Source organism: Gordionus sp. m RMFG-2023, chromosome 1 (assembly GCF_954871325.1).
Source record: "Gordionus sp. m RMFG-2023 chromosome 1, tfGorSpeb1-WG-v2, whole genome shotgun sequence".
NCBI lineage: Eukaryota > Metazoa > Nematomorpha > Gordioida > Chordodea > Parachordodidae > Gordionus > Gordionus sp. m RMFG-2023.
This window is the reverse complement of record NC_088775.1, coordinates 30,227,867-30,299,955: the sequence shown is the minus strand read 5'-3', so window position 1 is coordinate 30,299,955 and position 72,089 is coordinate 30,227,867. Positions and strand designations below refer to the sequence as shown.

General features: G+C 26.9%; 2 protein-coding genes across 5 annotated transcripts; one reads left to right on the top strand and one right to left on the bottom strand.

Moving 5' to 3' along the window:
- Nucleotides 1–3,639: 3,639 nt before the first annotated feature.
- LOC135926845 (zinc finger MYM-type protein 1-like) lies at nucleotides 3,640–10,540 on the bottom strand. 4 transcript variants are annotated; one of them, XM_065462782.1, is made up of 16 exons: nucleotides 10,423–10,540; nucleotides 10,296–10,380; nucleotides 8,760–9,876; nucleotides 8,459–8,716; nucleotides 8,067–8,150; nucleotides 7,878–7,961; nucleotides 7,635–7,721; nucleotides 7,442–7,525; nucleotides 7,199–7,285; nucleotides 7,003–7,089; nucleotides 6,708–6,958; nucleotides 5,546–6,646; nucleotides 5,217–5,506; nucleotides 5,023–5,173; nucleotides 4,676–4,980; nucleotides 3,640–4,633 (listed from the first exon to the last, which is right to left on the bottom strand). In XM_065462782.1, the coding sequence occupies exons 4-16, from the start codon at nucleotides 8,714–8,716 to the stop codon at nucleotides 4,269–4,271; spliced, it is 3,234 nt and encodes a 1,077-aa protein (XP_065318854.1). In that variant the 5' UTR covers nucleotides 8,760–9,876; nucleotides 10,296–10,380; nucleotides 10,423–10,540; the 3' UTR covers nucleotides 3,640–4,268. The 4 variants fall into 4 exon arrangements, with proteins under 4 accessions (XP_065318854.1, XP_065318857.1, XP_065318863.1 ...); XM_065462785.1 differs by having other exon boundaries at nucleotides 8,760–8,844; XM_065462791.1 differs by lacking the exon at nucleotides 8,760–9,876.
- Nucleotides 10,541–14,833: 4,293 nt separating this feature from the next.
- LOC135931731 (DNA excision repair protein ERCC-6-like) lies at nucleotides 14,834–71,057 on the top strand. The gene is made up of 14 exons (XM_065469008.1): nucleotides 14,834–14,842; nucleotides 14,882–15,004; nucleotides 15,057–15,070; nucleotides 15,110–15,317; nucleotides 34,816–35,052; nucleotides 43,343–43,521; nucleotides 44,516–44,644; nucleotides 47,574–47,820; nucleotides 48,110–48,230; nucleotides 48,371–48,474; nucleotides 53,117–53,308; nucleotides 53,786–54,283; nucleotides 56,570–56,842; nucleotides 70,412–71,057. Exons 2-14 carry the CDS (start codon nucleotides 14,995–14,997, stop codon nucleotides 70,717–70,719), a joined length of 2,520 nt encoding a protein of 839 aa, XP_065325080.1. The 5' UTR covers nucleotides 14,834–14,842; nucleotides 14,882–14,994; the 3' UTR covers nucleotides 70,720–71,057.
- Nucleotides 71,058–72,089: the final 1,032 nt, after the last annotated feature.

The window sequence follows — 72,089 nt, the reverse complement described above, 5'->3', positions numbered from 1 at the left end:
ATATAGGGTTATTGTTGTTTTTCGGATAAATTTAATGTATGTCTTGCATTTCTGAAATTATTTGTTAAAGAATTTGATAAGGGATATATATTTTTTTATGTTAAGTAAAAAAAAATGCTGTCTATTTAAATTACAAAATGCCATTAAACACTAATGAAACTTATATGCAAATTATTTATATATTTTTTAAGTTATTTTTTATTATTGACATATAAATTTAGGATAATTTTTTTAAAAAATAATGAGGATTATTTATTATGTATTTGATAAAATTAAGAGCAAATCCTTGTTAGCATTTTAATTTTAGATGGAAAAAGCGACAAAATAAATCTGGGCGGTCGTCTGGAGAGGAAATAATTAATGTATAATTTTATATCATTTAGGGTTGTAGATAGCGTCTACATGAGCGGGAGGGGTAGGAACAGTTTGCATCCTATTTGTTGAGAGGGGTAGGGGATAGGCTGCTTTAATGGGGGCAGGATAAATTTTTTGGGGGGTTATCTATTAAATTTTGAGATGAAATAGGACAAAATTTATTGCTGTAAAAATTAATACTTTTATTATAGAATTATTATAATACAATTCATCGACCAAATCTATATATTGCAAACAATCATACACATTGTTTTCCAAATAAAACTTTCTGCTATCTTTTTAAATGTAATTTAAAAAATTGATATTTCAGCAAGCTCATATAATAATTAATTCATTGTAAATAATGGAGGTTTTAATTGAATTTATTATCTAAAAAATAAATTCAGTATATTCACAAAATATTGATAGTTGGTAGTAGAGATGGATTAATTTAAGTTATCCTAGATAAATTCTCTAAAAAGAGTATCAATAAATTAAAAAGGTGAAAATAATAATAGACAGACACCGCCGCCGAAGGCGGTGGAATTTTTTAGGGGGTAGGCAAAGGTTTTTGAAGGGGGTTTGCATCCAGTGAAAATCCTGTCATGTAGACGCTGGTTGTAGATGAAAGTAATCACGGATTAACAAAGAAGTGTACAAAACACATTATGTCCTGATAAAGATGATATGCCTATGCTTGGGATACTGGTAAAAGAAGAACGCAAATCGATATTTCTGTCAATGTCAGCATTGGTATCCCCCTCTAAAATAGAATCATGAACGACAATGTTAACTCAACCATAAAACGGCCGTAAGTAATGTTATAAAGGCCACGACAGAACTACTGAATATTTTTCCGTTGATAAAGTTGATGAAATTGGCCGTATTGTACACTCAAGTTTGAACACGCAAAACAATATTTCTGTCAATGTCAGCATTGGTATCCCCTTCTAAAATAGAATCATGAACGACAATGTTAACTCAACCATAAAACGTTCATAAGTATTGTTATAAAGGCCACGACAGAACTACTGCATATTTTTCATTAATAAAGTTGATGAAATTGGCGGTACTGTACATTCAAGTTTGAACATTCCTCTAAATATTCATGAAAGTTTCTCAGAGAATCGGATAAAGTAATATTTATATTAACTCCTAGTGAAGTGAAAGATAGTACAGAATTAAATGTTCATATATGTTGAAAAATAGGCGGAGGTGGCATAGGGATTGTGGTATTGGTGATAGAAATATCATTTGGAGAACTGGGTGAAAATAAAATAAACATAGATATAAAACATAAGATAAAAAAAACAAAAATGAGTTCATTCCAAGGATAGTTCTTTATTATTTTGTCTACCAGTAACTTTAGAACGGGTAAGGCGTTTGTTTAATCGTCATTATTTTCTTTGCTTATCTTTAATAATAGATTCATCATGTTTTGTAGCAATGTGAGGGATTAGGGTTAGCCTAGACAAATAATTAAATCAGCCAAAAATATAAATAAACTATTGTTACGATTAAAAATAAAACTGGAAATTAAACAAACATTAAAATAATGTAAAACCGGTAGATGGGTCAATATTAGATGCATATTTCTAGTAGTTGGAAGGCTATCATCAAAAAAATCATTTGGGGGACTTATCAAGCCTATTATGATATTCTAAAAGTTAAAAATAACATGATGAATGTAATGTTATAAAGATTAAGGTTAATTAATTGTAAGGTAATTAAAAAATAAGATTAAAAAAGGGAGGAAAAAAAGAAGGTATAAATTATTATATTATAAAAATTAAATTAAAAGAATTGATAAGGTTTTGAGAGATAGTGATTAATAGATAATAGAGATAGAAAGAAAAAGAATGAGATAATAAAATTTAGTGATAAATAAATTCATTAAGGCAGGGGAAAAAAATATAGAAAGAGTTATTTATAAGGATTGGAGATTATAAATAGGTTAGGATAAGAATATTTAAATATTTGAATATACTTGGTTATCTTCTTAATTATTGGTTATGAAAGAAAAATATGAGATAAAAAATTGTAATGTAAGTACTTAAAAAAATTGTGAGTATGTTCAAAATAAATATACAAGTTGAGTATCTTGTAGAGATTTCATTAATGTGTAATTAATAATATGAGATGAAAATTGATAAGGTAATCTAAAAAACAAAGAAGGGATTAAGTGAAATAAAAAGTAAGCCTGAATCTTGAGAAATGAAGAGACATTGAAATGTGAATTGTTTTTTTTTATTCACATCATTTATTTCATTCATATTTAGAAAGTTGAGGGATTGTTTATATCAATTCAAATACGATTTTTCAAATCTCTCAATCCATGTTTAATATGTGTACACCATCAATTCTCCAAATTCCATTCATCTGTTTGTATAAAATAAATAAATAAAATCAACAAATAAAAATAAATACGTACCGATGACATGATTTAGCGATGACATGACGTAGAGATGACATGACGTAGCGATGACATGACGTCACGATGACGTAGTGAGGACATCAGAAAATTATAATATAGATAATAAAAGTCAATTAAGATTCAACTGTTAATGCTAGTGAGTGATATTAATATATTTTTAACACAGAATTTGATCGCAACTGACATAGTGAAAATATAATTTATATGTATTAATCTAATCTAATAATTAAAATAGTATTTATTTAATAGAAATTTATATAGTCTTATTAATTTTTAAATAATAAAATTAAATCTATATATTACTCAATAGAATTATAAAATAAATTGTTTAGGGAGCAATTAAAACAATTTATTTTTAGTTCAAGGGGATATTAAAGAGTCATTAAAAAAAAACTTTTTGCTTCAGGGGCTCGAGCACATGCCCACCCCCTAACGACGCCACTAATGATTAAATGTGTAGACGTTTCATAGGCGGGCGTAACCAGGATTTTCATAAGGGTCAGCGTCTACATGGCAGAAAATTTGATGGAGGCAACCCCCATCCCAAATCTACCCCTACCCCCTAAAAAAATTTCGCGGCCTTCGGCCGCGATATTTGCCTTAATCAAGAAAATCTTATATTAAGTCACTATTTATACCCTTACAAACATTCAGACCTGCTTTGGAAAAAAAAATTTACAAACTGATAACTATTGTTACTATCCGTTTTCAATTAACTTATATTTAAGTAGGTAGTGCAATCTTTTCATAATTTGATTGATAATCAATTTATTTTCATAAAAATTAATATAATAGTATTAAATGAGATAACATATTTACATTACTATAAAAAAATATCAAAAATTTAGTAAAAAAATATAAGATGAGTAATTTTAAAGAGGTATAGCTTGATTCTATAATTACTAATACCTTTATATTAAGTAAAAAAAACAAAATGAGTAATTTTAAAGAGGTATAGCTTGATTCTATAAATACTAATGCCTTTATATTAATTAAAAACATTCATATAGATATAACTATTATATAAAAAAAATTTTTATGTAAATATAACTTTTATATAAAATATTAGAATAAAGAATATAGTATATTTTGCACAAGAATTATAAAAACATTTATGTAAATATAACTATTATATAAAATATAAAATGAATAGAGTATATTTTGCACTGGAAATATAAATTTTTTTATGTAAATATAACTTTTATATAAAATATGAGAAAAAAATGAATATAGTTGCACTGGAATTATAAAAACATCTATGTAAATATAAGTTTTATATAAAATATTAAAATAAAATGAATATAATATATTTTGCACTGGAATTATAAAAACATTTATGTAAATATAACTATTATAAAATATTTAAATAAAATGAATATAGTATTATATTATGCACCGGACTAGAATGATATAAAAAACTATTAAATTAAATTTACATTATTAAAAAGGCGTATATAATTAGCTGTGAAAAAGATATAACTTATTTTATTAATAATTTAGTTAATCTTTTAGACGTAGATGCAAATCGCGTTATAATGTCGTCTATTTTAAATCTTTCAAAAACATCAATTTCGCTGGATATTAGAAGTAAATTTTCTAAAAAGGGGTCAGAAATTTTATTCCGCATTCTAGTTTTATTTATTTTGACTTTGCTCATCACTCTTTCGGCTGAACAAGAAGTAGTTGGTAGAGTCAATAAATATTTATATAATAAATATAAATTAGAATAAGAATTTAATTTATTTAAAAGACGATATGGTAGTATAAATGAATATTTTATCCATTTTTTTGTATTAATTATGTTATCGTTATTGATATCTTCCTCGGTTTCATCGTTTACAATACCTTTAATTATATATAATTTTAAATAAAATATCAATAAATTACTTTCATCAATATATAACCCATCATTCTTTTTTATTTTCAAAAGATCCTTGCAATAAATGATTGCTTGTGAATCCAAATATAAAGATCGAAAATCATTATATTCACGAGCAATATCTTGAGCATTTAATTGGTAAGTATGACAAATTTGAGATATTTGCCACCCTTCTATTCTATCATTGGCTATAATTCCAGCTGGTGTAAAAAGAGATATTTGAGATAAAAAATTTAAACAATCATAATTAAATCTTTCATTTAAATCATTAATGATTGTATCAAGCACAGGGAAAAATATTTCCCTTTTATATCTATAATGCTAAATAATAATTTTAAATCTTTTTTTATTCAACTTGTTTTTTTTTTGTTTAACATAATTATTGAATGCTGTTTGATCAAATTTGAATATTGATTTTATATTATGCAATTCCGTTGTAACATTATTCTTTTTCAAATAACTGTTAGATAAGGAATGCAATTTTAAAAAAATATTATCCCCATTAGCTACATTTTAAAATTATTTATAGAAATCGTAACTAATTTTAACCTCTTAGTCTTTGTAATTTATTTTTTGTGTGTTGTATTAATTTAGTTACCATAGCCAAATCATTACCAACTGCCTGCATTTCAATACAAGCCTCATGTGTGCATTTCAATATTTCTTTCAAAATAAATAGACTTAATATGAAATCTTCATCCTTAATTCTTGTTAATAATCCATCGGCAATAGAAGAGGTGCTTGGGTCATTAGAATCTTTTAATTCATTTAATGATGCTATAATATGTTCATAAACATCTAAAAAAATTTCTACAGCTTTATAAGATGATGACCAATTTCTAAAAAAAGATAAGTTACATTAAAAATATTATATTTACCTTGTTGTATTTTTTATTCTTTTAAGAGATTTTTTAGACTTTGTCATTTGATATTTAACAAACACTCCTTGACGTCTTACCCCATTCATGAAATTATATAACTCATCCAATATTCCCATTACCTTTTTCATTTCTATTTTGCATCCACAAACATGAGCAACTACTAAATTGAGCCTATGTGCATGGCACCAAATATATATGGCTTTTGGAGCCTCTTTCAATATTAAAGCCTGCATTCCTTTGTATACTCCTCTCATATTCCCTGCACCATCCATACTTTGCCCAACCATATAATCAAGAGGAAGACCAAGATCTTTGAACTTAGAAAAAACATGTTTCTTTATATTTTCCCCGGTGGTTTCTGATGTTGTAAAAACATGGATGATCCTTTCTACAGGATGTGGATGCGGATCATCTTCTATATATCTTACAAGTAAAGCAATGCATTCTTTTTTAGACACATCATATGTTCCATCTAATATGATGCTATAGGCACAATTCTCTTTAATTTTTTGAATAATACATTTTATTATTTTTATCTTAATGACTTCAATAATTTTTTTCACATGGCCATATGACAATAAATTTATATAAGGTCTTGAAATTTTATCTGATTTTTTTCTCCTCAATTTTTCGTTGTTATCAATGTATGCCCGTAAAGTTGGAACCGTTTTTGCCATTAATTTTATGAGGCACATAAAATTACCTTCATTCGAATTAGTGCCCCAAAAGGCTATGTTACATTTTATAAGGTATATAATGGCATCAATAATATTATGAACTATATTACGATTTTCCATTATTATATCAAGCCTATTTGATAGAAAATGATCTTGAATACGCTTATTTGCAAGCCAAGTCATGTTGGTGTATTCACAATCCTTATGAATAGAAGATGACTCATGTCTCTCTAAGTCACGCTTAAAATTTTTCCAATTATTTACTCCAAGTTGAGTCCAAAAAGTATTGGATTTAGGGCCACCAAACATAAGACAATAAAGACAAAAGACTTTGTCTAAAGTGGTGCTATAGGATAACCAATTTCTTGGTTTGAGGGAACCATCAATATTAACCTTTTTATAATAGGATATATTCATGCTCCTATTTAAAAGTAGAAATAATGGATGCGTAAAAATTAATAAAAATTAAATTTTTTAAAAACCTTTTGTGAGTAACAGGATATTGAAATATATTTGAACATGGCTGACATGGGCCTATGGAAATTATGAAATTAATCAAGATATTTGTCATTCTAAAGAATATGAAATGAAAAGGGTCATTAGGCTCCTTTTTTTTATATAATTGAATAATATTTGGGCCTTTAATGTTTGAAATATTTTGGCTTGCATTGGGATTGATAATTGGATGAAAAAAAGATATAATTGGGGAATTTTCAATAACTTTGTGTGTTTGCTAATTATTATTAAAGAGTGTATAGTTTTATTTAAATTAAATACCTCATCATTCAAAATCAGCAGATCACTGGAACTGGGCATTGTATGAGAAGATAATATAATTTGGGAATCTTCAGTAAAAGATTTGTGCTAATTATTAAATAAAGAATAATTAAAATTTGTTTATTCATGAAAATATCTGAATATCCTCATTTATTCCCTTCAAAATTATAAAAGAAATCTTATTTAAATTAAGTACCTCATTATTCAAAATCAGCAGATCACTGGAACTGGGCATTGTATGAGAAGATAATATAATTTGGGAATCTTCAATAAAAGATTCATGCTAATTATTAAATAAAGAGTGGTTAAAATTTGTTTACTTATGAAAATCTTAATTTTAATAAAAATTTTATTCTTAATTAAGATATAGAAAAGTGGAAAATATTTCATAATTTATTCACTTCAGAATTATCAAACAAATCTTATTTAAATTAAGTACCTCATCATTCAAAATCACCAGATCACTGGAACTGGGCATTGTATGAGATAATATAATTTGGGAATCTTCAGTAAAAGATTTGTGCTACTTATTAAATAAAGAATAATTAAAATTTGTTTATTCATGAAAATATCTGAATATCCTCATTTATTCCCTTCAAAATTATAAAAGAAATCTTATTTAAATTAAGTACCTCATTATTCAAAATCAGCAGATCACTGGAACTGGGCATTGTATGAGAAGATAATATAATTTGGGAATCTTCAATAAAAGATTCATGCTAATTATTAAATAAAGAGTGGTTAAAATTTGTTTACTTATGAAAATCTTAATTTTAATAAAAATTTTATTCTTAATTAAGATATAGAAAAGTGGAAAATATTTCATAATTTATTCACTTCAGAATTATCAAACAAATCTTATTTAAATTAAGTACCTCATCATTCAAAATCACCAGATCACTGGAACTGGGCATTGTATGAGATAATATAATTTGGGAATCTTCAGTAAAAGATTTGAGCTAATTATTAAATAAAGATTAATTAAAATTTGTTCATGAAAATATCTGAATATCCTCATTTATTCCCTTCAAAATTATAAAACAAATCTTATTTAAATTAAGTACCTCATTATTCAAAATCAGCAGATCACTGGAACTGGGCATTGTATGAGATAATATAATTTGGGAATCTTCAATAAAAGATTTGTGCTAATTATTAAATAAAGAGTAGTGAAAATTTTAGGCAAATGACTTATTTTATTCTTAATTATAATATATAAATTTTTTTTTAACAAAAGTTGAAATATTTAAATATTCTTATAATTTATTTCCTTCAAAATTGATAAAGGGCATAATAAAAATGTACCTATATATTAAAAATCTTATCTTTAATAAAAATTAAAAGTATTATGCTCAAATTATAGATGAAGAATTGGTTTCTACTAATTCACAAAATTTAAGGTTATTTTTACTTATATTTATTGTCATGAATTAAAATAATATATATAAAAAATTACTTTTTGGAAGTAAGATGTTATTGATTTTTTTTGTAACTTGGTTTCAACCCCATTTGTGATATTGAATGGAATATCTTTATTTAAGGATACCCAATTATTATCCTTTTTGATAGCTATCTTTGTAAATTTGATATCAGATAACTTGACATGAGGATGTTTATGTTTATAATGGTTATTTATTTTGTCACTTCTTATTTTAGAAGTTTTACAATTAATATAGTCACATTTGACTTTATATATTGTTTTGTTACTTGGCATCTAGAATAAAAATGAAATAAATATTTAGATAATATTTTTTTACTCACTGATGGCCATCAAGAATGATGGAGAATCATAATTTTATCCTTTATTTGACGGTGGATGGCTGAATCTTAAAATTCTCCTATCTTATGAGGTGTGATTCAGAAATTAAATTTATATTTGTTTAAATGAGGGTGTAATTTTAAAATTTTCCAGTGGTTTTACAAAATATATTAAAGAAATATATATTTAGATATTTTAATATATGTGCACAATAAATTTTTATTCATTTGTATTATATTTTTAATCTAAAAAATATATTAAAATCTTTTAAAATAAATTCTTATTCATTTGTATTTGTAATTTATAATCAAAAAAATATATTCTAGACCCTTATTGTTTTTAAATTAAAATTCATAAATATACACTCTATTAACATATTTTATAAAAATAATGAAAAATTTACTGATTCAATCATCATCATATAAAGGAAATTTATTATGCACCCATCATTGAATAAAGAAGAAAATTCTGATTACCAGTCATTCATAATGGACTATCAGCTATTAACTTATATTTTTGATAATGTTTTCTTAAAAGATTCCTATTATATTATATGTAAGCTTAATGCATGGTCACAAAAAATATAATATTTTTTGTTATTTATGCCAAAACAATCATGGATCAATATTTCCTCCATTATACACTTCACAATTGATTTCTTTATTTCTTAGTGTCCAACAATTTTTAGAAATGTATGATGCTTTGAAATCATAGTTTCTTTAAATTAACAATCCTAATAAATTTTGCAAATAATTGAAAACAGGCATATTTGTGATTTGCCCATTCATTTATCTTCAAATAAAGTCTGAGAAATGATATATTTTAATCATTGAAATTAGAGACCTTCACTGGCATTGATTTCTTCATCCAGCCTAGGTCATAAGTAAAAATAATTTTCAGGCCCAGTTCATGTTTAATGGAAATCCAAACCCAAACCACATCATAGGTTTCAAAGATTATTCCCAAGCCATATCCAAAAATTTAATTTATTGTTAACAAAAATAAACAATATTTCAGTATATGGAATCACTTTGTCAATTCATTTAATTGAAATCTTTTCTTAAATCAATAATCAAATGAGAGGAATAGATTATCTGTTCATTCTCCCAAGATTTCTATAAATATTTAGAAAAAAGGCCAAATATATTATGGAAAATTTGATGTTATATAAAATTTATCTAATAATGAAATAAAAAATTTATCAATTCTTTTAACAAATTTTTTATCACACAATGGTTTTCACCTCTCACTTATAATTTTGTATATAATTTACACTTACCTCAAAGAATCATTTATCATAAATAGAAATCAATTATGGGTCCAACCTGATTGCCTCACAAAAATGTGGTAATATTTACCCCATTGAAAATGATTATTTAAAAAATTATTAGCAAAAATAATTGCCATGGTTCAAAACCCAGATAACTTATTAAGTATACATATTAAGATTAAATAAAAATAGCTTCATTCTTTATTATATTTATTTATCTATCATCAAATTAAGGAAAATGCAATTATATGCTTAAAAAATTACCTTTTTAAAATCCAAAAATGTTTCTTTATATTGTTAATTGAGTAGGATTATCTTATCATAAAAGGGATTCTTTATTCAAAAGGTCCTTATTATAAAAAAATATATATTGATAATTTAAAATTGATACTGTGAAAATCTAAATCCCATTATGTAAATGAATTTTCTAAAAATTTAAAAAAATAAATATAGTGTATAATATTTATAAATTGACAGATATCTTTTCTTTAATTGACATTTTTCAGAAAATCAACGATAATCATATCGATTATTGGATTTAAAAATATCATAATACAAGTCAAAAATTACCCTCCAAAAATCAATACCTACCCCCCAAAAACAAATGCCTACCCCCCAAAAATCAATATCTACCCCCCAAAATTAATACCTACCCCCCAATGCCAATATTTTTTGGAGGCATTTGTCTCCTACCCCCCCGGCCATGTAGACACTGATAAGGGTGGATTAAAAAATTTATGGGGGCTTCATCCAGACCCAATTTTGGGCGGGGCTTTGGCCCGTTTTTGCCTGGCCTTCGGCCGTGTTACCTTAGTCTATATATAGTCATAAAATATTTTTACAAGATTGGATGTTAATTTTAATAAAAAAAAATAAGCATGGAACAAATATGAAATATATTTTTATCAGTTTATATAAAATATAATAAATTACTTGTACATACATTAATATAAAAGCATGGTAATAATTTATTCCAAACAAGTATAAGAAATTTATTTATAAAAAGAAAGTAGACATATAGTTGAGATTCCTCTATTATATAGAATTGGTTACAAAATACTAGGTAAAATTCCATTTTTACAGACATATTATACAGTTGGAGAATATATTACAGTTAATATTTTAACAAATTTTACTATCAATGCTCTTGATAATAAATATAGCAACAATTTGCATTCAATTATTTAACGCTATCTATTTATTTTAAATAAAAAATTATATTGAAAATTAATCTTCATATTATTCATCCCAAAATGTCTTTAAAAAATTTTTTCTGATGTCCTTATCAATATTTTATAGTTTTATGTAAAATATATAATTCGCTATATTGGTAAAAATTATTTGATTTTCATATGATAATTGATAAAATTAGATATACTGTAAATCTACGACATATAATATTCCAGTTTGTTGGGCTTTTATTTTTTTATTTAATTTAGGATCTAATTTTATCAATAGTTTTATAATTATATTTTACTTTTATTAAGATAAACAAATTACAATTACTCACTTTATAAAAAAACTATATTTGATATATATTATATTATTTAGTAATTTTAAAGATGTATAATTAATAATGAATAGATTTCACTCTTAAGACGTATCTTTGGATTATATTCCATTTTTTTAATACATTTTTTGCTTTTTTTTATATATAAATGCTTTTTATCCAAAAATATATGAATTATGATATATAGTTTAAAAAAATATCAACTTTTACATTCTTCCTTTCAAATTATTGATTAAAATATATGCATACATTTTTGGGGGTCAGAGAGTGGGGAGAAGACTATGGAAAATATTCTTTATTAGCTTAAAATGATATTCACAAAAAGTGATAAATCTCTAAAGGGGGGAGGGGATTTCCCTTCCCCCCGCCTGGCTACCCCTATGAGTCATTTATATATCATTAAAAATGGAAGATAATCTTATAGAAATTTAATATCTCACAATAATTCTCTCGATAACTTATCTAGCTTCCATCATGTTATCTAAATAGAAACTCTAACCACCATATAGTATAATAATTCAACTAAAAAAAATTTATGGAGGGGGGCTTCGCCCCCAGACCCCCAATTTGCGTCCGCTTTTGCCTTGCCTTCGGCCGGGTTTTATATTTTTATATTATACTTTTATTAAATTTGTTAACTCTGCAATTATTCTGAATTTTAATTATCTCATTTATTATATTATGCATACAAAATAAACTCGCATATAAATAATTAAAATAATACAAGACATTTCTAAAAATAAAATTGTTTAATACAAAATCTATTTATTACAGTATAAAATATTTTCGATTGCTCATATAAAAAAAATTTGCGTCTAAAGAATTAGAAGTGATAAAAAAGATTAATTAATTCACACATATGCCTTAATTGATATTTTAAAAACCACATAATGCAATAATATAATTCTTAGCAACTTACATTGACAAAAGGTTATCAAACTAATATAACTCTCTGTTACCATTTTACCCATTTATAGAATAGACTAATAAGGAAATCAAAATTCTTGAAAAAGAGAATATAAACGACCAATCCAAATCATATAACTATTAAGTGGTTAGAGCTTCCTTTTAGATGACATGATGGTAGCTAGATAAGTAATCGAGAAAATTATTGTGAGATGTTAAATTTCTAAAAGATTATCATACATTTTAAATGATATATAATATATAAACGACTACACAGTTGTCCATTATTGTTAAAATATGCAATCATATGCTCTCAGCCGTTGTAGTAATAATCTTAAATTACATAGCAACACAAATAATAGATGCTGATTAATTTGCAGTGATAGCCATGACACTCACGATGTAAACTAGTATCAGAATTTATTATGTTGGATAAATTGATAAAATAAAAACACTAATTTGGAAAAAATAATTGTGCAAATATATTGAAGCCTTGAGTTATTTACACGGCAAGGATGCCATATTAGAAATGAATAATTTTGGATAAGGACCAGAATGATATGATGAAACAATTAAGATTTTATATATTGTCGCACCACCTCTAGTTGGTATATTCTCAGTGATATATCATTGTATATTCTATCTTAAAATATAAGTAGTTTGTAAAAATATCAAAAATATACTTGTATTAAAAATTTAACTCAAAACTTTTGAAAAAGAAAAAAAATAGCTTTCCTAACGTAAAAAAGAAAAGAAATCAAATTTATTACATCTATTGTAGGATGAATAATAAAATGTTTAATTTTTTAAACTATTAATAACTATATAGATGGCGTTAAATACTTAAAAGCAAATTGTTACTATATTTATTATCTTAAGCTTTTATTAGTAAAATTTATTATAATATTAGCTGTAATTTATTATAACAGTCAAATACGTCTATAAAAGTGGCATTTTATCTAATATTTTATAAACAACTGTATATAATAGAGGATTATAAATATTTGGACCTTAAAATATTTTTAGGAATAGGTATGATAATAAAATTTAAAAATAAACAGTTGATAAGTCATTTTGAACTCTGCTAATTACATTATTAAATATTTTAGTTTTCACTTAATAAATGATTTTATTTATTTAATTATAGGGGGCTATTCAAATTTTCCAGGGGGCTCGAACCCCTGTGCGCCCCCCCCCCCCAGCGACGCCACTGATTGAGGCATATGTATGAAAAATTAACCTTTTTTATCACTTGTAATTCTTTAGACGCAAAATTTTTTTATACCAGCAATCGAAAATACTTTATATTGTAATAATAGATGTTGTATTAAAAAATATTAATTTTAGAAATGTCTTGTATTGTTTTAATTATTTATATGCTAGTTTTTTTTTATGCATAATATAATAAATGACAAAATATGAAATTCAGATAAATTGTTCAAAGTTAGCAAATTTTAAAAAAATATAATAGCTGACCGAAAGCCCTCAAATTAGGGGATTTGGGGGGTTTCGCCCCCTATAAAATATTTTTTTAGTTGAGCCATATGATATTGTAAAGGCTAGCGACGCCCTTGCTTTAAATGATAAAATGTTTTTTTTTAAAAAAATTAGCTTTCAAATATGACCAATCAGAGTAATTCAATTTAATGATTCACTATCCTGTTATAAATCCAATTTTTTTTTTTAAATATGAAAAACACAAAGAAAAAAATTAATATACAAGATATTGTAGAGATAAATTTAGAAAAGATTCAAAGAACTAAATTATTGGGTGATTCCGCTGGAAGCGTTCAAAAATTGGGTCTTAAAATCTTTGACCAAGATGAAGTGGAGAGAACAATATATACTCAAGTTTTTTTTCAATAAAATAGTAAGTATATTGGTCTTGTTTAGGTAGATAAAGCAGTGCGAAAACAGACTCTTAATGATTTAAAAAAACAGATTATTTGTGAAATTAAAGAATATAATTTATTTATTAAAAAGGGTTCTCAAGATTTTTCAAATTATATTTCTGTTATCAATAATAATAATATATTAAATTTGGAGAAGTGTGAAAAACACATAGATAGTTTAAAGTTACAACTTGAAAAAATTGATAATGAGATATCAAATGAAATTTGTCAAAATGAGAATTTACCAAACCCTAATAATTTGACTGATAATGATAAAATAACTGTTAGTTATAGGAAAAAAGTTGTAAAGCACAGTATAGAGATATTAAATCATAAAAAATTACTAAATGCACTCCAACTGAAGTTTTCTTATAAGGATGATCAAAATAGTCAATATTACAAAAATAGAATTAAAAACATATTAAGCGGATCTTATGAATGGATATTAAATGCTTATAAAATTTCAATTAATAATAAAAATTTGCTATACAAGATTGATGAAAGTATATTAAAATTGACTTAATTTGCACAATGATCAATAGATTATAGAATTCCAATATTCATATGGGAACAACTTTTTACCCATCAAAAAGTTGCTTTAGAATGGCTAATTAAACTTCATTTTCAAAATATAGGTGGTATAATTGGAGATGATATGGGCTTAGGTTATTAATTTATTTTTTTTTTATTAATATATTTAGGAAATAACAATCTTAGGCAAGACCATACAAGTAATAGCTTTCCTAGTCACATTGGCAATAAATTTTCAGGAGACCAAGACACAATCTTTTACCAAAGATTCTATTATGCAAAATAAAGAAAGGCTAGAAGTGATGGACATTTCATTCATTTTCTCTAAATATAGTAGACTAATAGGGCCTGTTTTGATAGTTTGTCCTGTTACATTGATTCATCAATGGCTTCAAGAATTCCATTATTGGTGGCCTTTTTTCAAAATTTCAATATTACATCAATCAAGTTATATTATTATTATGTATATAACTTAAATATAAATCTTTTTAAAATAACTAATCATAAAATATCTATATCTGGCGAAGTCTTTGTTGTTTTTATTTATAGGATTTAAGGGCCATTTTTTTGGACTGGGTTGGATGAGCTCTGCCTTTAACTATTCATTTATAATAATAATTATTGAAGTTTTATATTTTAAATAATCATAGTTTCCAATCATATTTATTAAAATTTAATTTATTAAGCATCTTGATAAAACTTTTGATAATCTATATTTTAAGACATAAATCAGACTTTGTTTAGGGAGGTATAATTATGCTTCAAAAAAGTGAAATTACCATCTATATTACACTTATAATAGGAAAAACAATAAAACTAGCAGTCACACTGCAAAATCTTGATTTCAAGAGTCTTTTTTTGCAAAAATGTACTTGTTTTTATTTATAAATTCTCTGCCATCATTGTAAAGTTCAAATCTTAAGCATTATTAGAATTTTTTTTTATATCTAGTAAAATTTAATAAGGTCTCTTATTTGCAGTATGATAACCAACCAGTGACAAAGCGTCAAGTTTACTTCTAGGGAAGCAATCAAAAAAATTTTTTTATTTTTACTTTAGTCAAACTCAAACCATTAAAACATAAGATTTAAATAAGTAGTATTCGTCTTTGTTTTTGAGTAAAATGATCAAGTACTGCATTATAAAAGTTAAGATTTTAAATTTTTTAATAATTTTTTTTCAATCGAAATCAAAGATAAATTCGATAATCGATTTTGGCTCATCCTGTTTCTGTAATAAGATTTGATTCTTTTTAAAGATGAAAAACTCCATTCTGCACTTGCTATTGTTGAAGCCAAAGTTATGATGAATTTGCATAATTTAAAAAACTCTTAAACTTTTCATCATATCGGTGCATATTAAAATTCAAGTATTTCATTAACATTCTTTTTCTTTCTGAATTCAACATCTAGAAACACTACCTTTAATTCGGTTCCAGATTGTGTAAGTCAAAAAATTGAGAATAAGTGTCGTTTGAATTATCTAATAAATATTTGGGGAAATAGATTATTTGGAATTTACTAATATCTAACAATTCGACGAATTTATTATTTTTTGGTGTAAGACATATGAAATAGAATTAATCAAATCATTTTGAATATTGCTTGATAGTACAATAAAAACTACACTATTTCTAAATGATGTTTCAATAGTAAATTTTCTTCCGTGAGTAAATAAATAAATTAAATATAATTTCCTCAATTTACAGAATTAGAAGATTCATCATCACCACAAAATATGAGCTCCTGAATTACAAGAAAACATATATAGTTGATCAATATTTTCAATATTTCTCTATTTGATTTGACTTTAGAATTATGCTGTTCGATTGATATTTTATGCATCGAATCTATCATATTTTCAATGCGATTTTGGCCAAATGTTTTTAATTGAATCATCGACTGCAAATGAGCGGTTGATTCTTTGCCGTTTAACTGCCTTTGAAAAATTATTCAAATCCAAAAATCCTTTATCATTCTAAACATATTTTTCCTTTGGAAATAATAGGCATGACCAACAATATAGAGAATTGGAAAATTCCAGCGAGCCATTCATATTTTTCATATTTATCGATAGAAAAATTACGGATGCAAGTTTTGATTTCTTTTTTTAAGTTTTGTAAAATTGGTTTTGGTTTTTCTTTTTCAATAATCATTTTTTTCGCATCAAAATTTCTTGAGCTAGGTGATAATGTTAATAAATTTTCAATAATAGAATTACAATTATAAACATTGATTAAGGATTTTAAAAACGAAAAATTTTTTATTTTAGAAAAATAAGGAAAAAAATATTATATATAAAAATTTCTTTCTCTTTTATTTATTAAAAAAATAAGCATTTTTTTATTTGCTTCCCTAATGCTTATTTTTTAATGGTAAAATTACACAATACCATGGCATGATTTTCTCTTTATTTATTAAAAAAAATAAGCAATATTAAATTTGCTTCCCTGATGTATATTTTTTTAAACGTAATAAAAATAATAGTAAATTTTTTAACGTAGTAAAAATAATAGTAACTTTTTTAACGTATAAAAATAATAATATTTCTTAAGGCTGTGTCCTAAATCAAAAAAAAAATTTCTTAAAATTTTTGCGAATTGCAAAAATTACGGGAGATTTGAGAGATACGAAACATGTCCCGATTCATACATTTATTTTCAATTTTAAAATGTTTGATATGAATGATTTACTATTTCTATTTTTTATATTATTTGTTGATACGACTGAGAGTAGAAGAAGGCATAGATTTTTAGAAAGCCGGTATATATGATATTATTTATATTATATGTATTAATTCTAGAGATCAAGGACTTTTTAAAATATTTGATAGTATTCCATCTTATCCTGACAAATTTCGTCAGATGTTCCACATGCATGTGGAAACATTCAAACATTCTTATAAATTTGGAGTCTATAGACACCGCTATAGTTATACATAAAAACTCGATTAGTATGAAACATCGACTCTATATAACACTCATGTATGATGATTATTTTTTTTTATAATCTGTATATATTTATAAATATTTGACAACAGGTATGAGCTTTAGAAAAATCGCATTATATGCAAAGATTGGAAAAACATCAGTAAGCACAATTGTCACAGCAACATGTAGGTTATTATGGGTAGGTCTACAGCCCAAGCATCTCTTTTTACCAACAGTTCAACAGATGCTTGAAATATCAGCAGGATACTTCAGGAAATCAGGTTTTCCTCATATAATAGGTGCTATTGATGGAAAATTGGCAAAATAAAACAACCTAAAAAAAGTGGATCCACATTTTATGATTATAAAAAATTTAATTCCATTGTGATTCAAGGTATTTCAGATGATCAAGCTAGGTATTTATATATTTTCTAGATTTTAATTCTTTTCTAGATTCATGTTGATAGAAGTTGGGTTTCCGGGATCTATATCAGATAGAAGTATATTTTCTAAAAGCCTATTTTATGAAGGGATGATCAAAAAAATCATAAAGATTCCCAATCCAAATTTTTTACCCCAAACAGATATATTATCACCTTACATATTTGTAGGTGATGATGCATATCCTTTAATGGATTTTATAATGAAACCTTATAAAACAAATTTGAATGATTATAAATTAAATTTCAATACAAAATTATCAAAAGCCAGAGTATCTATAGAGAGATGCTTTGGCATCATGAGTGCCAAATTCAGACACCTTTATAAACCATCAGAAACTAATATTACCAATACTATACAAATAGTTAAGGCTGAGTGCCTATTGCACAATATTATAATTGATCTTGAGGGAAATCATTCTACATCAATAATTCATGAAGATTATCCTATTCCAAATTTTACCCAATCTCAGTTCCAGCGATGGACTGAGAGCTCTAATAATATCAGAGAAACATTTAACTTATTTGTAAATAATTATATGTAAAATTTTTGTATACATTTATTTTTTAATTCTCATAACCTTATATCTCTTATGAATGTTTTCATTTGTCAAAGTTATATAATTTATTTATAAATATTCAATAAAAAGTGTTGTTTTGATTATATTGAATAAAGTTATTTAATTAATTTAATGAGGAAAACTGCTTATTAAATGACTAAATTTACATTTTTTAATAAATCATTAAATATAATAATTTTTTTTATAAAAATATACAAAATATGTTAAACATATTATAAATATGGTATAAAAAATAAAGATATAAGATTACATATATAAAGATATATTATCTAAAAATTTCAATTTCATTTGGTATATTTCTTTTTCAGTCATTCGATTAAAGGTTGTTTGGAATGATTTAAAAAATGCCTGAACATGATGAATATCATCATCATATGATATTTTTTTTGCAAAATCTATTTCAAAAATAAATAATTATTAAATATAATAAATATTTACCTTTAAATATATCCATCTAGTATCATATTTTTTAATTCTTTTAGATTTAGATTTTTCCTTTTAGAGGAACAAGGATAAATATTTTCAATATTAGAATTGTCTAACTATTATTAAATTAATAAAATATATAATAAATATTTAACTTCTAATATTTCATTCTCAGACATATTAATGTCTATAGGACTAAATGTATTAACTATATCATTCAAGATATATTGTGCACTAGGTTCATCATTCTAAAACATAGTTTATTATATAGATCAAATTTCATGTTATAATACTTGTGAATGTGATGATGTTTGAACATTCAACACATCTTGGATGATTGGCTCATATTCCTAAAATAGAGATTAAAATACAGTTCTAATTTCATGTTATAATACATGTGGAGATATTTTTTCATTAATAGAATCCTTAGATAGTTTCAAACTGAAACTAGCTTGGGAATGCTTACAAATATCTTCAACATTTTCTTTTAGCCAATAATAATCCTCAATAAATTTGAGTTGCTTGCTATTCAAAATATTTGCACCTGAACCTAAAATATAAAATAATATTTATATATATTTATAATTATACCTGATTTTCTGGATATAGCAAAAATTTTATTAAATTTTGCCTTTATTCCAGAAAATTTTCTTTTTATTTCTTCGTAAGTAAGATCATATCTCTTTCCAATCTCCTCCCATTTGATTTTGCTACCAGCAGTGTCTCTGTATTTAAGGTCACTTCACTAACATTACAAATATCTATAAGGTCTAATAGTTTCCATCAATTGATATTCGTTCGCCATTTTTATTCCCTCAATTCGCAAAAGTTTAAGGAAAAAAGATTAAAGTTTTACGAATCATATAATTTTTAAGAATCACATGATTTGCGCAAAATCGAAAAAATCATTTAGGCCAACATTTTAATTTACCATTAAAAATAGCTTATATAATTTTTTTCGTTAGATTCGCGTTAATTGCGCGAGATAATATATATGCAATTTTTGATATTTAGGACACAGCCTAATATAGTAAAAATAATATTAATTTTTTAACGTTAGAAAAATTATATTAATCTTTTTAACGTTATAAAAATTATATTAATCTTAGTCAGTTTAGTTTATTTAGCATAGTACAAAGATTATATTAAGTTTATTTAAAAATTTTGTAAGAAAAATTTCAAGGGAAGCAATGCTTCCCTTGTTTCTGTGGACGCTTCGTCACTGCAATCAACAATATATATACAGTAAAATCCAGTCATGTAACCAGGGGGCATCACAAATTGGCATGTTCTCGTATAAGCTAATAAAAATTTTCCCCCTACACACCCAACCCTCCTCTCCTCAAAAATGTAAATTATTAAAAAATAACTTTTTAAAATAACGACTATAATTCAAAATTTTAAAAAAGATTTTAATTTAAAAAAAAATTTAAACCTAAAATTATTTTTGTAAAAATCTAATATAGCCAAAGGCCTAGAATAAGTGGACCTAAAGATCTCCAATAAAATTTACAGGGAAAAAATTCTGGCCCCCCCCCCCCCTTATCAAAATCCTGGATATACCTATGGTTAACCTCTCTAATATGGGCATCATTGGGACCAAGATATTTCCCCAATTTAACAAGATTTTATACCTTTTCATATTAGTTAATAAGGATTTTTGGGACTCAAAATTTTGGTTAAATTATGAATTTGCTCAAATTATCAAGAGCCTGAATTAGAAAAGTTAACTGTAAATTTAATCATGCTTATTAAAATAAAATAATTATATTTGCCATTTACACTTATTATATAAGTATGAAAAACTGTACATTAAATTTTAAAGGTTTATTTTTTTCAGATTTTTATTTTAAAATGGCCAATTCACATGGGTTGTTTGGTGCAATATCATGCATGTGCAGGCGCGTACGCAGGAATTTGGTCTGGGGGGGGGGGGTAATAAAATTTTTTAAGAAATATTATTGTTAATTAAAAATAATACTAAGTATAAATTTATTAGGACTAATAACTTTTCTAATACACAATTTTAAATTAATGTGAATTACAAAAAAATTATATATATAAACCGGCATTGAAAAACATAAAATAAATGTTAATAAAATATAAAGTGAATATAACCACGATATGAATCACTTAAATGACCCAAAATTGAAATTTGAATTTTTTTGAGCCTTTAAAATATATAAAGTATAAAAAATTTAAATCTTGGAAATATAAACAATACACAAAAAGTTTTTTAGGAATAATTGTATTTTATATGTTTTGAGCTAATTTTTGAATTATCTATCCTTGCTTGGCGTTAAATGACTATGAATATTCAAGAACCAAATCATTCAATCTACTTTCAGAAGTTGTATTTCATATGTATGTTTTTCAGAGACTTGCAAGTCGGCCTCGGAGCCCGACCGTATTTTAATTTTTTTTAAACATACCCAGGCCGGAAATATCCAGACCGAGCTATATATTTTATAACCAAATATTTGAAATCGCCATTATTAGCTATAAAAATCAAAAATAAATATAATTTATTTTTAAAAAATTCGGGTTGGGCCTGAAAATTTTTTTTAAAAAATCTGGGCCGCGCCCTGCAAATGGTACATCTACAGGGCTCTGTTATTCTTCTTAAAAAAGAGAATGTTCTCTCATTAGTTTACTAATGGGAAAAGTTGCTAATATATATAACCATTTTAATACATTGGGAATATAATCTAAAATTTGTTTGTAATAATGTAAAGCATCCATAGCATTTTTTGGACTGTATCAACCGTAGTTAATCTTTTAATCATAGTTATTCAGCTAATAAGGCATCATAAGATATTTTAACATCTTCGTGATAAAAATCTAACAAATATTTTTTTTTCCATCACCATCTGAAAAAGGTTGGAAAGGCTTTTGTGGAAGTAATATATGCGGATTTGTAAGTGCTGAATGATGATTTAAAAACTATTCATTTATTTGGCTTATAAATGTATCTAATAGTGCGCACAAATTGAGCATTTGCAGTACATTTTTTAACGTACTGCATCTGTGTTTAACCCTTCAATACTCCGGTGAAAAAAATCAAGTTAATACTCGGGTGGGGTTTAATAAACCCCAATTTCAAATGCATATATCTCCAGTTATATTCATTATTTAGATTTAATATTTGGATATAAGATAGAACTAACCTTAAACCTGATAAAATAATTATTTATTTTTATTTCTTAAGTTTAAATTAAAAATGATAAGGAGCAATATAATTTGTCCCAAAATTTTCTAAAAAAAGCTAACTTTTTTTAAATTTAAAATATTAAATGAAAAAATTAACTTATATATCATATAATCATGATAATTCATAACTTGGATCTTTATTCTTTAATATAAAAAAAATTACACTAATACATTCAAATATAAAAAAATATAGAACATACAAATTTACTCTGGTGGGGTCTCACAAACCCCAATCAGTCACAAAATGCTTATATCTTAAAAACTACTCAACCGAAATGTATGAAATTTGGAATATAGATTCTAAGATATATTTGATGAAGCTACTGAAAAATCCAGATAATAATATTTAACTATTTTTATGCAATATCATTTCTAGCATGCCTGGGGTTTCATATACCCCACCAGAGTATTGAAGGGTTAAATTGAAAGCAGTACGTTTTTTCTTTGTTTAAAATTGAATCGTGATTTTATTTTTATTAAAATATGGATATATTATGTTTACAAGATAAGCAAATTATTGCTTATATTTAATTAATAAAAAACCAAAATCTACTAAGACGAGAAGGAAGACTTCTAAAATATTCATGGAAAGAAATTTATTCTCGGAATATATTACACTAAAACAAGATCTAACTCCATCGCAATTTTTTAATTATACAAGGATGAGGAGAACAACTTTCTCTTATATTCTAAAGCTCATCCATGACGATATAAATCCTAAGGTGATGAACTTCAACAAGCAGATTGATGCAAAAGATCGACTATTTCTCACCTTAAGGTAAAATATGGTAATTTAACATAAAATTATTTATATAAAAGGTATCTTATAACTGGAGTTTCCTTCTCACAGTTGGCATTTAGTGCAAGGATATCCTATTCACAGATATCACAAGCTTGGCTGTAAGACCTATATCTGTTATGAGGGACAGCAATGCATCATCTAATGAAGCAAGAAATATCAGAAATTTATTCAAAGATTTTTTAAATTCATAAATGATTTTATATATATAGTATTTTAAAAAAATCTACACACATTTGTAAATTTATTTATCCTACCTTAATATATTTATAATAATCTACATATTTAAGTAAAAATGCTAAATAAATTTATAAAAGTTTGTTTATTTATATATATACACCTTAAATAGAATAAGATATCTATTATATAAAAATAAATAGATTAATAAGTAATGCAAATTAAAAAATTTAATTATATTTTTCTTTCTTTAAGAATAAAAATGTTCACTAGAACATGTAAGAGAGTATTAAATGTCTTATTAAAATAATATAATCCAATTATATTTCATTTAATTTTTTAATTATATTCAAATAGGTTTATGTCAAAATAAAATATTGGCTCTCAATAAATCATAAAAGTTATCTATATAAAAAGTCAATATCTTAAAAAATCAAACACTATTATTCTTTTTACATATTCTAAAGATAATATTGGCTAAATTATGGTTAAAAAAATGCAAGGATACATTAGGTTTATACTTATCCTAGCTTGTAATCTTTTTAGAATATAGTGATATTTTTTAGATTAAAAAAATATATGTCAATGAATTAAAATCCTAGAAAGGTTTCAAATTTTGATCTCTAAATAATTATTGTTTCAAAATTTATAATATATATATATACACCACACTACAAATCTTAATTGTACACTTCTCCCAAATTTTAGTTTATATATTATTCAAAAATGGACACTATAATATGGAATATTACTTTATTATATATATATATATACAAATAAAAATATTTACAAAAATAATTAAGATATAATATTATTGAATAAAGATAAAGGTATATCATTTGAATGTGTTTCTGTTGAAGTAGGTGATAATTCAGCAGTAATTTGATCCTTTGATTGCAACATCAAAGTATGATACAATCTTGATGTTTCACTTTTGAAAAAGTATCTATTAGAATGATTCATGTTTTCCAAGCCTGCTTCCATTGATAGTTGGATACAATCTAAAATTATATTAAATTTATAGATAAGAATATATATTTTACTTGCTCTCGGATGGCACCTTTTCCAAAAGAGCCAAAAGTCTTTCCTCCACAAGACTATTTACTTTTGGCCCACTGGCCTTAGATATATTTTCTTTTAGATTGAAACTATCAGTAGTCTTCCTATATTTTATAAAGGGCTCCATGAATTTAATTTAATCATACCATCTGTATGATAATTTTGTGCCTGCCGAACCAGAGGACTTCTCCATTTTTATCTTGTTGAGTTGATCTCTAAAGTTTTTTAACTTTTTCTAATTCTTTCTCCATGATAATAAAAATATAATTTATTATTATTGTTTATATATCTTTCATATCAGGTCAATTCAGCGAAACACTTTTTCAAACTTTTATCGCGAATTTCGTTTATAGCGAAGGTAATATAGCGAAACCAATTCCGCTAATTTTTTTCCGCGATATAGCGGAAGACAATATCGCGAATTTATTTCCGCGAATACTTTATAGCGAATACATTTTAGCGAAACTTTGATCGCGAACTCGTTATAGCGGATTTATTTTCGCGAAACTTTAACCGCGAATACTTTATAGCGAATAGATTTTGGCGAAACTTTGATCGCACTCATTATCGCAAATTTATTTCCGCGAAACCTAAACCCAAATACTTTAGAGCGAATACATTTTAGCGAAACTTTGATCGTGAACTCGTTATAGCGAAACTTTAATCGTGAACCATTTATAACGAATTTTCTACCGCGAATGCCCGAAATTATTATAGCGAGCGCATAACCGCGAAAATTGTGAATTCATTTTAAGTGAAATTGATATATTCAATATCAATTTACCAACCGAAGTTTCTTAAATCATAAACGCGAATGTTATAAGAATATTTTATTACTTATTGTTTATTTAACATATAACCTATCTGATGTGATAGAAAATACATTAGTCTTCCTGGACTCATGGTTGTAAGTATGGAGCGGACATTTTGGGTTAAGTTTTTACCAGAATAAGTTAACCCTCCCCCCAACATAAAATTTAAAAGTGTGCTTTATGTCATTTAAAGTAATACTTTATTTCTAATCTAGATAAAAAAAATACTGAAAGCTAAGAATTTTTTATTGATTTTATCAGATTATTTTAATTATAGAAGATTTTACTGATAATTAATGCCTCCTAATTACAATTTTGAGATAATACACATAGATATAACTTTGATATAATAGTAACTAATTCATTTGAATATTATGACCTTTCCTTTTTCTTCTATTCGCATTTTAATAAATAGAAATAACTGCAAAGTTATGATTAATCAAAAAAAAATTCAAAGTATTCTATTGGATTACATAAATTTATAATATTTATGAAGAATCAATTATGGAATAAATCATTAGATCTTCAATTATTTTTGTTTTTTATTTTTGCTGATTTCACAAGTCTAACTAAACAATATAAAAAAAAATTAAAAAACGTAAAATAGTTTTATCATTTTTTAAAATAGCGTTTTTATGAGAACATCGCTAAACGCTTCTACTCAATTTGTAAGTACTTTTACTCATTTTTTCTAATAAAATGGAATTAAAAAAATCAGGATTTTTGAAAATAAATAGAAAATGTTCCAAATCAAGAAAATAAAGATATTCCAATATCGGGAAATCAGGGCAAAATGGGTTAAGCGTTTATTTATTTACTTTTACATATTTTACCACGACAAGGGTGGGGGGGGGGTTTGTTAAAAACATTTTCTAAATTTTGAGAAGAGTATATAAATGAAGAATAATAAAAAATAATTATAAAAAATGGCTATATTTTAATTTTAGATTATAGGTGTCTTATTCAATTTTCTCATTTTGTAAATTGCAAAAATTTTTAGGCCCGGCCATACCTCCCATATTCTAAGAGTGAGGTGGGATTTTTAATGACTAAAGGATAAAAAGCGGGAAAGCGCGATAACTGCAATCCTTTTATATATAAATATTGGTGAATAATTTTTTTCAAATTATAATTTACAAATTTGAATTTGAATATTATCCATATTTATAAAGTCAAAATATATAAAAATTAGATCCAAATCTACATATTTATCGGAAGGAATTTATTTTATTTAAAAGTTTATTATATATAAAAATAAATTTTAACTCTTTGCAATTCATGTCAAAATTCACCATTAATTCGCCCTCTAATAAATCAAATGAGACCGAAGAAGGATTTTTTCGCCTAATCATATTCATTAAACTCATCTCTGAGCCAGCATTTGAATGTAGAATTAAAAATAAATTTTTATATATTTTTAGGCTTATATTTACATTTTTATTTAATTCTTTCAAAATATTCTAACTTGATCGTATCATTCAAAACAAAGGTTTAAGCTATTTATATCTATAATTACCATAATAGTTTGATAATTCTGAGTAACTTCTTTATATGCTTCAACTTGTGTATCAGAACAGAGGAATAGACAAGATATATATTTTAATATCAGCGCCGTTAAATTTGGCGGCTGAATAGTTTTACGAACTAATTGTAAATTATATCAATATTTCTTGCTTTATTTGTACCAATTGAGTATTTAAACGAGTATAGTAGCTCGTAAAAGGAAAAAACTATTAGTAACAAAATTATGGCAAATCTATGATTTAAGCGACGGAAATAATTTATTCAGAAAATTTTATCGATATTCCGTATTAATTATAATTTAATTCGTTTAATAGACAGTATAAAGGAAAAGTTTATTAGCAAAATAAGAAAAATTGCCTAATTTGGCATTATTGATAGAATGGAAAATAGCTGGTTTGCTCTAATATTTATTAATTCTTCAGTCATTTTTTTCACACACAAAAAGGTAACCGTACTATAAGAGAAATAAAATCTATATCTCCCATTAAAGCGTAAAATCAACCAAATTTCTGGAAGAATTTAATCTGGAACTTAAATCAATAATTGAAATTTATTACATTGATTATTCAATTCGTTTGGTAGATAGTTTTTAACGACAAAATAAGATAAAATTGCCACGATTGGCAACATGCGAAAAAAACAAATATTTTTGGGTGAGCTCATACCATAGAAATTCCAGATTAGTACTTACTATTCCATCAATCAGTTTTTCTAGTCAATAAACAAAACTAGTTTTATTAAGAGAAATAGACAATAGCAACCTTTAAGTATTAACAGGGTTGCCATGTCTCTCCCCATCAGCAGGACTCCCGCAATTTTTTAGTTTACACGCGGATATCTCTCCCGCAAAACTACCGCAATTGGAAATTCCGCAAAAATCTACCGCAATTTTTTAATTTGTCCCGCAAAAAAAAAGTATTTTAACGTTTTTAATATGTAAATAATAATTTTGAGACATTAATTGATTATTTTTAAATTAAATTTTAAATATTTATTCGAAAAACATGTCTAGTATGTAAATTTCTTTCTATCCTGTTTTATTTTTATCCAATAATAAATCAACATTATTTCATTAATATTAGTCAGTACAGGGGAGTATATCAACATCGATTGCAATACAAAAATATTCTCAAAATGAAACTATATTTGCGGAAATCGTATGCATCTATTATGTAGTTCAACATTCACAGAGCTCTATATATATCATTACAATGTGGGTCGAATCTTTTTCTCATGATATTTAACGACTCCAATATAAGTGTAAACCTTACTTGTGGCACTAAAAATGAGCAAGGCTATCACAAGTGTTTTGGTACCTGAATCCTAGAGGTCAATTCTAGACGATTTGAAAGATGGGCATCCATATGCAATTCTAACAAATGTATCTAATAAGGGAAATATTAAAACATTTCCCTCGATCCTTTGCAATTTCAACAAGAATAAGAACATTTCAATAAAACTGTTAAAAAAAATTCCTCAAATAGTGAAAAATCCAACGATGTAGCTAGCCACATAAGGGTAAATATAGCTGATTCAGAGTTATCAATGATTTGCATGCCAGCTTTCTGCGCCGATAATGCCTCTGTAATATATGCTATATATACTACATTCTGCGCTGATAATGCCTCTGTAATATATGCCATATATACTACATTCTGCGCTGATAATGCCTCTGTAAATTTTGGCAAAAACTAAAGTTACCGAATTGAGGCAGCACAAATGAATTAATACCAATTGGCTGTATATGCCATATATAATACATAATTCTTGCAAGAAGGCAATGAATGTACTATCTGTGGATGTCGAAATAATCGTGATGAAATGTTTTAACGTATTTAGTTCAACCAGTTATGAAATAATTATCATTATTTGAAAAATTGGAAAGGGATGAAAGGTATTTTCTTTTTTTAATTATTTATATTTGGTAGGAGGTTAAAAGTTTCGAGAGGGTTGATATCATTTATAGATATGTATACAAGCCCCTGATTATATTCTCCGCAGTCCTTTTCTTAAGTTAAAATAGGAAATGGTATAGCAAGTATTATCTTATTTTAATAGATCCCTTTAGGTCATATTTTTTTATATCCTTAAAAAATAAATTTCATTATAAAAAGTTTTTAAAAAAATGATTTTTTTATTTATTGAATATGTGAAGGAAAAAGTAGAGCATTGACATATCATATCGTCTAAACCAATAGTTTGTTTGTTAATATATAACTGAAGTGTAAAATTTTAAAAGAATCACTGATTTGAACAAAGACTGGTTAAAAATAACCATGGAAAAAAACATCAGACAAAAACACCCCGATATAAATTTACATGCTTTAATAAATAAAAGGAAAATGTAATCTTCGTTTTAAACTTTGCCCTTTAATGTAATACTTGAGTATTATTTTATAATAGTATTTTTCTAATAATGTTGCTCATCAAAAATGATCATATTTGTAAAGGTAAACAACTATATGACTCAAGGGCTAGGAATATGAATTTTAAAATAATTTTATAATGCATGACGAAAGGTAGTTATTTTTGAAAAACTAATCGTGGGATTGATGTGGTAGAGAAAGACTGCGTCACATATAAAAGAATTTGTAAATACCTCATAAAATCTGTATCTTGATGAATGAGTCTTATGTTACTAGCTAAATTTTATACCAAAGTAGACTTTCCTATATTTTTGTCATAAAAAAATAATGAAAATATAAAAATTTTGAGACTATTATATAAAAACAAACAAAATTTTATTATTGTAGATAAGAATTTAAAAAATTAAACATTCAATGTTATATTAATAGCGATTCCTTTAAGATAATCTAATCTTGATCGATTTTCGAAGTCAGAAACAATTGTTACTATTCTCGCATGTAGATTTCGATAATTTTTTCTCGGGGTAGAGGGTGTTTCACCAGAATCATATTGAGCATTTTTTAACTCTGTCAACCCTTGTTGTTTTTTAATAGAAAAAATTATATAGTTTATTAGTAAATCTTTATACTTTTTAAATCATTTTAAAATAATAGATACATAGATAACTTGATATAAATTTCCACATGTTTGGATGATAACTTGTTAGGAGGGAACTGAAGCATCTATGCCACCCTTCAACCACGTTGTTGGTTTTCGCTTCCCCGTTCAATGTTGATTGGTAACAATCCAGAGTTCAATATTAAACAAAGCAGGTAGTCTGCCTCTTCCAAACGTTTTACCAATATAAGCTTTTTCAAAAGTTTCAATTAGAGGCTGGTAACAATTGATTATTAGAATAAAATTCGGAGTTTATTAGTAATTCAAATGTTTCAACTACATTTAAGGGTGGCGCAAACGCCAAACAAACTATCATTCTAAGTTGTATATTAAATTCCACATCTGTTTTATATTTCTGCGATATTTCTGGATATTTTTGAATGTTTCGCCAAAGGGTTGGCCAAAATGGAAATAGCAACATTTGTGTTGCGAACTGGGAAACACTTCATTGAAAGCTTTTACACTGGCCATTTCAAAATCCGTCATAATTTTTTTTGGAGTTGATAAGTTGTCACCTATAATAGTAAATATTCTTTTATAAGTTTCATAATCCTTTCTATTGGTCAATATATATATGAGAGGTAAAACATTATTTCTAATCCCATGAATTGTATAAATTAACACGGTCGGGAACCTGACACACATGATAAATAAATAAGCAATTATAATAAGTGCTTCTTATTGGGCAGCTTATCGCAATAAAAATGAAGGATTTAGTTATATTTGTTCAAAAAATTTATAGAAAATCTTACCGGAACATCATCATGAAGTATGAAATCCTCATATTTATCTGTAATTGAATATTCATGCGGAATTTCCAGCTCAATAAGGCTGCTAGGATTCGGAGGTGCAAAACTGTTTGAACGCGTTCGGTTTTGTTTCATAAGTTTTGGTGATGGTAGTGCCATTGATATGGAATCACTTAATTGAGATACGTGTTTCGCCACAATAAAGTTTGGAGTTTCCATAGTATTATTCAAAGCTTCATTCTTAATTGAATTGATTATTTTCTTGGTTTACATTTCGATTGGATTTTCTGAATGATTGTGTATTTCTTTATTATCTTTTATCTTACCATTTTTTTTTGTAAGTCGTACGGGACATTTAAAAATATCTTGATTAATGCATCTATAATAATTAGTATCTGAGACTACTTTATCCAGGCGGAACAAATAATTTTTAAAGGTTAAGATTTCCTTATTTTTGCTTGATAACATATTTTATAAGGCTCCGAAATAAAGAGGAAAGAATGGCGAAAATATTTATAATTTATAACCAAAGGAATGGCACCAGCCAGACAAGAAAATTTTTTTTTAAAATTTCGGCGATACTTTTATTTAAAAATAGTTATAATTTATCAAATATGTCATTAATTATTTGTTAATTTTTAGTGTAACTATTTTTTTATTATATTTTAAAATTATTTAAGATTCAATAAGAACCTATATCAAAATATTATATTTAAATTAATTGAAATTAATGCCGAGATATTATACTAAAATTTTTATCACGCCCCCCCCCCCTCCAAATAAACAGAAAAGATAAAAAGATATCTATAAAAAAATAATAAGATTAATAAATATTTTAAATTGGGGAAATCCCTTATTTCACTTAGATGTAATTTATTTTTGAATTGCCATTCAAAATTGATATTCTAAACAGTAATGTTGTAGACTTTATTCATCTACACTGTTTAAGAATAGTGACTGCTAAAACCACGGTTGTGCATTTGACCGGTCAAATATAGTTAAAATCAAATAAATATTATTTTATATTGAATATCATCATTTTCTTATTTTTTAATCAATTTTCTTTTTGTCTAAATCTTCAATCGATTTCTGTTTTAGTAAGATTATTGACACAAATCGACCAATTTCTTTCTGAAGAAGAAGTAGATCTAGGAATTGTTAGTAATGTCAGATTTCTTAATGGCCATGGTGGTCAAAGCTAATTCCACTGCTTGAGATTGAAATCTGATTGTTTCTTATGGAAGTTACTGCTATCCCCATGATTTTCTATTAAACAAGCCGCTTTTATTTCTGAAATTTATGATATAACTTGAAATATTTTGATCACCACCTTGTATGCCTAATTCTTTTATTATATTACATACTTCATTAAATTCACTATGATTAAAATGCTCTCCTTAATATTAGGAACTCAATAAGCATTGTGATCACATTTCACATGTATTTATATCGTTTTTTCTTTTTCAAACATATTTTTATATTCAGATCTTATAGAATATTTGTTTGACCAGGTCAAATATTCTCCCGTTCAATTGACCGGTCAAAATCTAGTCATTTGACTGGTCAATTGACTGACTTGCTAACCCTGGCCAAAATTGATTGATAAATTTATAAATATTAAGTCATCAGACAATAAATAGGAATGCTACCCAGATATCAATTTCGCCAGTAAATATCAAGATTTAACTAATAAACTCAATGATTAATATATTGATAAAGCGGAGTTCCTTGTGTGCGATTATTATAAAATAAGAACTTCGAAGGAAAGGATAGGATAGCGAAAAAAGTGTATTTCAATAACAAATTTCATAAACCAGATCTTAGTTTATTAATCATTATGTAAATTTTTTAAGTTTAAAAGAAAATTACGAACTATGTGAATTAAAAAAATATTATTCAAATAATATAATTATAAAAAAATGATTCAAAATAAATTAGTCATTATTAGCAATTATCGCGATATTAAATTCTCTATAATATCTTCGCGATATATGTTTCGCGAAATAATTGTCGTTACATTGTCTTCGCGATTTGGGTTTCGCGATAATAACTTCGCTATAAAATTTTCGCGATTAAAGTTTCGCGGTAATGTATTCGCTTTAAAGGTTTCGCTATAAAATTTTCGCGATAATGTATTCGCTTCAAATGTTTCGCGATAAAGGTTTCGCTATAAAATTTTCGCGATTATTGATTCGCGATAAAAGTTTCACGGTAATGTATTCGCATTAAAGGTTTCGCTATAAAAAATTCGCGATATTTGTATCGCGGTAATATATTCGCTATAAAGGTTTTGCTATAAAAAATTCGCGATATTTGTTTCGCGATATTGCATTCGCGGAATAGTATTCGCTATTATGGATTCGCGATAAAAGTTTCGCGATAAACGACATTCTCGATAAAAGTTTTGCTGAATTGACATGGAACCATATATTTACCTTAAACTAATGTTAGTTAAACCATCTAACACTAAGATCGAGTTTTTATGGTTTAGATTTTGCTGGTTCTAGACCATATCATTCATCTCCAACAGTTACAAAATGTTTTTGTAAATATCATTTAATATATTCAATTATAAATATCAATTTATATATTCTAAATGTTATAATATCAATTAATATATGAGATAAATTTATATTTACAATTTTGTATCCATTTTAAATTTTCCCGCAAAAATAAAAAAGCACAATAAAAATCAAACCAGATTGCTTTTTTTTAACGCTTGCCGTAAAAAAAACAATTTGCACAATACCATTTAAAATTCATTATTAGATTTTAAAACGGAGCGTTGCAACGCTCAATTTGTGCGCACTATAAGAGAGGGGCCATTTGTTTTATAATACTCTTCTACTGATCCTATATTAATGTTTTGACGATGAGCTTGCTTGCTGCAAGTCGAGGTGGGCAAATATTAAACACGTATAGCTCTGCTTTTGACTCAACAATAAATTCTTCATCAACATTAGCTCTAATTTCCTTGAGTTCTAATAAATGCTCTCCGCTATTCTCATCTTCTTAATCAAGTCAACGTCATGTTTTTGAAAAGTATTACATAAAATAGTTGTATAATTAAATAATACATTCAATGAGAAAAAAAATTTAAAAAAAGTATTGAATCCAATAATTTTCTTGCTTCTTAGGAAATATTTCTTTCAAGCCATTGTGATATTTCAATAATAGCATTAATAATCAGCTCTTCTAACTCCATAAAAGCTGTTACTGCTTGATGGCGGAGACTCGATCTCGTTGGGCAAGCTTGCAATTTCTTTCTCCCGGTTGGACAAGCAGTTTCAGAGATATTATTATTTGACTAGAAATTTAGATAAATAATACGCCACTAAAATTTGAAAATAATAGGTAAATTACGCCAAGGAAAACTTGAAATCGAAATTGATAAAATAACATATTAGATAAATGTGATAAATAAATGTAATTAAATATATATATATGAGATAGGAATAAATATTAACAAATATAAATAAATATTAACAAAAATATTTTTGAAAAATATAATCCGGCATCTTTTTTTGGCTTTGGGGAGGGGATTTGTCTCTCTTCCCCCCCCCCGCTGCGTACGCGCCTGTGCAAGTGCTATAATGATATAATAAATTACTTTTATTTTCATGTAATTCTGCCAGTGTCAATTAACTCGATAATTTTCTCCTTATTATTGGGATTAGGGAACTACAAAATTAAAAATTTTCTATCTGTGGCCACCAGCTAGCCACTTTTAGCTACCATCATCAATTGCAGTACGAATTGGTGTAGAAATTTTTTTAAAATAATAATACAATTTTCATATTGAATAAATGTAAAACATACACGAATAGTATTATATTTATTCTTTATTGAGAAAAATAATTATAAATTCAATTTTGTAATTTTATAGTTACTTGTAAGGATTAATCTAAATTTATGAGACACAAGGGGATGATCATTGAATTCAACGTCAATCCAGCGATAACAAACGTGATGGAATAAAAAATATATAAAATTATTAGCTTTTCTATAAGTTTATTTAAGCATAATATTTTAATGGTTAAAAAATAAATTTGAAAATTTTTTATGTTGGCCTTGCAATGCTGAGATGAATATCATAGGCATATTTTAGAGGGCACACAATTTATGCAGCTCTTAATCAACTTTTTTATTTAGAATATTCAAAAAATCGAGATTTTTAAATTATTAGTATCCAATTTTTAAAAAAATATTATAAAGGTTCATGCAAAGAAGGAAACCGTAGTTCTAAGTCAAAATGGCAACACTTGATCAAAAATGTGTTTGTTCACGGCGGAATCCTGTTAACCACATATTCGAACCTGGTCTTACATCGAGAAATCCTGTGCCAACCTTGGTATTACATATTTCTAGACGAAGGTCACAAAATCAGGAATCCGGAATCGCAAGTCAGCAAGGCTACCAAAATGATTGCAGATCATGCCGATCTAGATTTCGGTAACCGGTTATAAAGTTTTTTTAAACAACGAACGCGTTCCAAAGGGAAATTATTTATAAAATTCGTTTTTTTGAAAAAAAATTATTGTGAATGGCGTTCCTAATATTTTTTAGGCAATTTTTGAAGGAAACCATATTTATTTTTTGACAAACGCGTTCGATTTTTTACAGTTAAAAATATTTTTTAGTAAGCTGTTCTCTTCAAATATTTTTCGGCACGATTTCCTTTCTGACTATTTTACTCTAATATGTTTATCAATTATTTCATACATAGAAATGTATGATTTGATTGTTCGGTGTCAGGTGGATATATCTTTGCCACTTAATTTTGATTTCAATTTTAACTCTTTTAAACAAATATTTAAGTTGAAAATAATTGTAATCATACATTTCTAATATCCACCACATTTTTTAGATAACATTTCAAAAAATATTAACACTCAATGTGTCGTTAACGCTATGAAGAATCAGCTGTGGCTTTAATAGCGTTAAATTATGCAACGCTATAACACCGCGCTTTTATTATAAATTAGGCCTAATGTTCAATTTCTCAAACGCTTTGGTATGGTTTTCACCTAAGGGCAGTGGCGTATCCAGGATTTTCTTATAGGGGGGGGGAAATTTCTATTTTTAACTATTATTTACTAATTCGTGCTTATGGATAGGATATTACAAGCCTCTTTTTTATTATTTCAAGTTAGGTATATTATATTTAATAAAGTTTTTTTAAATGTAAAGGTTTATTTATATGTAAAGTTGAAATAAAGTGTAATGTCATTTTTTTTATAAAATTTGCTTTAAAAACTAGCCTCAGCTTAAATTCTCATACAATATAAGTAGAATATAATTTTTTTTATTGAAAATACTAATAGTAGTTTAAAATATTGACTAGAAAATAATTAAATTAACAAGTTTTTTTAAACTTCTTATCAAATACAAGATTTTTAATTATTTCGTTTGTCTTTGGAACCAAATCTCTGTGTATATTTAACAGAACTAACCCATTTAGCCGAGATTCAGTAATTCGTAAATATGTTTTCAACCTTCTCAAGTTGGAAAAAGTCCTTTCATTCGTACATGTTGTAATAGGCAAACATGCAAGAATATAAAACAACTTCGAAATATTAGGAAATTGAGCCAAGGTTTCTTTACACCGATTGAGCGCATCAATAGCATGCTCAGGTAAAATAGCTAAACGTATAAATATTTATACCACAATTCGAATTCACTGATTTAATTTATTTCAGTATCAATCTCATAGGAATAAAATTTTTCTAAATATTTAATTTTACCAATAGTGGCATTAGAAAATGAAGAAGGATCTTTGGGTAATAAAACTTGAAGATTGCTAAAGACTTGTTTTTTATCTAAAACCCGTAATTTTATTTGCTATAAAAAAGTATCTAAGAATGGGATGAAAATGGATATTTTAGAATATTCTTCAGTTGAGCCAATATTTATTTTCATCTCAAAAATGGCCTAGGTGCTAGACGAGGTTTAATTAGTATTATATCATAAAATTTAGCCTTCGATTCAACGTCTAGATAAATATTATGAAAATATTTATCTACATTCATTCTTATTGTATCTACCTGTTCATGTATATTTTCCGCCAAATCAATAACTTGAACCAAATCTAAATTTGGTTTTTGTAAATTTCTACAAAGTAGTGAGCTAAAAATAATTTATTGATGCAACTAGCAGCAATGATAAACTCTGATTGATCAATTGAATTCAATAATGCTATCGCTGCTAACGACACATTACTTTTTTTCATGCTCAGCCTTATTTATAAATTATCGTTTGATTTCAATCTCTTTGACTAAATATTTTTACATTTTATTAATATTTTTGAATAATATGTTGGAAAATTGATATTCAAATATTTGTAAAATTTTGATTTGTGGGGGGGGGGGGGTCTGGGGGGTGGGGGTAAAATTTTTATTAGCTCAAAATGATATTTATGAAAATAGTCAAATTTGCGATGGGGGGGGGAAATTTCCCCCTTTCCCCCCATTGGTTACGCGCCTGCCTAAGGGCTAATTTATAGTGAAGGTGTTTTGTTCAAATAGTGCGTTATTTAACCCAACTTTATTTACAAAATCAAGCCAATAAATATGATTATATTTATAAATATTTAACGTTATGATGATAAGATGATAACGCTATGATAAAATGAAAAACATATGTTGCAATGCTATGATAAAAAAATTATATGCGATACGATAAAAATAATACCAAAGTAGATAAAAAGGTATATGATATTTAGAATATTATATAAAATATTTATCACTTTCAAAAAAATAACGATTCAACATTTTAACATAACACGTTTACTATAAATTCAGCGTAACGCCTCGGTTATAGTAAGTGCGATTTGCTCAAGAGACGCGATATCCCAGCTGATTCGTCACTCTATAATACTTTTTAAAATATACGTAAAATGCTGTCACAATTTTATCATTTCGCTCAGTATTTATACTAACTATTGTTGGCTTGCCTTTGTAACTTGCGCAGCGAAAAATTTCGCATCGCTTGAGCGAATCGTGCTTACTATAAACGCAGCATTAGATATCACTCATAATTTTTGGAGGAAATAACGCGTAACTATATATATTTTTTTAAAGAAGTATATCTAAGTCATTTTGGAGTCGATTCTAGTTAGGTTATTTGGCTTTTAATAAAACGACTAATTATTAGCTATTTAGAAAATTATCATGGATTAAAATATATCGTTTTATTTTTTAAATAGGGAAGGAAATTTTATTCGGTAAAAAAAATTAAAACATGAACATTTATATACACTATTGAATTAAAAATATATATTGAAAACAAAAAAATCAATATAAAAACATATAATTAAAAGAAGGGAAATTAAGAAAAAAAAAGAATGATATCTAATTAGGTGTGGTCCACGGGGCTTAATGACCCATTAATGGATATACAGTTTGAACGGCAGATTTCGATTGAAATCCTTTGGCGGAGGTAGAAACCTTCTTTCGGATCACCTGTGATTAATCCTAACCTTTGCCCTATTGTTTTGAATAATTTTGCAAACCATTTTTTTATTCGTTTAATCATTGCATCAGCTGAGATATTCTGCATTAGATCAACGTCTAGCCATTTGGAGTATGAATCGACACCAATTAGCCAATATCGCGAATCCACTTGTCCAGCAAAATTAATATAAAATTCCTTACCTACAGTCCAAGAAAACAGAGGTACTTCTTGAATTCCAGGTCTATTTTTCTGGCATCTAGAGCATATTTTGATAAAATTTTCTATATCAATATCACATCTGGGCCACCAACAATACAATCTAAAAATAGATTTTATTACATTTTCTCCAGGATGTCCTCGGTGAACCATTCCTAACACTGCATTTCTTAATTTATCAGGAATAACCAATCTCCCATTCCATTCTTTAATGTCACGATCGACAGAAAGCTCTTCCCTTCGATTATAGAAATTAACAATTTCTTTATCTTTATGACTCGCCAACTTTGATGAATGTGCAGCGCTATTTTTTTAATATAAAATCTTGCTTCGACTCTTTTTGTAGAATATTTTCTGACAATTGCATGTCATTCAAATTAATACTTCGAATCTCCAAGTTTAGAATCTTGATTCTCTTCCATATCTAATATCGGAAGCCTTGATAATGCGTCGGCGATTACATTTTTACTACCAGGTCTATATTCTATTGTAAAATCATAAGAAGCCACCTTCCAAGCCCACGTGTCAAACGATTATTAGAAATTTTAGGTAGATCGCGTTTCTCCCCAAATAATCGCTCTAATGGTTTGTGATCAGTTCGAAGTAAAAATTTTCTAACATAAATAAATGAATAAAATTTTTCAATACCAATAAAATTGCTCGAGCGATAATTCACAAGTCCTAGAAAAAATCTAAGTTGTTGTATATTCTTAGGTTTGGTGCATTTCGGATAGCCTTAATCTTTTCTGGATTACGATGTATACCGAATTTATTAATAATCACCCCTAAAAATGATACCGATTTTTGTAAAAATCTAACTTTCGTCAATTTCTTCTTAGGACCAGCCGTCTCACGATTCGCAAATTTTTTGTGCTCCTCATCATTTCAACCAGAAATATTACGTCATTTAAGTAGACACCATTTGGCAATCTTCCATATATCTCTGGAATATGGTAGGTGGACTTGCCAAACCAAAAGGCAATCGTCGGTAACGAAAATACTCTTTTGTGTCACTATCGTTAGGAATTCATGAGATTCTGATTCTACTTCCATCTGTAAATACGCATCTTTTAGATCAATCACAGTAGTAAATTTATCACCACCTTGGATTTTCTCTAACAAATCGTCTAAGGTAGGAATAACATGATGGTCATACAATAAACACGGATTAAGCGTAACTTTGAAATCAGCTCAAATTTGAATTCGCCATTACTCTTGCATATATTTATGGTTGGGCGTTGACCACTATACCCTAGTTATATTCGAATCAATCTTTTCTATAATTCCCGCAACCACTATCAGTTTAATTCCATTTCAATTGCTTGGTGCCCTACGGGCTGGAAACGATCTTGATACAGCGGTTGTCCCACCTTATCATCAAAAATTTCTTGATGTTTATTAAAGTAATCTAGAATTCTAGAATCTAATGTCATGCATTTTTCTTTGTCAATAGTGTTGATCGAATTGTGCACTTATTTAATCTAACTTGACGAGGCATTCCTAAATTGAATGCTATAATCCATAGTAATCCGAAAAAAGGCACCCCAGTTGTGTTAATTATTACCACGGGTAGGGTCCTTCGTGATCCAATCCTAACATTGACTTGGGGCTCGCTCTTAAGGTCTAACGGATGATCACCATATGCAGTCAATGGACTGGTTGGCTTAATTTTTTTTTATCGCCCCTTGTCCATATATCAATTCCGATCAATGACGTCTGTGCACCAGTGTCAAAATCAAATTCAACATCTAACCCATTTATCTCTTACTTCTCGATTATCTTGATTTTGTTGAATCTTCCATATATTATGAATAGAATCACTTGATGACACTCTTATATAATTTAAATTCTTTGTTTTACAAGAAACACAAAATGACCAATTCTTTTACATTTGTTACATGCTGCATTTGTAGCTTGACATCTCACTTCTCGGTTATGAATAAACCCACATTTATAAAATTTAAGTTTATTATAATCTTTATCAAGGGTATTATTATATTTATATTTATTATTTCCTTTATCAAATGTATTATTATACTTGGCTTTATTATAGCCTTTATCAATTCGTTTTAAATGAATGTTTATAATTATTATTATTATCATTTATCTTATTGACAACCGGCATATTTTTTTTTGCCATTTCTTTGCTGCTCGCTCAGAAGCGATTGTCAGATCAAGAATAAATTGGAAAGTCAATACATTATTATCTCTATCAAGACTGTCTGGATATAGAGTCCTAAGATCTCTTTCAAATCCCGGCATTTCCATGTCAACCATAAACTGATCACGCAAACGCTCGTCAATAGCATTATATTGACAACGCTTGCCAATTGTTCTATTTTATCTGCAAATTCAGTTATGATTTTACTTGTTTTCCGTAGTCTAATGAAATCAATCTAGAAGCAAAAGTTGTTGACGTCGGTTTAAATAATTTAAAACATATTTTTAATTTCCTTAAAAGATAAAGTTTCAATCGAGTCAGGATAACAAGAACGATCTACCAACTCAATTATTGCCAAAAAATGTTAAAATATATCTTTATATTGACATTCACAGTTGGGTTTACGTTTTTTAACCAAAAACTGGCTTCCCATTGAAAAAAATATCTATAAATCGAACTTCTTTCGCCATCGAATTTCTTTCGCCATCGAATTTATCAAATTTAACCGTAGATAAGTCCACCAATTTTCTTTTATCCGCCAATTTTCTGAATCTTCATTTAAAGAATCGCCACGTGTCGCCATTTTAATAAAACGACTAATTATTAGCTATTTAACCATGGATTAAAATATATCGTTTTATTATATTTAAAATTATCACACCATATTTATTAATTCATTAGAATGTTCTCTATATATATATATATATTTAATACATTTAAATAATAAATACAATTTATTACAATTTGGCATCTAACATTAGCTGCAATCAAATTTGCAAAAAAATAAAATTATAAATGCTGAGGAATAAAATACCAAAGCTAAAAAGATAGAAAATTTGTTTGGTGTTTAAAGAGATTCTTTTCTTTTTTTAATTCTAAAAGTAATGAGTGTTATATTTGATGATTTAAGGTACTCTTATTATAGTTCAATTTGTGCGCACAGGAGTTTTCCAAAAAATTATTAATCAGCTGTTTTATAAAATGTTAGAATTTTTTTTTGTCAAAATTTTGAAAAGTTCCATCATTCAAAATATGTAAATTATTCAATTATTTATTCGTATATAATCAATATTATTGAAGGAAATAACTTACATTTTTGCAACTACATTACAATATTAATAATATTAATGAAACTAACTTATTATTGAATGTTATGTAAGAAAATATAAAATTATATGATTGAATTTGAAAATTTTAACAACTTTTGAAAAGAATAACTTAACATTGCATTGTTATGCAACAATGTAGGTAATTATAATTATTATTTAATGAAACAAAACTTTATATAGAATTTTATGTATGAAAAATTATATCATTAATCTTTGCCAGCAAAATATGGAACCGATTCAATTATTTTAGATGACATTTTTATTCAATCATTATTAAAAGAATAATAAATCTAACTCAATATAGCATTTTATATAAAAAATATTTAATTATATCATTTTTAATTTGTATTAAATTATTTATTCTTGTAAATTGCTAATATATTCATTGTTTTCCTTCTGTACTAAATGCATTATTATTTCAAAATATTAATTTATTTTATTTTCAAATTTTGCTAAATATTGATATTTTTAATTGTGTCTTGTGCTATTAAATATTATCCAAGACAATTATAATTTATTTTAATTTAACAAAAATCAGGTATGGACTAAGTTAGCAAATATTAGGACTGGACTAAGGGCAAGATTTTATTAGTGTCAAGAGGATGATTTTTTAGATTTTATGATGTGTGGTTCATGATTAGGCTTGATGTCAACTAGGGTTAATCAGCCCTATATTAGATGATTAGATATTCTATTTAACATCACTTTTTACCTAACTGCAGTTCAGGTTAAGGAATATTATAAAGCTTGTGGACCACATTGGTAGTTAGTTTATAGCTATACTACAAGGATAAGGGTTAGTATTTATATTAGATGAGGAGAAATACTCATTTTAACCAAACCCACCACATTTGGTAAGATTTAAAAGATATATAAGGCTAAAAGAAAGAAATCGCGAGGTAGCCAATAAGTTTTTTTTAATTTTTACCAAATTAGGCGGTCTGATACTAACCTCGTGAACCTGCTAGTGGTTAGCTTATGGTTAGTGTTGTTAAACGGCTCGAGTTTTAAAAATGGTCAACCCAATATTTTAGCCAAAAATATTATGCAAACCTGGAAATTTTGCTCATAGATGGCAGAAAGGTTTGGACATCTATTAACGAACATATTTAGTTTAATCATATTTATGGGCTTGATTTTATAAATAACATTGCGTTAAATAATTCACCGTTTGAACATAATGCATTTACTATAAATTAGCCGTAGGCTAAGATCATACCAAAGCTTTTGAGTAATTGAGCATTAGACCCAATTTATAATAAACGCGCTGTGTACAAGCTTTGCGTTATTTAAAGCTATCGAAATCACAGCTGATTCTTCATAACGTTTACAATGACACATTAAGCGTTAATATTTTTGGAAATAACCCAAACAATGGAACGTTATCATTATAACGCTCGACATTTATAAACTACACCTATTTATTGGCTTGATTTTGTAAATAACTCATCGCTTGAACAATATTGCTATTACTATAAATTACGCCTTGGTCTAACTATTTTTTTCTATGCTCTAATTAGATTACATTTATACAATTTTAAAATACGAAAATGATTCGAAGTTAATACAACTAGTTAGCAGACGATAAAAATTTTTTAATTTGCATACGATCGAAATATTCAAATTTTTTGAAAAATTTTGCTATATTTTAAAATTGTGTGGACAAGAACTCTTTGGTATAGACTTAGCCTTAGCTTCTTTCTAGCGCATTATTTTTTTCTTCAAAATAATGTTTACACTACACAACTTCCCCGTTTTTATCGATTCAATACTAAAAAAAAAATTTTCATTTGATTTAATTCAGGAGCTCGGCTTTACGAGAGTCATCGCTTTATTTTGACCGGCACCCCCATGCAAAACGACTTGAAAGAATTATGGACGCTTTTCGATTTCGTGTACCCCGGAAAGCTCGGAACCCTCAAAGCTTTTTCCGATAACATAGCGAACCCCATTTTATCCGGGGGTTATGCTAGCGCCTCTCAGGTTTGCACACAATGCACCACCTCGTGATTATTATTAGTGAAGGTCAACAGCCCGGTCCTATTGGTCTTAGACCGGGGACCGCAGTCCTGACCTATCTTTTATTAATATTTTAGCTTGCTTTATTATTCAATTAGTCTTATTTTTTTGCATATTTTATTTTGTTATTTTTCTAGAGTAGTTTTTTTTAATTTTGTGAATTTTTAGTTCATTTTTATTTTTCAATATGAAAACCATAAGTTTTTCAAAGAAGCATTTTACTTATAGTCCCAATAAACAAGAATTAAATTAGGTAAAAACAAAAATATTTTTAAAATACCAAAAAAGTAGAAAGACCGGTCCTTGATCGGTCTTTTTATTTAGGACCACTCTCTTGATCGATCTTTTTATAAAAGACCATAATCCTGTACTATACGAGTGTATCGGTCCGGACCGTAACATTCACTAATTGTAATTATTATAGAGCTCTTATTTGTTTTTATAGAGTTAACATGGCGTTGTTTTATTGCACTCTTTTCATAAAATTTATCAACCCAAGTTTTAGAAACCCTATGATAATCGGACTACTATTATTTACTCAATATTATAACATTTTTCAAAAAATTTGCGAAAAATAAATTGAATCATTATTGCAGGAAAGATTTGTAAATGTTCAAGTCCTTTCCACAACTTAAGATATTCTATAGGAGTTTTTAACATCTTGCTTTTTTTGAACCCTTCATAAATTATTATTTTTTTAAAAAATTTAAGTAAACCCGATTTGAATATTTCTAAATATTTTTTGAAAGGGGAGGGGAGAAGGTTATAATTTAATTTGTAAAAAATATATAAACAAATTCTACATTCTCCAATATATATATATATTTTTTTGAAATTTATCTAGATTAGAACATTTTTGATAATTTAAATATTGTTCATGATATTTGGTTGGTTGGACGATACAAATAACATTTCTCAAAAGGGAAGTTTTTATATATAAATAAATATGCAAATTTAGATACAAATGGCAACGGCTTATAAATGTGCATGCGTATTGAAGGACTCGATAAGTCCTTATCTCCTTCGAAGGACCAAGAACAACGTCGATTTCATACGCGAGATCAATATTCCTAATAAAAATGAACAGGTCTTTTATTTTAAATGGACTATTTTGCAATATATTTATTGTCATGTTAGCAAGAATGGAAATAATGATTTGACTATATTAAAATATTTTTCTACAAAATATAAATTTTCGACTATGTAATTAGATAAAAAAAATTTGCTAAATGATATGATCGTTATGCATCAAAAAGAGAGAAAGGGGAATCATAATTTTGGTTTAATAAGAAAGGAAATTTTTCATTCATCTTAGGGTTTTTAGGTTAACAAAGTACCCATTCGAATAGTTTTAATTTTAAATCTTTTAAAAATTCCTAATCTCAATAGAGAGAGATGACTATTTTTAACTTCTTTTTATTTTATTTAATATGTTATTATTTTTTTTAATAAAATATTTTTAATATGGTTTTTAAATTTTATTTTTATATATGTTATTTTATACTTTACATATTATTTTTAATTACTTTTTATAATATCAAAATAAAATAGTTTTAATTCAAAAAATAAAATTAATATACAGAGTTGTTAACGCTCCTTTTTAAAAGTAGCTAGCTCCCGCCCCTACCTTCTCAAGAGGAGCTAGCTCCCGCTCCCGCTACTACATTTTTAAAAGGAGCTAGCTCCCGCTCCAAGTAATGGAGTGCCACTACATAACCGCTCCTTTGATTTTCATTTTTTTAGAAGGTATACGAAACAAAATCATATTTTTTTATCAAAAAGCTTTTTTTATATCATAGACCTTCAGAGGTACCATTTGTACGACCCGGCCCAGATTAAAAAATTTTCGGCCCGGTCCGGCCCGGATTTTTTTCAAAAATTTTTTACGGCCCGGCCCGGGTTTAAAAATTTTAGGCCCGGCCCGAATATTTAAAAAAAAAATTTTTAGGCCCGGCTCGTAATTTTTTAAAATTATATTCGACCTGGTATATACAAAAAATTCATTATTTCGTATTTTATCATATTTTTCGGCGATTATTATCATTTAATAAGCAAGTATTATCATTTAATAAGCAAGTATATTCGCTAATGTTATTAAACGGCTCGTTTTGAGCCGATTTACTATATGTCTACACCTTTGCTCCTTCTATGAGCAAAATTTTCAGGGTTGCATAATATTTTTCTGGATAAAACACTGAGTTAGCCGTTTTTAAAAATCGGCTCAAAACGAGCCGTTTAACAACACTATTATTTTTTTTTATTCTAAACAGATATTTAGTATATTACAAATTGATACTATAAAAAATTTGTGTAAATAATATTTTGAGAATATACTATATATTTATAAAAAAAATAAAAATGATATTTTAATTAATAAAAAATATACATATATTATATAATAATGTATTTAATCCTTTGCGTATTTATTCCATGGCAGGAAAATTATAATTTTATTATTTAATAGATACTATGAGTGTTAGCTAGTGTTAACTTTCACCAAACATTATATGGTTATAACTTTATATAATCATTATGACCATATCTAATTGACGAATATAATATTCATGTTATATAAATTTTTAAAAAAAATACGGCCCGGCCCTGGTATATTTTAAAAATTTTAAATACGGCCCGGCCCTGGTACCCAGGCCGGGCTTAGGGCCGGGACTGCAGGTCTCTGATTTATATTAAATGATCTATCATAATATTTATAGCCTTTAATTAGCATTTAAAAGTAAAAAAGTAATAAATTTTCTAAATTAGAATCTAACAAACATCCACACCTCTCTCCTAAGACCTCTTTTGCAATACTAAACAGGCGTTCCTCAGGAGCACTAGAGGGAAGCGAGGTATTGTATTTTATAAAGATATTTTTTAATTAAGGAAATTTCTCAAAAATAGTAATTTTGGTATCATTATTTAAAAAATATTTGCCCAATATATTATCCTCCTCATGATCAATTTCATGGAATTCAAAAAAATTTTCTAAATCTTTTTGTATTTAAAAGAAAGATTTTTTACTTTTAGATGCTTTTTTACTGCTCACTTTTGTAAATTAAATAGTTTTATTTAAACACAAAAGGCATTTTGCCCTTAGTTTGATCATTTGGATTAACATCTTTTAGAAGTTTAATATATTTTTTGTATGATGGAAATGGAAATTCGATTTCTTCATCTATGATCTCTAAATCCATAATATCGAAAACTATTTTTTGTTATATATATATCTATAAAATGAATATTAATATGACTTACAAGATTTTCCAAAAAAATTTCAATATAAAAAGAAAAACTTGATGTTTAATATTTAAAATGATTAGATGAAAAACCAATATAAAACTCGGCTAAACATTTAATAATGGATAAATTTAAATTAAATTAAATTTCATTTTTATTGAATTTTAATTAACAAATATTAAAAATAATTTAATTTAATTTATACATTAAATTTAAAGGAGCGGTGAAGCGGCGCTCCTCCACTCCAGCCCTAAAAGGAGCTAGCTGTTTTTGAAAAAATGTAGCGGCCAGGAGCGCCGCTCCTTAACAACTTTGATATACAATAATCGAATGTTCATCATAGTTTTATGTTTATTGAGAATTGAAGAGACTAGAGCCCTGAACTTTCATGTTTACTTTTAGAAAGATTTTTTAGGCCCGATCTCAGTTCTAATTTATTTTTTAGATCTCCCTCCATCCCCATAATTTTTTTACTTTATAAATATAAATTAAACCCATTTTTATAAAAGAAAAATCACAACTTTCGGATTAATAATTATCGTTTTGTATTAATAAATTTAGAGATAATCTTAATTCCTATTTTATAATATACTTTCAAACTCGGCCCCGTTTTATATTAGTTTTTAAGATCCGATCCGAGCTCCCGAGACCGGTTTTCAGGCATATTTAAGATTTTGCGATGTAAGTTTAAATAAACTCGTCCATTTCTGATAATATAAATAAAAAAACGAAGATATAAAACTAATTAAATATTTTTTTAAAATCGCTAATCAAATCAGGTACTGTTTTGCCAAATCACCAATTATCAAAAGAGTGTATACCAGGAATACCTATCGACGTTTGATATGGACGACATAATCAAAGGTCGGCTTAAGATTTTCAAGGCCCTCATAACGCTGAGGAAACTTTGCAACCACCCGGATTTGGTTACCCGCGAATACGTCGAGAAACACGATGACCCCCACGAGCAAATATTATCTGGCAGAAAAAACAGGACGAGCCAATACGGATATTGGAAACGTTCAGGTAATGACAATTTAAGATTTTAAAAACCTATCATATGGCAGATCAAGTATATTATTTTTAGATAACATGTCAGTTTCGGGAAACCGAATAATTAAAGGGGGGACAGTGTTTAAAACTTGGACAAATATAGGAACCAGATTCCACAACCTCTTTCTTGAAATTTATAGAGACATGAGCCAATTTATTTTAAAAATATTCAGAATTAGGACCCTTTATCTAAACTGAGGGAAAAGGGCATGCATCGGAAGATACATTCTTGGGTGACTGATTCAAATTATTATATTTTTAGGGAAAATGATTGTTTTGAAGGAGTTATTGAAGATGTGGCACAAGCAAGGCCACAAGGTGCTAATATTCTGCCAAACACGTCAAGTCCTTGACATCGTCGAAAAATTTGTTTTAACCAAAAAGTTTGCCAACACAATTCTATTAATCCCTCATTCCCCAAAAGCGAGAAACGATATTTAAAAATTATAACTCTGTATAATAAATAAATAACGATATTGTATCTTCAATGCATTTACATTTATTATTTTTTTAATATCGAAAGTTACACTTATCTCAGACTTGATGGATCTTATTCTATTAAATCCCGGCACGAGATTGTGAATCAATTCAACGCTTCTCGGGATATTGACCCTATCTCGAATACAAGTAAAACGATGATATTCTCTATTAACTTTTTAATCGCTAAAATATAGATTTTTTTTAAAAAAAATTGAATATTTTTGATATAATATTAGTGGTTAAACCCAAATTAAACCCACGATATAAAGTTTTTCGAGAGTACATAAATTTTAAACCTTAAAAGCGGAACGAATCTGCAAATCTTGATTTTATAAGTGACCTATTTCATTATTATTAACATATTATATTTTTAATTGATTTAATATATTTTGTACTTCAGTTTATATATTTACAAATTAATCTACATACATCAATTAATTATCATACACAATTAACAATATATTTGAATACCATTAATCATATTATTAAATGTCTTTGAGGTTAATTGATTCTATTAAATCTATTCTCTCCTTTTTTGGATCTCGATTTTAAACGATATAAATTGTTTTCTTATCCTTTTTGGATAACGGCTATGTTCTTTCGTTCTTTATCACGGTTTGATCTGAACGGTCTAATTCATTCTTACCATTTATGCTAATATCTTAGGTTATTGAGTCTTCGGATCAATGTCTTTGGTCATAGAGTCGGGTATAGGATCAATGTCTTTTGTCATCAAGTCGTGTTTAGGATCAATGTCTTCGGTAAATAGGTTCACTTTCATTCATTCGTGGTGTAGTTTGCATCGTTTCTCCTTCTCTTCCTTCCTCTCTATTTTTTAAATCGGAATCGTCGAATCTATATTTTAACTGATTAATATGTCTTCTCCATAAATCTAATTTAGTCTCAGATAAAAACGTCACTGGTCCTGTTCTTTTAACGATGATACCTGGCATCCAAATATCTTTTTTAAAATCTTTTGCATATATTTTCTCATTTATATTAAAAATAACATGGAATTGTGGTATGTATGGATGAGGATAAATTGGTTTTATTAATTGTAAGGGTCCTGTGGGTTGAAATTTAAGCATAATTGAACTTGGTGATTTTTTTGTGGTTATTTGTGGCGTATTTTTATAATTAAACACAAAATTTTGTATTTTATAGGAATCATTATGTTTTTTTAAATTTTTTTTTAAAGTTTGTACTAATCGCTCCGCTTCTCCGTTGGTTCTAGGGTGGTACGGGGCACTATATACATTTCTAATTGATAAGTGTTTGCAAAATAAACTGAATTCTCTACTTTGGAATGGGGGGCCATTATCCGTAACAATCGTATTGGGGTAACCGAAAATAGAAAAAAGTCATATTTTTCTTACTTCAGTAAAATTATTTATTGACAGTTTTTATACTTCAGGCCATTTATTAAAACCATCTATTATTACTAGATATATATCTTCGTTAATTGGTCCGGCAAAATCTAAATGAATTCTTCCCCATAGTTTATTTGCAGTGGGCCATTTCTCTATGATCGTTTTACCGCCAGGGTTATTTGTTTGACATAATTCATAATTCTTACCATGTAATTCGATGTCTTCGTTAATATTCGACCACCAAACGTGCTCTTGGGACAATAATTTTGTTTTAGTATAACCCTGATGCCCCATATGTAAAAAGATAAAATATTTACTTGTAATTTTTTTGGAATTATGGTTCTTAATCCCCATAATATATACCCTGCCTCCATAGTAGTTCATTTCGGCACTGGAAAAACAGTTTTAGATTTTCTTCTAATACCTTCGGCCTCCCAGTTTCAAGTTATTTCTTCTAATACCTTCGGCCTCCCAGTTGCAAGTTACCGTGAAACCTTTGATAATACCGGGTCATTTCTTGTGTGTGATTTTATATCTAACGCTGAAATGTGAAGCATCCGATACTAATAAATTAATATCTAATTCTTCCAAAGCAGATGGTTTACTGTCAATTGGGAAACGGGAAAGCATATCCACATTGCTATTTTTTTTATCCCTCGTAATTGCAATTCATTATCATAATTTGCTAGCAGTAATGACCATCTTATTAATCTTGATGACATATCTGTTATTCTTTTATGTGGAGTAACGATAAGTGGTTTATGGTCGGTTATTATATTAAATTTTTACCCATTAAATATTGTTTAAATTTAATTAATCAAAATATGATTGCTAAAGCCTCACGTTCTATCTGACTGTAATTTCGTTCGGCGGCATTTAATTTTCGGGAAGCGAATCCAATCGGCTTTTCCTCGTTGTTAATGATATGAGATAGAACTGATCCTCGCGTCAGCAGCTAAAATTATTGGGTATTCCGGATTATAATGTGTTAAAATTGGTGCATCTGATATTAATTTTTTAAATTTATTAATTACTTTTGTTTCATTATCTGTCCATTTCCATGGCACATCCTTAAAAGCTTATATAACGGAGCGGCAATAGTCTATATTTTTTTATAATAAATAATAAAACCGATAAAAGCTTGTAATTCTTTTCGTTTTTAGGTAACGGTGCGTCTAAAATTGAATTGGTATTCTTATTTGTTGTTGTGATTCCCTTTTTGTTAATGGTATGACCTAAGAATTCAATCTTTTCTTTAAAAAAATTACATTTTTTTAGATATAATTTCATACCGTTTATTTCTAACGTCTTTAATACATTTATCAAATTTTTTTTATGAATCTCAATTAATTCCCTAGTAATTATTATATCGTTCAAATATACCGCTACCACATGTAGTCCTTTTAATAACGAATCCATTGCTTGTTGAAAAATGGCTGTCGCTGAGGCTACCCCAAACGGAAGTCGTATGAAGCGATACAATCCACTTGGCCTGTTGGTCACTAACAGCTTTTTTGCCTCCTCGTCTAGTGCTATTTGAAAATCGCTTCTGATAAATCTAATACCGTATATTTTGATCCATTACCTAGTGTGGCTAATAATTCATTAATTCTGGATATAGGATATTTATTAATCAAAATATTTGCATTAACCAGTCTAAAATCACCGCAAATTCGTAAGGATCCATCTTTTTTAGTACAGGCACGATCGGTGAAGCGATATTTGAGTATTTTAGTTTTTCTATAACTCACATCAATTCCACTCGTAATTCCTTTTCTAGTTTTATCTTCCACGCAAATGGTATCTGTCTGATTTTAAGACATTGAAAGTTTGGGGTTGGGTTTTACCGATAAACTCGCTTTAAATTCTTCAGTAAACCTAAAAAAAAATTTCAATATTATCCCCCCAAACCTCATTCATTGTATTACATTGATTTATTATTAGTAACTTTAATTTGTTTATTAAATTTCTACCTATCAAATCATGATATATAATTTTATTCTTACAATTAATGGGTAATATACATTTACCTAGAATATCGATCATTACATTATTATAAGATTTTAAAATAATATCCGTTTTTGTTACTGGTATTTTTAAGATAAACGTCTATATTCAAAATGGAGACTGCCGATCCTGTGTCAATTAAAAAATTAATATATATTTTATCTATCAATAATTCCTCAAATTTTTTCCGCGACTCCTCTAGAGAATCCCAATCCTCAAAACTTTCTCGCTCTTTTCTGGGACATCTATCGTTCGAATATATTCTTTCTTTCCACGATTCCTTCGGTATACTTTTTTAAATGTTCTTTTATTCCACAGTTATGACAAATTGCATTTACATTTGGGCACTTTGGTTTTATATGGTTTTCTAATCCACAACCATAACAAATAATTTTTGATACTGGTTTATATTTGTCATACTGCTCTTGTCACTGTTTTTGCACTTTTATTTATCTCCTTTCCTGCAGATAATTTTTCATACGAAATTATTTCCGTTATCTCCATTAAGGTAGTGATTTGTACAGTCTTTTCCCATGTTAAGTCTGGCATGTTGATTAATTTCATTAATATTTTTTAGTAATTCCCGACACTAAATTATCCCGCAATACTGTATTATACATCTCTTTAAACTCACACGTATTTGCTTTTATCTTTAATTTATTTATATATTTTGTAATCGTTTCTCCTTTTGTTCCGTTTTAAAAAAATAATATCTCTCTAGCATAAAATTTATTTTCTTCGAGTAATGATATTTCATCTAATGTCTTTGGCAAACACAAAGTAATAGTCCAATATTTGTTAATAAAATGATTTTTTGTCTTCTATTTTGGCGATTTTAAAAATGAATTCCATTTTTGATAAATAAACTTCCATCTCGCACTCCTTTATATTAAATTTCTCCATTTAAAACAGTGCCATAGACATATTTCACTATTATTAACAATTTATTATATTTTTAACTGATTTAATATATTTTGTACTTCAGTTTATATATCTTTTACAAATCAATCTACATACATCAATTAATTATCATATACAATTAACAATATATTTCAATACAAATAATCATTATTAATTGCCTTTGAGGTTAATTGATTCTATTACATAAGCTTTATAGGACTATTTAAAAAACTAAAGGCACAAAACGTAAATTATCTTTTGCTTATTTTAATAAATTCAAAATACCCATTTAAAAAAAATATCATTACAAACATATAGGATCAATATTTTTATAAATATTACATTTTTTTAAAAAACTTGAATCGCGAGATTTTTTAAAAGTTACTTATAATTTAATGAACTGAGATAGTAATGTATTTATAAAATACTTAGTAACCTTTTCTAAACTTCTTAGATGTTATAAGAATGTCAAGAATTTATTTAAAAATACGACGACTTTTTTGATATCTTAGACGATGATATGAACGTATTCGCCTTTTTACTCACGACCCGGGTAGGCGGAGTCGGCCTAAATCTAACTTCAGCCAACAAAGTGGTTATATTCGACCCAGACTGGAATCCCTGCGTGGACGGACAGGCTAAGGAAAGGTCATGGCGAATCGGTCAGACTCAGGACGTTTCCATATACAGACTTTTGCTTGCAGGTTTTTTTCTGCCCCAACAAAAACAATATAGTTTTTCATATTTCTTACTTTATATTTTGTCAAAATATTATATTCATGACTTTTATAGCTATAAATTTGAATTTTTTTTAAAAAAACTTTTTATTATTTTATTTTTTAATAATAATAATTTTTTAGAACATGAAAGTTATTTAAAAAGAACAAATATAATAACTTTAAAAAAACATATAAAAAATTAAAAAGGACAATGCTAATTTAAACATTAAATAATTGAACCGAATTATTGTGATAGCAATGTTTTGTTTAAGTTTATAAAAAGAGGAGATGTACGTTTTTTTTATAAAAAGGGGAGATGTATGTTTTTTTTACCCTGTAGATGTTGTTCTATAAGAAGGTATTTCTATATGAGAATATCAGTAGTCGGTTCCACTAAGGGAAATAAATTAAATTTTTTTTTTCCAAATACACTTATGGATAAACCTTATGATTTATTGATAGGGACCGTCGAGGAAAAGATATATCACAGGCAGATATTCAAGCAATACCTGACAAACAAGGTGCTCAATAATCCTAAGGTTAATAATCGGATAGTGTTCAAGATGAATGACCTGAAGCAACTTTTTACCCTGACGGAGGCGAAAAATGACTCCTCTAACGATCTCAATGAAAGTAATAAATCTAACTACAATCTACAGGGTGGATCCTTTTTTTTGAATAGGAAAAAATTGAGGGCGGCAAACATGAATATCACCATACAAAATAAGGACGATGATAGAACCAAAAATATGGAAACTTCGACTGTTGAAAATGGTGAATCGATTAACTTTCAAAATAATCGAGCAAAGGATATCTCTGAACCGCCACCACCCGATGACAACGAGAACGCTCGTTTTAGGAAAAAAAGACGCTTTTACGCCAAAGTGGACGGGCAAGAAGTTGAGTTCCTGACCAAACGGGAACCTTATAGATATGACTCTGGTGACGAGGCAACTAAAAGTAAAATTTAAAAAGAAATAATGATTATTCGAATCGAATGATAGTTGATTCTGGTTTAATCAACCCTTTTTGAATAATGTGAAAAAATAGCTTTAATCTTTTTTTTAAACCGGTATACCATCTCAACTCTTATAAACCTGGTAGAGATGGGCATACCTAGAAAATATAATAAAATCTAAAATGCAATTATTTACAAAATTAATTTTGTAATTAATTATAATTGCATTCCTTTTTTAAAAACGATATTTAAATACTTATTACATATAATCGTTACAATTGTGTAATTTTAATTACAATTTCATTTTATTTTAAAAAAAATTAGAGTAGTAGGTTGATAAAAAATCATGAGAAACTTTATTAATGGCATATAATATAATAAATAGCTATAATTCATATTTTTGTGTTGAAAAATATAAAGGTTTCATTTACTCGTTACATTAAATATATTTCAATATGATAAGACATTTGCATATAAATTATTATATATACATTATATTTACACGTTTGGCATTAACAATTAATTTTCCAAACAGGTTGTTTATATAAGCGTGTTCATTTGTACTTATTTAAGCAATGTTGCAAAGCTGAATAGTCTTTCTAGTTGACGAAAACAACAATGTGTTATATTATACTTCAAAAACACGTTGAAAAACTTTAACTATCATATTAATTCGATCTTTTACATCTTTTAGATAATTATCATCGATTATATTTTGGGTAGAAGTAAAACAATTTGAAAAATTTATCATGATGGGTTTGGACAATTTTGAGCGTTTACTTTTATAATTAAAAGGGTTTATTGAAACAACTTCAGACGTTATTAATGATAATGATTTAGCGCATTTAAGCTTAAAATATAGGAAAGGAATAGTAGCTAAAAGGGCTGAGTTAGATTTGCACTCAAACTCTACTATTGAATCCGATAATTATAGCCTTTAAGAGTCGAAAAAAGATACAATGAAGAGTTTTGTGGTTCTAACAAAATTCTCTTATCTCCAACAACATTCAGAAGCTTTAGACTTTAATAAGAAAATTGACAATCAACTCATTAGCCGCCTGATGACTTTATAGGATTTTTGGATGTCTTTGATTTAAAAAATAATGGTAGTTTTTTTTAAAGTTGATGTAATAATTGATTCATATTAATGGTTAAATAAAGATTGATGAATAAAATGTATTGATTTAAAAAATATATAAAGTTAGATATTTTTTTAGGGTTCCGGAACGTTTCAAAATCCGGAACGGAATACTTTTTTTTAGGCGGAACAGGAACGTTGTGGTTAAAACTAGAGGTCTGCATTGGGCGGGTTTTTGGACCATAATCCCACCCATCCAATGTTTAAAAAAATTTAACCCGCCCGCCCATTAGTCTAAAATTTCTTAACCGCCCGCCCACCCATTAGTCAAAATTTTTTACTCGCCCACCCATTATTATTTTAAAAATTTTAACCCAAGCACGCTATTATAACATTTAATTATGGCCATTCTTTCAATTTTTTTATCTACAAAAAGTTATGATTTAGGAAATTACTATATATATTAAGCATAAAAAAATATTCAAACTAAATTATGGATAATTTATTTGATCAAATTAAATATTTATAAAAAAATATACAAATATAAAATTGATATTATATGTAACTCTAATGCGAAAATAATAATGAATCGACTTCTGGATTCAAACACGTTCTTCTTTGTTCTAAAAACCTTCCAGCAATCCTCGTTCGCAGGAATTGCCAATATTTTTCTTGCTAATCTTGATATATCTCTTGTCGTTTCTACCAAAGTAGTTTTAAATATACAAAAAATTAATTTATTTTAAGAAAAAAGTTTTTATGATGCCAAAAAAGGTTAATATCCAAAAAAGTTTGAACAATTTTTTATTAATATTTACTTAAATGATTTTAATTTTTTTAACCCGCCCGCCCATGTTTAGATTTCTTAACCCACCCATTTTAAAAATTTTTTAAACCGTCCGCCCGCCTAACCATTCTTAAAAATTTTTTTTGCCCACCCGCCCGCCCACTTAGATGGGTGAGCATGCCGAATCCTCGCCCAATGCAGACCTCTAGTTTAAACTATTGGAATACTGCGAGATTAATTTAGCAAACATAGATTTCAAATGTGTAAAATTTTTAATCTTAGGTCAACATTCATCGTAATAAGAAATTTAGAGTTAGTTAATAATGGTTCCCTTTTTTACAAAAAATACAAACTTTTTAACTATATTTTGATTTATATCCTGTCCGTTTCTTCACACATTTTTTCTTCTTCTTACAAACTCAGAGAAGAGTCAACGAAAGATCCTGAAAGAAGAGGACGATTACGTTTTAAACGAAATTCTTCGAAATTCATTCGTCACCGGGAACATTTCGCACGATTCCTTATTGCGTTCCTCTACCAATGACAATAAAATTTTGGGTCCATTGGTGGTTGAGGAAGTTTCCGATACCCTAACTAGGAACGCGGTCCAAAAAATACGCGAATCTAGGGTGACATATCACGCAACTTCCAAATACGGCCAAGCGTTTTACAGGCAAAAGGCTGAGGGTATCAGAGGTATTTCATTTGGTTTAATTATTAAAAATTTCTTTATTTTTTGTAAAAAAATTTATATAAAGTTTTGATTATCAGGGCATCGAATATATACGATAAATTTAATCAGGACTAATTTTAGATAATACCAGAGTTGTTAAAGTATATCTGTTTCTAGATACACTTCAATAAAGGTATCTGTATCAGAGGTATCGATATCTATTTTAGATACATTTTAAGATAATTTTGATAAACTTTTATTTAACGCTTTTTTATATCAAAAATAAAAATATTTGAATGCAAAATTAATTATATAATATTTAAATATATAAAATATTATAACTTATATATTAAAAATTTTTTCTTTATAGAAATCAGATCAACATTGTAAAAAATATTTTTCTCAGGGTTGTGCATTTGACCGGTCAAATATGATTCGGTTAATTAACCGATCAAATTCAAATGTTTTTTAAGACAATATTAACCTTATTTTATATATAATAGTAAAAAATGAGTATATGTAATATTAAATTATATTTTTTAAAATTCTATAATTAATGTTTCTCTCTCCATGGCAGATTCGTGTTCTGATTCATATTCAATATCTTCCTTAATATTTTTAATCAATCTTAGGTTATGATATACTCTTACCATTTTTTGTTTGTCGAGATCTTCAATCGATTTCTTTTCTTCGTATTAATATCACCCCAATTTCTTTCTGGTAAAGAAGTATAACTAGGAATTGTTAGAAATTAGACACTTCTCTTAATGTTTAAGGTTTGAAAAATCCACTTCAACAACTTGCGGCCGAAATCCGATTGTTTTCCACATATTTTGGCTATTAAAAATGACTTGAAATATTTTGATTATCATCACCTTGTAAAATTTCTAATTCTTGTATTTTATTTTAAAGTTAATTTTATGTATTTATAAATTTTTTAAAATATTTTATTTAAATCGCATATAAATATAAATTGTAAGATAATTTACTATTGCTTAAAAATTATTTTATAAATGAAAAAATAAAGTAACAAAAAAATCTCTGCAAGATGGAGCATTTTAAAAAATTTAATTTGTATAGTTTTTATATAACAAAAAATATGAATATAAATTTTTTGTATAACAAAAAAATATGAATATATATTTTATAATATAAAATGATATAAATTTAAAATTCATGTAAAAGGTTTTTATTTTTTTGGAAAATAAATTACAAAATGAAAGAAAAATTAAAAATAACCGCATATAATTCATGAAAACAGAAAAGTTTATAAAACCGGAAAATATGTTTTATACAATGAAAAAAAAGTAATTGGCCTAAGAATAATATTTTTAACTAATTTATGTCTAATATTTATTTTTAAATTTAAGCTATCTCACAAAATGATGAAATAAAATGTTTATATATCCACGAACTATGAGTATAATTAATATTTGGAATGACTAAGGGATACTAATTCCTGATCTGGCATATTCTGTGCCAAATCTTGAAAATTGACATGCCAATTATATTAGAAAATACAATTCTTTAACATAAGCGCAGCCTTTTTATGTGTTATTGAATTTTTTAATTCAAGTGTTAGAGAATAAGAATATGTTATTTAACATATTCTTGTGACACTAGTGAGAGGTATATATATGCCCCCCCCCATTAATTAAATAATTTTAAATATCATTAGATCTTTTGCTTTAATTCATTTAAATTAGTAATTAAAGAAATTTTTTTATATATACATACAATTAATTGTTACCTTAATATATAGTATTGCATTTTAAATTAATAAAGGTATTGGATTAAAAGAAACTTATTTCTTCCATTGAAATTGCCACATATATAGGCCATTTAGATTGTTAATGGAAGAAATTAAAAATCTTGTAAAAACACATTTATTTAATTATAAATTAAAATTACCAGGAGTATGCTAATGGAAAAAATCCCATATGCGTCTTATTACAAATGGCCGCCAAATGAATTAAGTTTTTTTAAAATACAATTGGACGATTAATATTAGTCTATGATTATATCACATGCTTCTTCAAACTCACTGCTAGTAAGATATCTCCTTATATTAAGGATCCAATAAACGCAATGTGAGCACATGTATTTCATTGTTTATCTTTAAAAGTATCTTTCGGGTGGAGAAAATACAAAATCATGGCATGATTGAATTATGTGTTTTCCAAATTAAGCATCTCGTTTTTTACTTGAGCCAAAGTGCATTTATCCCTTTGTACTTACAACAGTAAGATTGTTAAAGAATAGTTTAATTAAATTTTTCGTCCAAAATATTTCTTCATTTAATATAATATTGATAATTATTTCGGACATATATCCAACTTCTTTAGCAGCTGCTTTCAGAGCTCTCTGGCATATTTGTATTTACTCCTTGCATTTTATTGATGATGCTCATCTTGTTTGGATAATTGTACATATTGTAATATAAATTAGTAGTAATTTTCTCAAACCATGCTTTAGCAAAATTATTATATTTATTTACATATTGAGATCCAACCAAATTAATAATGAAAAAAATTCTTTTATTTTTATATTTTAAAATGAAATTCTAATATTTTAATATGAAAATATAAAATTATAAAAATCGATGCCTTATGATGTAAATATATTTTAAAATAAATTGCAACCTAATTAGATTGATAAACATGCTTTAAATACATAGTAGTTAATTAAATCAATATATTTATTCACCAATAACATTTTTGAGTATTTGACCATATGACAGGGGTATTGATATTTTTTTAATTAATTTTTTATATGTTCAAATTGAATTAGAACAAAATATAAAAATGTATTACGTATTTTGTGATCTCATAATAAAAGTGTCTTTTCGAAAACAGTTGCAAATCCTGTATATAAGTATAGTAAAATTGGTACCTTAATCTAGATCCATTTTAAGGCGATGTATCTAGATCCATTTGAAAAGTTTCTTTTAGCAACTTTGGTATTACCAATTTTACTTATATAAATCAAATAAAAATTTAATTATATAATTAAGTCTGTACCGATATTAAATATCGGTATCGGATCGGCGCCGTTATTAGACTTTAGAAAAAACATTGGACAGGCCGTTAATTTTTAAAATTATAACCGATACCGATTTTACATATATTTTTATTATTTATTATACACATATTTTATTTGAACTAATATTCCTTTCAATCTTCATAACTCCCATAAAAAGTGTCTTATAAAATAAAAATGTTTAGGCCGTGTCCTAAGTCGGCTTAATATTTAATAGCTGGCTATTTAGCCGAATTTTAAGTATCGGCTAAATAACCAAAAGGCAAGAGAAAAAATTTAAAAAAAATAAATAAAAGAAAGAAAGAAAAAAACACGACCAAAAAACGAGAATAAAATACGAAGAATAGTAATGCCACCAAATAATTAAAATAAACCAAAATAGGGTGTCCTCGATCAAATACCTTTTAGCCTATACTAAAAGGATACTAAAAAGCAATTAAGTATTCAATTTAAGCCCACCTAAGACACGTCCTAAATATTTTTTAACGATAGATTTTGTCCTCAAAAATGCCCTTTTAATTCCTCAAATTCAATATTGTTTATAAACCTCGGGTGCTTTTGCGGTTGAAACTCTTTTAAAAGAATACGAACAAAACATTAAGAATGTTGTAAGAGTTTATAATTCGATTCTAACTCCTGGCTTCAGGCCACTCTTCCTTGAAAATCGGGAGGCTTATGACTTATATCTGCTATAACGATTGCCTTAGTTTCTTTCATTTCTTCTACAAAATCGTGAAACATAACATTTCGCAAATCAATTTAACTGATAATGATAGTTTTATGGACGAAGCCTTGGTTACATTGGTAAAAATAAAACTAGTTACAATTATATTTCAAAGTAACTAGTTACATTAGGAGTTACTTTATACATCATTCATTTATCGCATTATTTATTTACTGAACGCATTTATTTAATATTAAAAAAAATTAGGATATACTAATTATAATCAATTATATAAAAAAAATATACAATTTATTTATATAAAAAAATAATTAAATCGAAAAAAAATATCGGAAATAAAGCCCTATCATGCTTTTCGGCGAAGGCCCTGGTGGTGAAACAGATTTTGTAATTATACATCCTATTGCTGCTTTAGTTAGTGATGAAGAAGATTTCGATGAAAACGATCCCAGCACACCTAATCACCCACTAGATACTCCAGTGGAGATCGAAATCCAAAATCCAGCAGACATTGATATTGTCTCAGAATCGTCAATATCTATAAATCAAGAAAGCAAATTAAATTTTCGAAATAATTTCGAATGGAGAGAAATTGATCCAATTTACACATCTAGATCTATTGATAATAATAAGGAATTATTATCGATTATTCAATTTTATTTGATCAGAAAAACTCCAATAGAAATATTTGAATTATTTTTTGATCAAGAAATTTATTCACTGCTTGTGGGTCAATCACATATTTATTCCAAACAAAATAATAGATCAAATTTTATTACAAACATGTCAGAGATGAAAAGATTCTGGCTGGATATCATTCCCCGCAAGAAAGAATGTATTGGTCGAATACAATGATATTACTATACCAATCGTCAGGAATTCAATGACACAAGATACATTTCGCGATACCAAAAGGAATCTACATTTATCTAATAACTCAACTCTTGATGAAGAGGATAATCTTTATAAAGTCCGTCCATATTTAAATTTACTTAATAAAAAGTTTCAACAATTTGGTATATTTTTACAATGTTTATGCATAGATGAGTAAATGATACCGTTTCGGGTAAAACATTCCTGTAAAATGAAGATAAATCCATTCGATTTGAATATATATTATTTTATTTTTTTGTGAGAAAATTTCAAAATAAAAGAATAAAAATTGTTTGCGTAATTATTTGTGTTTAGTTTATTGTTCCCATCAAGTTCTCATATCAGTAGTTACAGTAATTTTACTGTTTCCTCAAATTCCCATAGCATCAGTTGCAACAATTGAATAAATGATACCTTATTGGGGAAAACATTCCTGTAAAATGTTTATCAAAGATAAATCCATTTGAATATAAATCATGGGCTTTTGCTTCCTCCGATGGATATATATTTGCATTTAATATATATCAAGGTAATAAAAAGCCCAATGGCTTTCAATCTTGGGTTAGGAGGTACGGTTGTTACAAATTTACTCAAAGTTGTCCAAGTACCTTCTTTGCATTCTATTCACTCGATAATTTTTTTACATCTCTAAGGTTTTTATCACATTTGAGGCATCCTGGATTTTTCGCAACTGGGACTATAAGCGAAAATATATTTGAAAACTCTCTCCTAGAAACAATTAAAGTTATGGCAAAAAAGGGGGGCTATTACGACTATCTATTTGAAAAGACATGAAATATTTGTAGTTCGATGGAATGATAGTTCAGTGGTGACTTGCATCAACATGTAAAGCTCTTAGCCCTCTATGCATTTCTCTCGAATGACTTCCAAATAAAAATTGCAAAACTAATCTTATAAATTCATATAATTCCAATATGGGTGTCGTTGATCTTTGCGATAACCTAGTATCAACATATAGAATAAATATACGAGGTAAAAAATCGTGGTGAAAATTATTACTAACATTTCGGAAAAAATAACTACGACACTTTTGAAAACTCCCTGGTAAATAAAAAGATGAGTACAAGTAGAGGTCATCCTAGTCAATTTTCCTCACTAAGTGAAAAACCTGAAAATTCTTATGGTCATTATGTTACAACTATTATCGATATCAAAAGGTGACTTTGTAAGCCTTGTCAAAGGCAGACAAGATATATATGTAACATATGTTAAATACGAATACATTTTGTTTTAAAAAATTTCATAAAATATAAAAATTACAAAATTGTATCTTATAAATGTAAAATATATAAAATTTTGAAATTATCTATCGTATTTTGATTTTTTGCAAATAATTTTATTTTATTTTTATACCCCTAAAGGTTAATGTTGCAGATATGCAACGGTTCAAATTTTCTATTTAGGATGATTTTTTTATGATTTCTTAGTTAGACTAAAATAAATAAAATTTGAAACTCAAGATTTTTTATCGGTTGGAAAAAGTGTTGCCATAAAAATTTTCAGCCCCGGCCCGGATTTTTTAGAATATATTATTCTTATAGATACTAATGGTGATTTAAATTATTATTCCCGTCCTGGGTATTTTTTGACCCGGGTATTTAAAAAAAAAATTTAGGCCTAACCTGGGTATATTTAAAATTTTTTAATACGGCAAGGCTTAGGGTCTGCAGGTCTCTGATACATATTGTGTGCTAGGATATAAATTTATACTTATTTATTTTAAGGCTTGTTGTAATAATGTGAAACGATTATATATATCTTGGTATTTTCATGTTTTGGTCAAATTATTTTATTCTAATTTTATATCTTTTCTATCCGTATCTTTCCTTTTCATCATATACAGTAATAATATGATTTGTTGTAACACATTTCTATAATGTGAAAAAACTTTCTTATATAGTTAAATAACTTTCCATAATTATTGTAAAAAACATTTTGATAAAATTTTTAAAAAAATTTTTAATAATAAAAGTTTTTAAACTTTAATGAAGGCTAACATCATAGTTATGAATCGAATATAGTTTTTTTATGTTTTGGATACAAGTTTAAGTGGGAAAATAAGAATTTTAAAAAAAATTTCTAAGATTTTTACAATAACTTTTTTTTAAAAAGCATAAATTTTTTCTTTTAATTATCTAAAGAATGGAAATCAGGATATGAAATTTGAATAATTTCTTAATAAACATGAGTGAAAATTGGAATTTAGGGTTTTTAGATAATTCTTATTTGTTTAGATTTTTTTATGATCAATTCGAGACACCAAAATTAAAAAGAAACCATTTATTATTTATTTATTCTATGTAAATAAAATATTACACAATATAAATCAATTATAAATTCAATCGTTTAAAGGAATGCATCGAATTTCATCTTCATTGATATTTGTGGTGTGAGAATAAAAATTTGAAAAATTGTATGTAAAATAACTGCTCAAAATACTCTTAACAATTATGGGTTTAGGAGAATTCGATCGGTATTGATTTTTAATAATTCCGAAAAAAAATTTCGATCGAATTTAATTTTGGCGAATAGGGTGGTAAAAATATGATACTTGGATAATTTTCACTAATTACCCTTGCTCTATTTCAGATAAGGTGTATCTAAAATTATATATATAGTTAGTAAATATTAGAATATTATATTAACATGAAACTGGAGATAGATTAAAAATACTAACGATAGTAAAATTTGACATTTTAATCTGAAAAAAATTATAACTATGAAAAATTATTAGAAGTTTAAAATTAAAATTGTCGCAAAAGTTTTAATTTAAGTTAAATTACCCGGAAGTTTTTTAAAAATAATAATTTTTTTTCTCAACATTTTTTTTCAATCTCAACAAGTTTTTACAATAATTATGGAAAGTTATTTAACTATATAAGAATGTTTTTTCACATTATTAAAATGTGTTACAACAAATCATATTTTTACTGTATATATAAATCACATAAAGTTAAAGTTTTTATTTTGTTAATAGATTCTAATATAAAATCGTTTAGTTATATAAAAAAAAATAACAAATTTAAAAGCTTTAAAATAAAATATGACATATTTTTAGGATATATATAAAAAAACAAATGGACTATTTCAACAAATACGCTTTTAAAAAAATTTTCTACACAGATTTTTATTACTCCATTATATAAAATAATGGCAATAAAATCAATGTAAATTAGTGATCTGCATCGGGCCTAATTTTTCAAGCCCGGCCCTACCATGGCCCGAAATTTTTTTATAAAGTTTTGCGCGGCCCGGCTAGAGAAATTTTTTTTATAAAGTTTTGCCGGCCCCACCCGGCCCGAATTTATTTAAATATAGAAATTAATTTTTATAATTACTCAAAATAAACGATATATGTTATATGGCGTCTATTTTCTATAAATAAAATCACATATTTTTATTTTACATAAAAAATTCAACATAAAATTGATAAATTTTAAAAAATTTCTAAGACCCGACCCGGCCCGAAATTTTTTAAAAAATTTTAGGCCCGGCCTGACCCGAAGCCCATTCTAGCCAGACCTACTTTTGCAGATCTCTAATTTAAATATCCTATCGGTATCGGTGCCATTTAAAATAAATATCGAATCGGATCGGTGAAAAAATTGTGGATTTGTACTGCCCTACATTAACAAATTTAAGTTATATGATCTATTAATCGGTTTCTTAAAATTCAATTTTTCCCCTGTACTATACTTATGTTATCAGATATATCGGTATCTGTTATTCGAAAAAAACAAAATTATCAATTAAAGTTTAAAGAGAGCATCTTTTGGAATATTTTCAAAACTATCTTAAATCTATAGTAAAATTTTTTAAAGCTGCATATTAAATATGTACTTCAATATAAACCCCAGCAAATTAGCTCAAAGTCTCAGCCCAGTTAAACGTTTCTAAAAATATTTTAAAAAATTGGGCAGAGTCAAGATATTTTTTTTAAAAATTGATAAATTATAAAGAGGAGAAATATTACTTTTATATTCCACAAATTTAAAACAACATATTTATAAATAATATTAAGATAATAATTAATAAAAATGATTACCTTAATAGTTACTTAGAATGGTATCATCTTCACAAGCTCCTAGTTTCTACTTTGACAGGCTCCTATGAATTATAAAAGGATAAGAAAAATTATTACCTTTATGTTTCCATAGATTCAGTGCTGTAGTTCTAAAATTGGTGGAAATACATAATAGGCAGGCCCTTAAATACAAGTATATTATTAAAATTACAAAAGATACCTCTACTTTTTGTTAAGAATATTTTAGACTTCTTCTCCTTTTAATGGCGATTTCCAGGTTTACCCAGGTAAGTCAGTTTCCCCTCTGATTTTCCTTCTCCATTTTTGACGGTCCTTAGAATATTTGTAGGATTCATTTTTCTCATATCCTCGTCATCTTAGGCCTTCCTCTAGGTTTTGATCCTCATACTTCCATCAAAATGCATCTCTTTACCCAGTCATCTTTTTTCTTACGTTCTACATGCCCAAACCATTATTTCTTCTCATTATCAAAATCACTTCTATTCCCGTCTTTGCTAGTTTTTCTCTCAGAGATATTCCACACATCCTTCTAATCATCCTCATCCCCATTCCTTCTAATTTAGCTTTCATCAGCCACTTTCATTGCCTAGTGTTCTTAAACAGCTCTTTTTGAGCCGATTTTTAAAAACGGCTAACTCAATATTTTAGCCGGAAAAATATTGCCTAACTCGAGATTTCGATAATATATGTCTAAACCTTTGTTCCTTCTATGAGCAGAATTTTCAGACTTACGTAATATTTTTCTGGATAAAATATTGAGTTAGCCGTTTTTAAAAATCGACTCAAAACGAGCCGTTTAACAACACTATCATTGCCCATGTTTCACCGCCATAAACTAAACAACACCTATCATCGGGAGATTCCCGCCCAACACGTAAAACTCCCATATTAGAAATTTTAACATTAAAATGAGAAATAATAATTTTGGAAACGTATTTGTTTAATTTTTATTTTATAAATAAATTTAAGTTGTTTTAGTAAAAAATTTATGTATCCTCAAATGAAGAAATTTCAGAACCCTCTAGTAGGTTTTTAGTTATAATGATAAAAATGTTTTAACCCAAAATACGACACACTAGAGTGGCTGCATATTATATTAGTTTACAGCATACAGCCATTAAAAATGATTTTTTTTATTCCAGAATTAAAGTTATATTCTACAAAGAGTTCGAATAATGTCGAATGTAGTGTCTTTTTATTAATTATGGAAATATATAAATCTTTTGTATTTTTTGTAGTAATAGAATTCTCGCAAATTTATTTTATCTCAAAAATAATCTAATTTGTTATTCAAATTCATATGATAATATATAATAATGAAAATAAACAAAACAACAATTCAATACATACATAGGCATAGCCAAGATTTTCCTAAGGGGGGGGGGGAATTTAAAAATTTCTGAAGCTTCGCCCCCAGACCTCTTTTTGGGCTGGCCTTCGGCCCGCTTTTGCCCTGGCTTAGGCCGGGTTACCTTAGTCTATATACAGAGACTTGCAGGCCCGGCCCTATACCCGGGCAGGGCCGGGCCGTATTTTAAATTTTTTAAATATATCCGGGCCGGGCCGGGCTTAAGATTGTTAAACCCGGGCCGGGCCTTAATATTTTTTATAAAAATTTTTACATTATGAGTTAATGGTTATAAGATTATATTATATTATAGTTATGATTAATATAATATTGGATGATGGTTAACACTACCTAACAACCCACAGATCGATCTAATTATTAATTTCCTGCTAATTTATTCAAAGTATTAATATATTTTTTTATAATTCATATCTAAATTTTTACAACATATTTTACCAAAACAATCAAATAAAGGAATATCTTAAATAAGCCCTAATATTCAAGTATTATTAATATATTTTTTTATAATTCATATCTAAATTTTTAGAATATATTTTACCAAAACAATCAAATAAAGGATTATCACTTCTTAAAGTTTGTAATTGATTTTACTTAATATAAAACATTTTTTAATTGAAAAATTTGTTTTACACAAGTATCATTTTATTTCTCTTTTTCTCTGTCCCAAATTCAAGCAATTACGTATGTAGTAAGGGACAGATCGCAAAATGACGGAAAACTATATAAAAGATTATATTAAATTACAAGAGGCTCAGGAAGTAAATGAAATACCATCGACCAGTCAAATTACGACTGTTGTTAAACAAACTGAATCGTTTTATGACAAATGGGGCGATGGTAATTCTGGTAATATGTCAATACCCGATGATGAATATTATAATTACATAACTAATAGATAAAACATTTAAGGTGGATAATTTGTTAGAGTGGTGGGCTGCTCATCAAAGTGCAAGCTGTGAGCGGAATTTTTCCACTACTGGTAGAATTCTTGAAGAAAGAAGAAGTAATCTTCAACCTGAAAAGGTAGATATGCTTCTCTTTCTTCATGATAATTTGTGAATTTTTAATAGCTTTCTTGAGTATAGGGTTTCGTCAATCATGCTGGTTTTTTACTTTGCAAACTGTCAAATATTTATTGCATTTATTATATTTAACTTGAGTCATGAAAGTTTTTAATCCAACATTTTTCATTATTTTTTTTTACAATATTATATAATACAATTATCTTCTTTTGTTAAAAATTTATATTATAAAATAAATTATATTAATATTGTGCACTTAGATTATATTTTCAAAATACTATTTATTATACATGCATTTTTTTAAATAGCGATTTATTTTTATTTTATAAATTAAATAGTAAATTAAATACAATATATTATATTCTCAAAATATTTTCCATTTTTATAAATTAAATATTAGTTTTATTTTTTTTAAATGTAATATAAAATATAGTATATGACAAATATTATTACCATTTTTATGAATATTAGTTTTATTTTTATAAATGCAATATAAAATATAGTATATACTCAAAATATCCATTTTTATAAATAACAGTTTTATAATTTTTATAAATTCAATATAATATTCTCAAAATATTAGCTTTTTACATGTATTTTTTAAATAATAAGCGATAATACTCGCTGAAAAATATGGTAAAATACCTCATAGGTGAATTTTTGTATATACCAGGTCGAATATAATTTTAAAAAATTCCGAAAATTTTTTTAAAAAATATCCGGGCCGGGTAAATTTTTAAATCCGGGCCGGGCCGTAAAAAATTTTTTTTAAAATATCCGGGCCGGGCCATCATAAAATATTTTTACAAGATAGGAGGTTAATTTTATAAAAAAAAATAAGCCTGGAACAAATGAAATATATTTTTATTGTTTATATAAAATATAATAAATTACTTGTATATACGTTAATATAAAAGCATGGTAATAATTTATTCCAAACAAGTTTAAGAAAATTTATTTTTAAAGAGTAAGTAGACATAGACATATAGTTGATATTCCTCTATTATATAGAACTGGTTATAAAATACTAGATAAAATTCCACTTTTACATACATATTTGACAATTAGACAATATATTACAGTTAATATTTTAACAAATTTTACTAATCAATGCTCTTGATAAATAATATAGCAACAATTGCATTCAATTATTTAACGCTATCTATTTATTTTAAATATTAAAAATTAATCTAAAAGATATTTTCTGATGTCCTTATCAATATTTTATAGTTTTCTGTAAAATATATAATTCGCTATATTGGTATAAATGATTTGATTGTCATATGATAATTGATAAAATTAGATATACTCTAAATCTACGGCATATAATATTCCACTGTTTGTATTGTGCTTTAATTTTTTTATTTAATTTATGATTTAATTTTATCAATAGTTTTATAAATATATTTTACTTTTATTAAGATAAATAAATTAAAATTACTCTATAAAAAAATTATATTTGTATATTATATTATTTAGTAATTTTATGATCTATTATTAATAATTATAATACATTTCTCTTTTGTCTTAAGACTTATCTTTGGTTTGTATTCCATTTCTTAAAAAACATTTTTGGTTCACTTTTTTTATATATAAATGCTTTTTTTCCAAAAATGTATAAATTATGATGAATATTTTTAGCTTAAAAATATATCAACTTTTACATTCTTTCTTTCAAATTATTATTTAAGATATATGCATACTTGGGGGGTCAGGGAGTTGGGGGAGGACTAAGGGGGGTATTTTTTATTAGCTTAAAATGATATTCACAAAAAGTGATAAATTTCTGAAGGGGGGGATTTCTCCTTGTCACCCCCCCCCTGGCTACGCCTATGAATACATATCATCGAGAAATAATCATATATTTTTAGCCTCACCATATATAATTTGAAATCAGATAAATATTTATTTGCTACTATATAAATTTACTCTTCCATAGAACCCTTATTTTCGTTTATAAATTAATTAATAAACCAAACAGAAGACAAAAATGATGTTTTATTTAAGAAATTTAACACTATTATCATATGCTTAAGATGATAATATTTGATTGTTATATTAAATTTAGACAATCAAATATTAATAAACTAGTTTCCCTATACTTTATACTCCTTTTTATTTTAGACTTTACAAAGTAATGAATCGATAAGATTCTTTATCACATTTTTCGATCTTCATTTATTCTTATTTTTAATTATGTAACGACGAACTTTTTGTAACCGTTTATTCCGAATAATCATAACGGAACCATGAACACTTTTTGAGGTAACTGCCATGCCTAATCCTGAGTACTCTATTTAAAAAAATTCACCATTATTTTTTAAAAATGTAAGTATCTATATCGGCAGAAATGTGTTATTGGTAGATCTTTGTTTCTAATTTTATAGTGTAAATTATCATCTAAATTTGGAGGGTATCATTTCAAACTGTAAGGTATTAGTTTATACGCTTGTACCATTTCAAATTTGATCTTTTTTTTACGTGATTAAGAATGATTTAATTAAAATTTTCTTTTTTTACAAAAAAAACTAATGAAATAAGTCACTCCTCAAAAAATGCCGGTGATCAAGCAACCGTTATTGACGCAAGAGGAGTTATTTTATTCCCAACTCGATTCCCGTCCACTTAAAAGGATGTCATCATTACCCACAAAGTCGCGCAACATATTCCGTGATACCGCTTCTACGTCACACGATTTCAAAGTTCCAGCTGCCACCATCAAAATAAAAGGATCTGATTGGTCTTCTCGTAATTTACGTAATATAGAGAACGACGATGAACCGAGTGAAGGTATATCTTCGGCCGCCATCTTGAAAAGAATAGCCCAAAGACACAACGAGGCCCAATGATATATAATTGTTTTTCTAAAAACCCGACTTACAATAGCAACTGTCGATGGGTCAGTAAGAAGACACCCACCACTTTTATTATTATTAAAAGAGAGGCTTTTATATTAATTAAAACTTAGCCTAGTCAGGCCTTTGTTATACATACCTAATTTATATCTTATCTTATAGACTAACCCTCACAGGTTTCCTCATCTCCAAATAACTATGTACGTATTGAGAATATTTGTTTTATCATGTATTTTTATACTTTAGCAATTATATTTGTTTAGTCTTAAATTTTGGAAATTTGTTAATTAAATATTTAGTCAATAGTTTTATGTTTCTACCTACCGCTCATAGATGATGGTTTCATAATATTAATTATTTGCTTATAATATAGTATATAAGTTGTTAACCGTTTTATAATATTTACTAAGTAGAATGCATTAATATATTATTAATATATATGGTGAATTCCATATCAAATCAACCAAGGTTTCAACCCGACCCCTTTCAATTTTTTTTAAATTTTGCATACTGGTGGTATATACTATAACTAAGAAAAAAATGAAATTTTACCTCCCAAAAAGGCTTACCCGCTAAGATATGGGCGTTTAAAGCGCGGAAAAATGGTACATTTTTGACAAAAAGTGCCTCATTTATTTTCAAATATCTCGAGAAATAATTAAGTTAGAAAAATAATTTAAATTTTATTATGTAGCTTAATAATAGTTCTTTAATATGACATAAAAATAAATATGATATAAATTTGATGAATGTCCAAAACCGGATGTATAAAACCGGAAATGGCCATAGAAAAAAAAAGGTATTTTTTTTTTCGAAATTTTTTTTCTATAGATAGATATAACGCTGCTTTATATTTGTGCCAAATCCTAGCCTGGGATAAAAAAGGGTCTAGGAGTTATGACTCTTTATATGGCTTAAATTAATCAAAAATATCTTCATTTAATGAATACTTATGAAATAATGTTTTTTTAAAAATTATGTCTAAATGATAGGCCCTAACTTTTTTTTATTTTTAATTGTTAACATATTGTGAGTGAATAGATTTGCATTCTTACGACCCAAAAACTGTGTTTTAGCAGGTGGTCCAGGTACACATACCATGTGTATCTGCACACTACACCAAAATTTTAAGCTTATTTTAATAGGGGGAAAATTAAAACAGCTTACAAACAATAATGATCATTATAATTATCCTCCAATAAACGATTATAAACATTGTATTGCACAAAGTCTTTGCAATCCTGCCCAGCCTGGATGTTACTTCAATAAATGTAAATTTTGTCCTGGATCATCCCAAATAAAAGAAAGACTTATTATATTATTTGATACGAATTCAATAGATTATATATCATTTAAACAATGGT

Coding starts and splice junctions, on each gene's coding strand:
- LOC135926845 (XM_065462782.1), bottom strand. CDS start 8,716: ATGCCAAGTAACAAAACAATATATAAAGTCAAATGTGACTATATTAAT. Junction 7,962..8,066: donor TGCTGATTTTGAATAATGAG/GTACTTAATTTA, acceptor TTTAATAATTAG/CTCAAATCTTTTACTGAAGA. Junction 7,286..7,441: donor TGGTGATTTTGAATGATGAG/GTACTTAATTTA, acceptor TTTAATAATTAG/CATGAATCTTTTATTGAAGA.
- LOC135931731 (XM_065469008.1), top strand. Junction 44,645..47,573: donor TTCCTAATAAAAATGAACAG/GTCTTTTATTTT, acceptor TAATCAAATCAG/GTACTGTTTTGCCAAATCAC. Junction 48,475..53,116: donor TGACCCTATCTCGAATACAA/GTAAAACGATGA, acceptor TTGATATCTTAG/ACGATGATATGAACGTATTC.